General features: G+C 44.6%; 1 non-coding gene across 1 annotated transcript; it reads left to right on the forward strand.

The window, feature by feature from the left end:
* Positions 1-28,051: 28,051 nt before the first annotated feature.
* Positions 28,052-28,133, forward strand: trnas-uga (transfer RNA serine (anticodon UGA)). Its single transcript has one exon. It is a non-coding gene; the product is annotated as a tRNA-Ser (tRNA).
* Positions 28,134-72,089: the final 43,956 nt, after the last annotated feature.

Here is a 72,089-nt window from a genome sequence, read left to right on the forward strand (position 1 = left end):
CAGGAATTTAACAATACCCCAGCACAGAACTCCATGTCCATGGATCACCACATGGGGCACACCGCGAAGTGAACAATAACCCAGCACACAGACACCTCTGTCCATGGATCACCACATGGGGCAGACCGGGAAGTGAACAACAGTCCAGCACACACACACCACTGTCCAATGTTCACCATATGGGACACAACGGGAAGTGAACAATAGCCCAGCACACACACCTCCCTGTCCATGGATCACCACATGTGGCACACGGGGAAGTGAACAATAGCCCAGCACACACACCTCCCTGTCCATGGATCACCACATGTGGCACACGGGGAAGTGGACAAAAACAACACAGACACCCCTGTCCATGGGTCACCACATGGGGCACACCGGAAAGTGAACAATAGCCCAGCACACACATACCTCCCTGTCCATGGATCACCACATTGGGCACACCGGGAAGTGTTCAGTAGCCCAGCACACACACACCACTGTCCATGGATCACACAATGGGGCACACCGGGAAGTGAACAATAGCCCAGCACACACACACCTCTGTCAATGGATCACCACATGCGGCACACCGGGAAGTGAACAATAACACAGCACAGATACCCCTGTCCATGGATCACCATATGGGGCACACCGGGAAGTGAACAATAACCCAGCACACACACACCCCTGTCCATGGATCACAACATGGGACACACCGGGAAGTGAACAACAGCCCATCACACACACACCACTGTCCATGGATGACCATATGGGGCACACCGGGAAGTGAACAATAGCCCAGCACACACACACTTCAGTCCATGGATCACCACATGGGGCACACCGGGAAGTGAACAATAAGACAGCACAGATAACCCTGTCCATGAATCACCACATGGGGCACACGGGGAAGTGAACAATAGCCCAGCACACACATACCTCCCTGTCCATGAATCACCACATTGGGCACACCGGGAAGTGAACAGCAGCCCAGCACACATACACCCCTGTCCATGGATAACCACATGAGACACACCGGGAAGTGAACAATAATCCAGCACACACGCACCACTGCCCATGGATCACCACATGGGACACACTGGGAAGTGAACAATAACCCAGCACACACACCCCTCCCTGTCCATGGATCACCACATGGGGCACACAGGGAAGTGAGTAATAACACAACACACACACATCTCCCTGTCCATGGATCTCCACATGGGGCACACTGGGAAGTGAGCAATAGCCCAGCACACACACACCTCCCTGTCCATGGATCACGACATGGGACACACTGGGAAGTGAACAATAACAAAGGACACACACACCCCTGTCCATGGATCACCATATGGAGCACACCGGGAAGTGAACAATAGCCCAGCACACACACACCTCCCTGTCCATGGATCACTACATGGGACAAATTGGGAAGTGAACAATAACACAGGACACACATACCCCTGTCCATAGATCACCACATGGGGCACACCGGGAAGTGAACAATAAACTCGCACACACAAACCTCCCAGCCCATGGATCACCACATGGGGCACACCGGGAAGTGAACAAGAGCCCAGCTCACACCTCACTGTCCATGGATTACCACATGGGGCACACCGGGTAGTGAACAAACGCCCAGCACACACACACCTCCCTGCCCATGGATCACCACATGGGGCACACCGGGAAGTGAACAATAGCCCAGCACACACACACCCCTGTTCATGGATCACCACATGGGGCACACTGGGAGGTGATCATCAGCCAAACACACACCGCCCCCCTGCCCATGGAGCAGTACATGAGATACCCCAGGAAGTGAGCAACAGTCAAAGACATACACTCCTGTCCATGGATCACCAGATGGGGAACACCATGCAGTGAACAACAGCCCAGCACACACCTCCCTGTCTATGGAGTATGATATGTGACACACCGGGAAGTGAGCCACAGTCAAACACACACCCCTGTCCATGGAGTACCACATGAGACACACCACGAAGTGAACAACAGCCCAGCACTCACTTCCCTGTCTATGGACTACCACATAGAACATACCTGGAAGTGAACAACAGCCAAGCACACACACCCCTGTCTATGGAGCACCACATGGAACACATTGGGAAGTGAACAGCAGTCTGACACATACCATTTCATTGTTTCAGAGTTTTGCAATGCCAGGTCTCGATACACTAGGGATCCAAATGGGACCCACAGCCGGGACGTATAGGAGACCACGAGCCATACGTTTTGCACATTATTTCTGAGCTTCATAATGATAACCCCGGTATTCCAGTATATGAGCACCAACAGCCAGGTTAAGGTACAGAAGGACGGATATTCATCTGATAATTGGATGATTACTTGATCGACAAGATCGACAACGTGGCTCTTCTCAGACAAATGGGATTAACTGGATGAATAGTACTTTCTCAGGTCCAATAACAAAAATAAGAAGAAAAGTAAACGTGGTGACAATTCAGCTGAAATCTTCGTCACAGAATCAGACACCATAATCCAGATGATATATCTGTGCAGCATGTAGCAGTGTTCAGACCAGGCTAGTGTACTGTTCAATACAACCCAGCAATCTGTGCAGACCACACCAATCCATGAACTGCCTCTCCAGCACTGGGAACTATGCATTGAACAGCAGTGAATTGTTATGTAAACCAGGAGCATTTACCCTCCCAGCATGTAGAGCAGTGTACGCCACCCCAGTGCATTGATCTGTAAACCAGGAGCAGTTACCCTCCCAGCATGTAGAGCTGTGTACACCACCCCAGGGCATGGATCTGTAAACCAGGAATAGTTACCCTACCAGCATGTAGAGCTGTGTACACTGCCCCAGTGCATTGTTTAGTAACACTGTGTTAGATCACTGCCCAGCGTGGGGAACCCTGCAGCCCATGCTGGAAGTGACAGGATGTGCAGCTCCAATCCATTTGCAGCTCCATATCTCCATTGTATCAATGGATGTAGAATATCTCAAGAGGAAGGAGGAAAATGACTTAGGGTTAAGTCGGCAAGGATCAGACAAGGCTCTAGAGGGTTACAAGGTAGTCAGGAAGGAAGTGAAGAACAATCTCAGAACAGCGAGAAGCGGGCATGAAAAAGACTTGTTGAATAGGATTAAAGTAAAACTTAAGATGTTCTCTACTTTTGTGAGGAACAAGATGATTATTTTAGTGAGGGTAGGGCTCATCAGGATAGTGGAGGGCACTTGCGCCAGGAGTCGGAGGAGATAGGGAACATAGAACATAGAACACCACAACGCAGTACAGGCCCTTCGGCCCTCGATGTTGCGCCAACCTGTCATACCAATCTGAAGCCTATCTAACTTACACTATTCCATGTACGTCCATAAGATTGTCCAATGACGACTTAAATGTGCTTAAAGTTGGCGAAAATACTACTATTGCAGTCAAAGCATTCCTACGCCCTCTCTTTAGGTCTTTCCTGGCTACCTTGTAACCCTCAAGTGCCCTAACTGAGCCTTCACATCCTATCCTAACATAAGTCACCGTCTTCCTCTTGACCAGAGATTCCACTTCATTCGTAAACCACGGCTCCCGCGCTCTACAGCTTCCTCCCTGCCTGACAGGTAAATACTTACCTAGGACACACAGTAGCATTTCCTTGAATGAGCTCCACAATTCTAATGTGCCCATCCCCAACAGTTTCCTTCCCCATCGTATGCTTCCTAAATCTTGCCTAATGGCACCGTAATTGCCTTTCCCCCATCTGTAACTCTTACCCAGTGGTATACACCTATCCCTTTCTATCACTAAAGTAAACGTAACAGAATTGTGATTGCTATCACCAAAGTGCTCACCTACTTCCAAGTCTAACACCTGGCCGGGCTCATTACCCAGTATCAAAACTAATGTGGCCTGTCTATATACTGTGTCAGGAAGTCCTCCTGCACACAACTGGAAAAAAATCTGACCACTCTATAGTACTCGTGCTATAGTGTTCCCGTTAAATATTTCAAAATTTGAAGTTCCCCATCTACCCTGTCGCTGTCAGTCCTATCGAGAATCATCTTTGCTATCCTTTCCTCTACATCTCTGGAACTATTCGGACGCCTATAGAAAACTCCCAACAGGGTGACCTCTCCTTTCCAGTTTCTAACTTCAGCAAATACCACCTTAGTTGACGAGTCCTCAAACATTTTTTCTGCAACTGCAATACTGTCCTTGACCAACAATGTAACAACTCCCCCTCTTTTAGCATCTTCTCTGTTCTCACTGAAACATCTAAATCCTGGAACCTGCAACAACTATTCCTGTCACTGCTCTAACCATGTCTCCAAAATGGCCACAACATTGAAGTCCCAGGTACCAACCCATGCTGCAAGTTCACCCACCTTATTCCGGATGCTCCTGGCGTTGAAGTGGACACACTTCAAACCAACCTCTTGCTTGCTGGTGCCATCTTGCATTCCTGAAACATAATTTTAGACCTCCCCACTCTCAACCCTTTCTATACTTGAACTACAATTTTGGTTCCCATCCCCCTGCTGCATGAGTTTAAACCCACCCCAACAGCCTTAGCAAATTCCACCCCCCCCCCCGGATATTGGTACCCCTCCAGTTCAGATGAAGCCAATCCTGCTTGTAGAGGTCCCATCTACCCCAGAAAGAGCCCCAATTATCCAAGAATACAAAACCCTCCCTCCTGCACCATCCCTGCAGCCACGTGTTCACCTTCTCTCTCCCTATTCCTTGCCTCACTAGCAGGTGGCACGGGCAAGAAACCAGAGCCAATAACTCTGTTCTCCCTAGCTCTCAGCATCCATCCTAGCTCCCTGAATTTCTGCCTTTAATCCCCATCTCTCTTCCTACCTATGTCGTTGGTGCCTATGTGGACCAAGACTTAGGACTGCTCCTTCTTCCCCTTAAGGATCCCCAAAACACGATCACGAACTCTGGCACCTGGGAGGCAACACACCAACCGTGAGTCTCTCTCGTCCCCACAGACCCTCCTATCTGTCCCCCAAACTATGGAGTCCCCAGTGACTACTGCTCAGCTCCTCTTCCCATTTCCCTTCTGAGCAGCAGGGACAGACGATGTGCCAGATCCCTCTACCCCACTGCTTTCCCCTGGTACGTCCCCCGTATAGTATCCAAAACGGTATATTTATTGTTGAGGTGAATGGCCACAGGGGATCCCTGCACTGCCTGCCGGTTCCCTTTCTGTCCCCTGATTGTAACCCATTTACCTTTTTCTAGTACCTGAGGAGTGATTACATCCCTGTAACTCTTCTCAATAACCCCCTCTGCCTCCCGAATGATCCGAAGTTCTCGCAGCTCCAGCTCCAATTCCCTAACGCGGTTTTCAAGGAGCTGGAGTCAGGTGCACTTACTGCAGATGTAGGCAGCAGGGACATTGGTGATGACCCTTACCTCCCACATTCTGCAGGAGGAACATTCAATTGCCCTCACCTCCATTCCCACTAGTCTAAATTCCCAAAGAGACTGTTGAAAAAAAAAAGAATAAAAAACTCGTTAACTTTCCAAGCTGTGGCACAGGTACTTTGATTTTGGTTCGAGGAGGAGGGTAGGAGCTTTAACAGATTATAAGGCAAGGTTAGCTTTTCTGGGTGTTTGGTTTAATTCACAAACGGGTTCATTGCTGTGTCGTAACAGCACACTTAGAACATTGTGTTCAGTTCTGGTCGGCTTATTATAGGAAAGATGTAGAAGCTATAGTGAGGATGCAGAGGAATCCCAAGGGATCAACAGAAATATTGGCACACACCACACGATCGAGTGAAATATTGAGGAAGACACCACGCGAAAAATAAATACTGGCAGATTCTGCATGTCTGTATAAAAGTCCATTTATCAGTGTTTGTGGTGTGTCTGTACTGATGTCTGTATATCTGCGTGTGCACATGCATCAGTGTATTGGAATTTCTTTCTGTGTGCTTTAGTATTTGTGTGACTGCACCAATCTCTATGTGTGCCTGTGTAACTATATGCACATCTTTGTGTATCTGTGTGTCTCTGTGCGTATCCGTGTGCACAGTGGATCTGCCAGCCTCTGTGGTGTTTAAAGTTATGCAATGTCCGCCTCTGCTGGCCTTCACACTCTACTGCATTGATGGCAGTGGAGGGAGAAAACCAGAAGGGATTCAGTCTAGCAAGTGGGGAGACGGAGGTAGATCATAGCACTATCCAAACTGACAGCACCATCTGCACATGCACACACACACACACACACACACACACACACAGTTGGTTACAGGGAGGATCATAAATGTACTGCGGACACTCAGAGTGGCGAATGCTCCTGAGTAGTATCTGTACTCTCTCTGCAATGTGAAAGTGATTTGTCTTTGAAGATTATTCGTTACACAGAGTGTACACCTTAAAGAATATTTCCACTGCAACTGCATCCAAGCAACTCTTACCAAGTCATCTGTAAGGTGATGTGATGAATTTATTACATGTTCGTTAAATTGAGATATTTTATAATTCACCCCTACAACGTGTAAGTGAGAAATGTTTGAAAAGTCCTGAAACTGACCCAGTGGTGAAGGTAATATATCTAGGTATCAGACAAAACTGTTCTGTGCATCCAAAGATATTTGCAAAACCAAACAGCTGTGCAAGGTGAGAGATTCACAGTATTTGATGGACTCTGATCGAAAAAAACCTGACACTTGTGCAGTGGCATGGGGAGACCAGCAGTGGGTGGCATTGTATGACTATAAACTTAACAGGGGCAGACGAGGAGGTGGAAGAGGGGAGTAAGGGTTTATCTCAATTTCAATGGATTTACCACCAAAATCACAGAGCCATCATTTCACAGAGACGCACACAAACATACATAGACACATTAAACACACAACACACCTACATACCGATATGGACACTTACACACAATCACACGCACATGCCCGCACACAGACACCAAGTTTTCTTTAAGATAGAGATAAGTATGTTTTTCATGACTAAGGGAATCAATGGTCAGTTGGTAAAGGCAGGAGAATGTGGCTGAGAAACATTTTAATTGTGGTCAAACAGCACAGCAGATCCAAGAGACGAAATGGCCTAATTCTGTTCCAATTTCCTATTTTGTGAAGGGATTCATTTTGGATTTCGATTTTGAATGCTGATTACTGGGTCAAATGTAGGATTCGTAGCAGTGTGGAGGAACAAACCGATCTTGGGGTCCATGTCTGTAGGTGTCTCAGTTGCCACCTAAGTTGATAGGGTTGTTAAGAAGGCGTAAGGTGTGTTGGTTTTCATTAGCAGGTGGACTGAGTTGAAGAGCCACAAGATTATGCTGCAGGTCTATAAAGCTCTGGTGAGACCACATTTGAAATGTTCTGTTCGCCTCAGTGAAGAAAGTATATGGAATCTTTAGAGCGGGTGCAGAGGAGATTTACCAGAATGCTGCCTGGACTAGAGGGCTTGTCTTATGAAGAAAGGATGAGGGAGCTATGGATTTTCTCATTGGAGTAAAGAAGGATGAGATGTAACATGATAGAGCTGAACAAGATAGTGAGAGTTACAGACAGAGTAAATAGCCAGATTCTTCTTCCCAGGGTGGAAATGGTTGTCACGAGGTGAGCATAATTTTAAGATGTTTGGAGAAAGGTTTTGGAAGATGTCAAAGGCAGTGAGCCACCAGCCCCCCTCCCTCTCCCCGAAAACCGGGTCCCAGGTACAGTGAGACAGCAGTGCTAATCACTGAGACATCATGCCCCACTCCCCCTCCCCAAACCGGGTCCCTGGTACTGTGAGACAGCCCTGCTAGCTACTGAGACACCATGGCCCCCTCCCCAACCCCCCCAAATCCGTGTCCCTGGTGCTGTGAGACAGCCATGATAATCAATGAGACGACATGCCACCCCCCTCCCCATTCCCCGAAATCGGGTCCCTGGTACTGTGAGACAGCAGTACTAACCAATGAGACACCATGCCCCTCTCCCCCTCCCTCCAAAGCGGGTCTCTGGGACTGTGAGACAACCGTACTAACCACTGAGACACCATGCACCGCCTCTGCCTCCCCCCAAACCAGGTCCCTAGTACTGTGAGACAGCCGTGCTAAGCACTGAGACACAAAGCCCCCTTCCCCATCCCCCCAAACCAGGTCCCTGGTACTGTAGGACAGCCGTGCTAACCACTGTGACACCAGCACCCCCCCCCCCTCCAAAACCAGGTCCCTGTACTGTGAGAAAGCCGTGCTCACCACTGAGACACCATGCCCCCCTCCCCTCCCCTCAAACCGGGTTCCTAGTACTGTTATATAACCGTGCTCACCACTGAGACTCCATGCCCCCCTCCCCTCTCCTCAAACCGGGTTCCTGGTACTGTGAGACAGCCGTGTTCATCACTGAGACACCATGCCCCCCTCCCCTCCCCCAAACCGATTCCCTGGTACTTTGAGACAGTCGTGTTCAACACTGAGACACCATGTCCCACTTCCCCACCCCCATCTCTCCAACCGGTTCCCTGGTACTGTGAGACAGCCATGCTTACCACTGAGACACTATGCCCCCTCCCCTCCCACCAAACCAGGCCCCTGGTACTGTGAGACAGCCGTGTTAACCGCTGAGACACCATGACCTCCTCCCCCTCTCCTCCACTCCGGGTCCCAGATACTGTGAGACAGCCGTGCTAACCACTAAGACACAAAGCCCCCTTCCCCCTCCCCCCAAACCGGGTCCCTGCTACTGTGAGACAGCCGTGCTAACCACTGAGACACCAGGACCCCCTCCTCCAAAACCAGGTCCCTGTGCTGTTCGGCAGCCATGGTCACCACTGAGACACCATGCCCCCCTCCCCTCCCCTCAAACCGGGTCCCTCGTACTGTGAGACAGCCGTGCTCACCACTGAGACACCATGCCCCCCTTCCCTTCCCTCAAACCAGGTCCCTGTACTGTGAGACAGCCTTGCTCACCACTGAGACACCATGCCCCCTTCCCTGCCCCCAAACCGATTCCCTGGTACTTTGAGACAGCCATGTTAACCACTGAGACACCATGTCCCAATTCCCCACCCCTATCCCTCCAACCGGGTCCGTGGTACTGTGAGACAGCCGTGCTAACCACTGAGACACTATGCCCCCTACCCCTCCTCCCAAACCAGGCCCCTGGTACTGTGAGACAGCCGTGCTAACCACTGAGACACCATTCCCCCCTCTCCCTCCCCCCAATCCGGGTCCCTGGTACTGTGAAACAACCATGCTAACCACGGAGACACAATTCCCCATCCCCGCCCCTCCCCCAAAACGGAGTCACTGTGCTCGGTAATACTGGGGAAATGTAAATAAAAGTGATGAGCTTAGAGCTATGATGTTGCAGCCATAACAGAGACATGGATTTCTCGGGGCAGGAATGGTTGCTGGATGTTCCAGGGTTTAGAACATTTAAAAAGAATAGGGAGGAAGTAAAAAGAGGAAGGGGTGTAGCACTGCTAATCAGAGAGGGTTTCACAGCGACAGAAGTTAACATTATCGAGGAAGGTCTGCCTACTGAGTCAGTATGGGTGGAGATTAGGAACAGTAAGGCAGCAATCACCTCACTAGGGGCTAAATACAGGCCCCCCAATAGGAGCAGGGAGATTGAAGAAAGCATTGGTCGGCAGATTTTGGAAAAAGTGTGAATGGAATAGGATAGTTTTAATGGGTGACTAACTTTCCCAATATTGATTGGAACCTCCTTCCAGCAGATGATTTTGAAGGAGCTGTTTTTGTAAGGTGTGTTCAAGAGGGTTTCGTAACTCAGTACGTTGACAGGCCGACGAGGTGAGAGACCATTTTGGATTTGGTGCTCGGCAAGGAGCTGGGGCAGGTGTCATATCTTGCGGTGGGAGAGCATTTTGGTGATAGTGACCACAACTGCCTCATCTTCTACATAGCCATGGAGAAGGAGAGAAGCAGGCACAATGGGAGGATATTTAGTTGGGGAAAAGGAAACTATGATACTATCAGACTGTGTTGCGAAGCATGGACTGGGAGCAATTGTTCCATGGAAAGGCTACTATAGACATGTGGAGACTGTTTAAGGAACAGTTATTGCGAGTGATGCACAAATGTGTTCCTTTGAGTCAGGCAGAAGGAGTAAGATAAAGGAACCTTGGAATACGAGAGCGAAGGAGCTTCTCATCAAAAGAAAGAAGGCAACTTACGTAAGGTGGAGGAAGCAAGGGTCTTGCTCAGCTCTAGAGGATTACAGGCAGGCGAGGAAGGAGCTCAAAAATGGCCTGAGGAGAGCCAGGAGGGGGCAGGTAAAAGGCTTGGCAGGAAGGATTAGGGAGAATCTAAAAACATTTGCACAGATGTGAGGAATAAGAGAATGATCAAAGAAAGAGTATGGCCGATTAGCGATAGCTTAGGGAACTTATGGATAGAGTCTGAGGAGGTAGCGAAAGCCCTAAATGAGTTTTTTGCTTCTGTCTTTACGAAAGAAAAGGACTTTGTCGTGAATGAAACCATTGAGGAGCAGGTAATCCTGCTGCAACAGATAGATTGAGGAAGGTGATGTGCTGAATATTTTGACAAACATTAATATGAACAAATCGCCAGGGCCAGACCAGATTTGACCTCGGCTGCTATGGGAAGGGAGAAATGTGATTGCTTCGCCGCTTGTGAAGCTCTTTGCATCCTCGCTCTCCACCGGATTCGTACCTGAGGACTGGAGGGAGGCAAAAGTAATTCCTCTCTTCAAGAAAGGAAATAGGGAAATCCCCGGAAATTACAGACCAGTCAGTCTCACGTCTGTCATCTGCAAGGTGTTAGAAAGGATTCTGCGGGATAGGATTTCTGACCATCTGGAAGAGCGTGGCTTGAATAAATGCAGTCAGCACGGCTTTGTGAGGGGCAGGTCATGCCTCCCAATCTTATTGAGTTCTTTGAGGATGTTACTAGAAACGTTAATGAGGGTCGAGCGGTGGATGTTGTGTATCTGGACTTCAGCAAGGCATTTGATAAGATTCCCCATGGTAGGCTCGTTCAGAATGTCAGGAGGAATGGGATACAGGGAAATTTAGCTGTCTGGATATAGAATTGGCTGGTCGACAGAAGACAGCGAGTGGTTGTGGAACGAAAATATTCGGCCTGGAAGTCAGTGGTGAATGGTGTTCCACGGGCTCTGTTCTTGGGCCTCTACTCGTTGTAATTTTTATTAATGACTTGGATGAGGAGATTGAAGGATGGGTTAGCAAGTTTGCAGAGGACACAAAGGTTGGAGGTATCATTGACAGTATACAGGACTGTTGCAGGCTGCAGCACGACATTGCCAGGATGCAGAGATGGGCTGAGAGGTGGTAGATGGAATTCAAACTGGATAAATGCGAGGTGATGCATTTTGGAAGATCGAACTTGAAAGTTGAGTACAGGACTAAAGGCAGCATTCTTGGCCATGTGGAGGAACAGTGGGATCTTGGTGTGCAGGTACATAGATCCCTTAAAATTTCCACCCAGGTGGACAGGTTTGTTAAGAAAGCCTATGGTGTTATTGGCTTTCATTAACAGGGGGATTGAGTTTAAGAGCCGTGAGATCTTGTTGCAGCTCCAGTTACTCATACCCCTATACTTATTCTCCCATTTCCTCATACTCCGACACTGAATTCTCCTGCTTTTTCATATAACGATACGAATTCTGCCATTTCCTCATATCCCAGTATGATTCTCTCATTTTCTGATGCCCGAGTTCAAATCTCGCATTTAGGAGTGCCCTACTCTAATTCTACATTTTAATGGTGACTTGCACCAAATATCTAATTTAGGTCCACTCCGCACCACTTCTTCCATTAACTATGTAGCTGCAATGATTCTCCCAAGTCGTGATCCACTGCTGTAATTCTCCAATTTTGGCGTTTACTGCATCAAATTCTCAAATTGCCAATTCTGCACTAATCCACCCTTTCGTCATGAACCGAAGAAACTCTCCCACTGAGTATTGCCTTGCACCAACCCTCCTGTTTTGCTGTTTCCTGACAAACATCTTCCACATAATGGTGCACTGCTCAAAGTTTTTTCATTATTGGCACCCTGCATCGAATGGTCACTTTCCTTCACTTTACAACATTTCTCCGAATTACTGATTCCTGCCTGTGTTCTCCCATTTATGTATGCTATGTTCCAACTCTGCATGTTTAAGCACCCCACACCAATTCTCGAATTCAATATTGCCCTGAAATAATTTTCATGTTCATTGATACCCAAACCAACTTCTCCCATAGTGGGGAACGCGACTCTGACTCTCTGAGATAGTGGTGCCATACCCCAATTCGCTGTTCAAGCTCCACTGCACAATTTTACCATTTTGTGGTTCGTGCAACAATTGTCCCAAATACAGCTTCACTTCCGTGCACCATTCTCCCATTTTCGAATCCTACACGAATCTTCTTTTCATCAGCAACTGCACCTCCACCACATTTAATATTATTCAGCACCAGTTCTCCCACGTCTTCCACCAATTCTCTACTTTCGTGTCATCGGCACCAACTCTCCCATTGTTGATGCCTTGCGTCAATTGTCCCATTACGTTGTTTCCTGATACACTTCCTCCACGTATTGGCTTCCCTGCTCCAAAGTTTTTTTTTTCATTTCTTGGTGGGCGGACTCGAATCTCGACTTACTGCTGCTTGCAAAATTGTTCCTTCTCAATGATTCCCTGCCCCTATTCTTCCATTTAGAGGTGTTCTGCTAAAATTCTTTAATGAATAGGCAATTTGTACTAATTTTCCAGTGTAATGGCACTGTGCAACAATTCTCCCATTTATTGATACCCAACAATTCTCCCACTGCCCGACACCCTGACACCTGTCGTGGAAATTTAATCGACTCGAATCAACTGGTAGCAAGAGCAAAGGAAAGTCTTTATTTTTCAACCTGTGCATGCAGAGCGGCCAATATACTTGGCAAAAGTACCTTATGTAAGGGCTGTGAACAAACTTCACATATTCGTGTCCTACTATTCTTATCACATGCTCAAGGACAGGTGTTGCGAGACATTCAAGCTCATATTTTCTCATTCCCATGCCTTGGACATAATTGTCTTTATGTTTTCCGAAGCTTTTTTCTGAACTTGGCTGCTCCCAAGGCCAGGTGAAATGTTTGCAAAGTTCCACAAAGACAAGCTGACTCCTCGACGCAGAATTCAGCAAAGTATTTGCATATTTCAGCGAAGTATTAAACTTTGCAAAACATTCTCTGACAGATTTCACAGTAAATGTTAATTTTGTTAATTTTACATTACATTTTCCAAATTTTTGTCATTTTACAACAAGGACAACAACCAAATAAAAAGCCAGATAGCTATATATCAAAAATAATTTATAAACACCAGGCATTTCCTCAGACACCACCTATTTCTAACAAAGGTTTATGGTGGTTTTTCCATTTCCCTGGTTTGCCCGATACACAGCCCATCTTCACACATCACATTTGTCAACGTCGCTGTAGGGTGTGGAAAAGCAATCGGATCTTCCTTCTTTGGGGCCACTGATAGTTTAACATTTCGTATTCTACTGCATTCATAAGCAAGTGGTGTAGGCTGGTACACAACTAGGGTCTTGTTCAAAGCAGTATGAGTAAGACCAGTCCTACAACGAGTAGAACGATAAGGGTCCATTACCCCCATCCTCCATAAGGGATGAGAGCCATCGGGAGGAGGAGTCATCTGCTCGTGGAGGCGGTAATTTAGCTGCCTTCATACCATTTATTAAACCAGTAATATTTTGGGACTCATCAGGAACATTAATAAACACGAGGTACCTAACGTTTTGCAGACGCCCCCTCTCTCGGCCGTCATGATGTCTAGTACGAATCGATTTTGTGTCACTGCTTCCTAACCGCCATTAACTCAGTGTTAATGAGTGCTCGGCCTTCCTCCGTCTCATTTGTGAATACACCATATGCGAGGATGTTCTGCGAGTGTGTACACATTCCAATGCAGAGGGATGCCCCTTCGAGTTCGGCAATTGCTGTCTTTTAGAGCGACTATTGTTGTGTTGGTGGACAGTATCGCGGTGTAGCAGCACCCCTTTCTCCCCGGGGATGCGGTGGTACCCTTTCTCGCCACCTGCCCATATTATACCTGCCATCCTGATTAGATTAGATTACTTACAGTATGGAAACAGGCTTTTCCGCCCAACAAGTCCACACACACCAGCCGAAGTGCAACCCACCCATACATTTACCTAACACCTAACACTACGGGCAGTTTAGCATGGCCCATTCACCCAACCTGCACATCTGGTGACTGTGGGAGGAAACTCACGCAGACACAGGGAGAATGTGCAAACCACACACTGTCAGTCGCCTGAAGCGGGAATTAAACTGGGGTCTCTGGCACTGTGAGGCAGCAATGCTGACCACTGTGCCCACCATGCCGCTCATGGTCTGACCATTGATAAAGGAACAAACAATGTTTATGGTCGTATCATTTGTGAATGTTGCTGTATAAGAGTCACTGTTCAAGTACAGCATCAAGGTACACTGGGAGATACCCAAAAGGAGTCTCCCCCGATTGGTGCAAATACACATTTCTCCCCTGCAATCCACTATCTGGAATGCTGTGGACGGTAGAGTGTCAGGTTTGGGGCTGTAGTTAGCCTGGAGTTCGGGTAGTGACACGAGATTTACCCAAATTGCCCCCCACTATCATGGTCAGGCTAGTCGCCTCCCGTGGAAGCAGACAGCTGGCATTTCTCGCCAGGCTCTCAGTAATTTGCTGGGCAGTCTACCTTTGGGCTGTGTGCAAACATATCCAACAAGTGTAGCCAACGTCTAATCTCTCGTTTTGTCTTATGACCAAAGCACATGCTCTGTTCCCTTCACATCTAGCAATGGCCCTTCGCAGCTCCCAACCTACTGGCGTCGCATTTACGCCATTTATATCCAGTCGGCAAATTCCCCTCCTGCTTTAAATTCGTTTTCTCGCCACGGCCGTCTCCCTTCAGGTTTGGATGTGTCATTAATGACCTTTGCCCGGCTTGGGGTTAGGTCCATGATCTGGTTTGATTGGTTGCCATGCCCCACTGCTCCTATTGTCTGTAGTACATTCTGCACTGCGTCTCGGAGGGCGGCGGTGGGGGGACTGAACCACTATATTCACCTGTCTAAAGATGTCAGAGAAGGATCTATCTATTCCACACCACGAGACTCCCTCATTGCTCTTCTGAGTCTTACTTTGATCATAGAATATCTATTTCCCATGTCAGGTGCCCCTTTTGCCGTGGTGGCTACTACTAAATGCCAGTCACCGGCGCGGCATGGATCCCTGCATAAATCTTAATTATCCAATTTATAGTCGTCCTTGTTACTGAACGGCTATGGGTCGCATGTAAAGATCCACTTCGTCCTATCAGTTAAGATTACCGTCAGCTGCTGCATCACAGACGCCCCTGCCCTTATGAATAGTCCTACCAGGGCGCTTGCCAACAGTGTGAACTGGGGCAACCCCACATTTGCTTAAGTCTTCTAATAAATACTTTCTCTAAATTGGCTTTGGTGTTGTGCGATGTCTCCTCAATCCCAGCTGCAAGTTTGTAAGGGCTGGCGTGTATCCACCTGGATGTTCCGGCGACCTTAACAGCTATCTGTACTGTAATACGTACTTTAAACGGTCCCAGCCACCTCTTACGCTTTCCTGTTTTCCCTCCTGAAGTCTTTCGCCACCATTCGGGCTCCAGGTTATAGATCGTACATCTTCCCTTCTGCTGATTGGGGTAGTGCTGTCTTCACTTGATTCTGTATTTGGGACAGAAGTGTAGAGAGTTTCATGCAGTAACACAACATCTCATCCTCACAGTAGCCTGTTATCTGGCTTCTCTTACGTCTCGGGACAATTCCTATGTTTGACGGCCTACCAAACAAAATTTCAAACGGGCTAAGGTTAGCTCTCCCTCTCCTCCTAGATCTCATACACATTAGCACAATTGGAAGTGCCTTTGTCCATGTCATCCCTAGTACCACACAGCATTTTCTCAACATATTTTTTAAGGTAAACTTTTCTCTTTCCACTGCCCTACCTCTCGTCTGGTGGTCGGCACAGTGTTAGCCCATGTTTATTCCCAAATACTCACTAATCTGCTGTAGGGCATTATGGACAAATGGTGACCCACTGTCACTCCTAAACCTAGAGTGTAGGTTTGCTCGCTGAGCTGTAGGTTTGATATCTAGATGTTTCATTACCTGGCATATGGAGGTTAGTGGGCTCATGTAGGTTAGGTGGGCTTGGATCGGAGCAACATCGAGAGCCAAAGGGCCTGTACTGCACTGTATTTTTCTATGTTCTATGTTCTCGGTAACATCATCAGTGACGAACGCCAAGTGAAGAGAAGCTGTTGTCTCCTGCTTTCTAGTTATATGTTTGTCCAGGATGGGGTTCCTGGGGTTTGTGGTGATGCCATTTCCTGTTCGTTTTCTGAGGGGTTGATAGATGCTATCTGGATATATGTCTTTTTTTATGGCGTTGTGTTTGGAGTGCTAGGCCTCAAGGAATTATCTGGCATGTCTTTGCTTAGCCTGTCCCAGGATAGATGTGTTGTCCAAGTCGAAATGGTGTTTAAATTTCAACCGCGTGAAGGGCTATGAGGGAGAGAGGATCGTGTCTTTTTGTGGCTAGCTGGTGTTCGTGTATCCTGGTGGCTAACTTTCTTCCTGTCTGTCCTACGTAGTGTTTGTGGTAGTCCTTGCATGGAATTTTGTAGACGACGTTGGTTTTGTCCATGGGTTGTACTGGGTCTTTTAAATTTGTTAGTTTTGTTTGAGACTGTTGGTGGGATTCCGAGGGGTCTTAATAGTCTGACTGCTTCTTCTGAGACTTCATTGATGTATGGAAAGGTCTATCGGGTTTCTGGCTGTGTTAGGTCTACTTGTCGTAGTTTGTTCCTGAGGAATCTGTGGACTGTATTTTTAAAGTATCCGTTCTTCTTAAGTACGACTTATAGGCGGTTCTCCTCTGTTTTCCGAAGTTCACCTGTGCTGAAATGTGTGGTAGTTCGTTGGAATAGTGTTCTGATACAGCTTCCTTTTTGCGATTTGGAATGGTTGCTGGTGTAGTTAAGTATTTGGTCAGTGTTTGTCGGTTTGCTGTATATGCAGACACACCAGAGAATTCCGAGAGGCCTCGCACTCCAATCACAGCGCCATAAACAAACACATAGATCGATTTACCATCTGTCAACCCCTCAGAAAACGAATAGCAAATGATATCACCACAAACCCCAGGAACCCCATCCATAACAAACATATAAATAGAAAGCAGGAGACAACATCTTCACTTCACTTCACTTGGAGGTCGCCACTGATGATGTTACCTAGCCAGGTAATGAAACGTCTGGATATCAAACCTACAGCTCAGCGAGCAAACCTACACCCTAAACCTCAACCGGAGCTATAAACCTTCACAAACCTTGGGACTACTAAGCCTCTCAGGGATGCTCCATCTCGGAATTATTTCAGTTAGGAAAGCTTTGGTTATGGCACTGGCATTCTGTTTTGCCGTGGGGAACGCTTGCACCCATTTGGAAAACATATCACCAATTACCAGACGATACCTTTTTCCTTCGCAGGGTGTTAGTTCGGTAAAATCCAGTTCTAAATGTTCAAATTGTTTTTGGGGGTGTAAGTGCTACATGACTCATGTGTATTCCCCTCCCCACATTATTGTAAGAGATAACACACCAGTCACAATATTTCTGGAAGTAATGAGTCAATCCCTCAGTGTACCACTGTGCTGAAATGCTGTCATATCTCCCCTCTTTTGACACATGTTCCTTACTTATTGTCAGTTTGGCAGAGGATGGAAATAATGATCGTGGTAGAAAAGGATTACCATTGGGGCCACACCATACTCCTTACCTCAAACTGAACTCTGCTTTTTCCCACTCAAAAGTGTCTTCAAGCCTGGACTTCGACTGTGATTCCCGTACGTCTGCTGTTGGGGTAAGGATTTTTGTCATTCCCATGTCAAACTGATCATTTACCGGCTGCTGGGCTGCCGTCCTTGCCGCCGAGTCTTCCCTTGCATTTCCTTGAGAAACGGAATCGTTATTTTTCGTGTGGGCTTGACATTTACACATAGCGATTGATTTAGGCAATAGGACCGGTTCCAAGAGGTCAGAAATCTGATCACGGTGTGTGATGGGCTTTCCGGTGAAGGTCAAGCAGTCCTTGTATTTCCATAAGGTTCTAACATCATGTGGAACTCCGAATGCGTATCTGCTATCGGTTAAATATTCGCTGTCTTTTCCTTGGCCAATTTACATGTCTCAGTCAATGCAACCAGCTCCGCTGCTTGAGCTGACAATTGAGAAGGGAGTGATCCCACTTTGAATACCTCATGGGTAGTTACTACAGCATCCCCAATACAATTCTGGCCTATCTCCTTGCTCCTGAATGCTGACCCATCCACAAAAATATACGCCATATTTGGATTCTGAAGTGGTGAATTCTGCAAGTCTTGTCGAGTCAGCACATTTCATTAATTACAGCGATACAATCATGTGGGTCTCCGTCTCCTTCTCCAGTGAGAGGACAAGCAGCATTAAGGACGTTGCATCGTTTTATTGCAATGTTAGGCTTCTCCTAGAACACAGTATTGTATCTGAGTCAACGTGCTGCCGACTATGTGCTGTCTTTTGCTCGGAAAACAGTAAGGATACTGCATGTGCGATCAGTTTGGTTAAGTCGCCATAGCCGATTATATCGCAACCACAGCTCGCAGGCATTTACGCAATCCTGCCTCTACGAGGTCTGGCTTAGACGAAAAATAAGTTGCTAGCCTAAATTTTCCCCCATGATCCTGCAACAACACAGATGTCATGCAGCCATGTTTTTCATCTACCATTTGACAGAAGGCTTGTTTGGATTCGGAATCCCCAGTGTAAGTGTACTTTGAAACGTCTTTTTCAATTCAACTCGGCCGCTGGGATCCATTGCAACGGACCTTGGTTCTGCTACCCTTTTCCATGGGCCATGTCACTTCAGTGCACCTCAAGATTTGTGTAATATGGGATAAACGTTCTTCAGTAGGAGCGTATGCCCAAAAAGGATAGCAATTGTTTCCTCATGTGAGGCCTTGGAATTTGCTGAATTACTTGCACTCTATCTTGACCAATGGTCTTCCCTTGTTCAGATATTAAGTGACTGACGAACTTCACCTGTTGTTGCATAAATCGAAGCTTTGCGAGACTGGCTTTGTGCCCTTCCCTCGTGCAATGCAAGGGAATCCTTCTCACATTGTTCCTCTGTCGGTGCTACTATTAAGCAATCGTCTACAGATTGCAGAAGCGCAGACCCAGGGGCTAAAACAAGAGTCTCCAGACTCCTGTGTAGAGCCTCATTATATATGGTGGGTGACTCACAGTAACATTGTCAAAGTCGTGTGAACACATAAGACTTCCCTTTGAATGAAAAAGTGAACCAGAATTGACTATCTGGATGCACCATTCCACTAAAGAATGTATTTGTAAATCCACAGCAGGGAACCATTTACTGTCCTGTGGAAATTGAACTAATACAGTATAGGGTTTGGGAACATTTGATGCGCGCAGGACAACACTGTTATTGACTGCCTGCAGGTCTTGAACAAACCTCCATTCCTCCGGCTCACTTGGAATTTTTGCCTCTTTGATCAGAAAAATGGGAGTTCTCACCGGTGAGTTTACACAGGGGATTATCTTTGGGAAGGATTGAAAGACTGGAGTAACTACGTCCATGGCCTCGTGTTTTAACGGGTATTGTGCTCTGCAAGGACGATACTCCGACTTCGTGGTCACTCGTATTGGTTCACAACCTCGTATATGCCCCACATCATGTTTGCCTTTTACCCATAATTCAGTAGGGACCGTTATTAATCTTGGATTTGAGAAGTTTATCTTAGGGAAACACCAGGCCAGTCTTCTCGGCTCTTCAGGGCGAGAGGGGGTTACCTCGACTGTTCTATTGCCTGAGTTAGACAAATTAATTTCTTCCTATATGTCCGCACATCTGCATTGAACCACATACCCACATCGTCCCAGAACACCCAACATTTCGTTCTGTATGCCTTTAGTACCCATGGCCCCAAATCTTGCCACCAGTCACTGGACACCTTCGCCAGTGACACGCGAGGAGCATAGCCTTCCACATCAAAAATATAGAGTTTACTTGCCGTCGCAGGTACTTTACATAAGTTCACACTGACTGCACATCTGCCATCCCTTCAATCAAATTCGCACAATAACAACTGACCTGGTTTAACCAATCTCCTGAACCAATACTTCTCTTATGGTTCCTCAGGGCTACCGTGGTGTATGTGTGCTGTGCAGTGCAGCATATTCCCGCAAAAAAACATCGGTGCTAATAGGATTAACATGGTTACTTGCTTCCAGGGCGAGTGAATTGTTCACTGAACTCATTGCTCTCTGGCTTAATCGCCACTCATAGACATACACCATGGGTCGTGGGTTGTATTTTACAGTTTACACTTGTACTTGTGAATTCTCTCCTTTGAATTACCTGCAAGCCCGTCGGAGTACTGAGCAAATACAACCCCAGTCTCACTATGAGATCCCAAGCCATCAAATGTAAAGGACAGAATTCCGCTAACAGATTTGAGAATTAGAATGGATACACATTACTGATTTCACACAATATGGGTGCGGTAAAACTCTGTCATATCACGACGCCTGATGCCTCCATTGAGTTCAGGAACATTCTACTCATCTTTATTGGTGTCAACTCTCTGAAATGTCTTGATTTGAGGAGTCAATATGCTGGCCATGTTTCTACCAAAAAATTAACTGGTGTACCTTCCACATATAACATAGAGGTAGGCATCGACATATATGCATCATTGTTATATTGAACATATTGTCCACTCTTCACAATCTCAATGTTCAATATAGAGTTGGGATACATCTCAGTGCCCGTTAGGTTAGTAGAAGTGATTAGCATTAGGGATTCTTCATTGCCAAGTATAAAGGAAAGGGGTTAACCTGTACCTTGTGGCCTGCCCACCTCAACCTCAATCGTCCCCTGTCAGTCACCATGCTGTCCAGCCTCCAGGACCGATTGAGGCTGTCTGTGTGGGCACTGTCTTGACCAGTGGTCCATTGCTCCGCAAACAAAGCACCAGCCAGATCTATCTCTGCAAGCGCACTTCCACGATCCTTTCCTCTTTTGCGAACGCCACCTGTGCCTCTCTCTTTTCCTGCAGTTCCTCCTTCCAATGGCTGAACGACCATTTGCATCATAATAAGCTGAGGTTCATGTGATTGCTGTTCCATCTTTAATTTCCGGTTATGGTTCTCTTGAGCCAGTAGTTTTTCAACATGTATCACGTATTGTTCTATCAAATTCAACTTTCCCATGTTCCAGGTAATACACGTATATTATTAACTATTTTGTTGTTTCGTACTTCATTCCATTGATGAGGCTGTTCCTCAGGTGTGTCTCATACGATGTGATCTCTGTCCTTGGGTGGTATCAGTCCACAATAGACGTTATAGACTTTCGTGAGGCGCTAAAGGTACTGGGACATTGTCTCGACTTCTTTAGGGATTCTTGCTTCAATTGATTGTGGGTACGATACGCTATTGGTGATTCAGCAGACCCTGAGGCAGCGACCGTTGACTTGGAATCTTCGTGAAGTGGATCTCGTAGGGGTGCTGTAGCTCTTCGAGGGCACCCATTAAGGTCAGGATCTGATCCAGTCTTACGACACTGTCCATCTTCATTAGGTTGTTTTCCGTGTGTCTGTGCATGTGCACTGGTGTTTGTACGTGTACTTGATCTATCTTTATTTCGAGTTTTTCTTTCCCTGAAATCAGGCTAAGCTTTCAACATGTGATAAGCACTCCAATTCACAGGTTCTATTTTACCCTTCCGTTTCTCCTTCTTTCTCTCCTCCAATGGTGACCTCAGCATTTGCAACTGAATATTACTAAAACTTCCTTCCTCCAGAAAAACACATTCCTTGATTTACATTTTTAACTGTTTTTCAGAAACTGGGCCATAATTATTCAGCATACATTCTATTTTTTCTTGACCATTCCGAGTTGTCTGTCGACCCTCTTTTTGTTTGCACTTGCTGGAGCCGATTTTCATGGATATTGGAAAAGTGTTCATCTCTCTCTGTCTGTCTCTCCGTCTGTCTATCTGTCTATCTCTCTCTCTCGCTCTCTCTCTCACACGATACCATAATCTTCTCTTTGCCAATATAACTTGCTTTTACCTCCGGAGGTCCCCTCTCATTGGGCGTGACCACCTCATTGCCTTGGCTTTCATAAACCAAGAACCCACGTAACCGGTACAGCTTTGGTGACTCCAACGCTGCCCATGGTGGCTCCAAGTCTCAAACCACCGTCAATCTTGCTGTCTCTTAAACTCTCTAGAGTTGAGTTTTACTCGAATACCGCACGTGAGTTCACTGGTCCCTCTTCCTGGTTCGTCTATTCTCTTCAAACGAGTCTCTATGTCGGATTTAGCCACAACTCTTACCCTGACCCTATTCGATTCGGAACGCGACTCTGGGGCGATCTACCTATCCCCAGTCCTCTCACTCAAAGGGGCCAATTCAGCGCTCGAAACAAAGTGAAAGACCTTGAAGGCAGTGGCGCATACACCTCCTGGGAATCTTCAAAATCTTACCCAGTTGCAGGGTCCCAGGCGAGCTCCCGAGTTTACTGACGTGGAATTTCAATCGACACGACGCAAATGCTACCAAGAGGAAAGAAAAAGTTTATTTTTGAAATTTGCAGAATGGACCCAACACATTTGCAAGACGCCTCATAAAATGGACGCCTGACGGTTTTCACATATTCCCTTTATACTATATAACATCTTGCCTCATCACACCTCAAGCCAGGAACCTGGATCAGTCGAGTTCCTTTCCACACATGGAGTTGCTTTTTCTAATTCATTGACTGCTGATATAATAGATTACTGGCCTTGAGAATCAGCTGAAAATTAGGTTGAACTTTACATTTTTTCTGTCTTTTTGCGAAGTTAGGTCCATACTTCTTTGTTTCAACCATGCTTTCACAGATTTCACCAAAAATGATAATTTTCCATTACAGGGGATCAGGCTGACAGTGACTCAATAAGTGTGATGGAGTGAGGATGATAGTGACACAATGAGGGTGAGATGTCAGCGTGGTAGTGATGCAGACTGTGTGAGTGGATCAGGCCGTTAGTAACGCAGCGCAGGGGGTCAGAGTGATAGTGCTGCAGTAAGTCTGAGGGATCAGATCAATAGTGACGCAGTAAGTGTGAGGTGGTCAGGGTGATAGTGACGCAGTAACTGTAAGGAGATCAGGCTGATAGTGATGCAGTAAGTGTTACTGTGTCAGGCTCATCCTGATGCATAAAGTGGGAGGGGACAGGGTGATAGTGACGTAGTAAGTGTGATGGGGTCGGGCAGAGACTGACGCAGTGAGTGTGAGACAGTCAGGGTGATAGTCAGGGAGGAAGTGTGTGCGTTCAGGTAGGTAGTGACACAGATAGTTGAGGGTGTCAGGCTGATAGTGGCCAATAAAAGTGAGGTGTTAGGGGAATAGTGACGCAGTAAGTGTGAGGTGTCAGGCTGTTAGTGATGCGGTAAGTGTGAGGTGTCAGTCTGATAGTGAAGCATTAAGTTTGAGCGGGTCAGGCTGATAGAGACGCAGCAAGTGTGGTGGGGTCAGGCTGATAATGTCACAGTCTGTGTGAGGGGTCAGGCTGATACTGATGAAGTAAGTGTCGGTGAGTCAGAATGATCCTAATGCAGGAAGTGAGAGGAGACAAGGTGATAGTGACGCAGTGAGTGTGAGGGGGTCAGCGTGATGGTGACAGAGTAAGTGTGAGTGTTCAGGCTGATATTGATGCAGTGTGTTCAGGGCGTCAGGCTAATACTGGCCAGTAAGTGTTAACTGACAGGGTGAGAGTGATGCAGGAAATGTGACGAGTCAGACTGACAGACATGGTGAAATTGTGAGGCCTCAGGCTGAAAGTGATGCGGGAAGTGTGCGAGTGTCAGGCTGATAGTGACGCAGTAAGTGTGTTGGGAGCAGAGTGATAGGAACGCAATAAGTGTGAGCGGCTTTGGATGATAGTGACAGGTCAGTATGAGGGGGAGGATGGTAGTGATCCAGTGAGTGTGAGGTGTCAGGATGACAGTGAAGCAGACTGTGTGAATGTGTCATTGTGATAGTGACATGGCAAGTGTGATGGGGTCAGGGTGACAGTGCCGCAGATGCTTTCAGGGGGTCAGGTTGTAGTGATGCAGTAATTGTGAGAGGTCAGGGTGATAGTGATGCAGTGAGTGTGAGATGTCAGTGTGATAGTGATGCAGAACATTTGAGGGGCTAGGCTTATAGTGACGCAGTATGGGCAAGGGGTCAGGGTGACATTAATGAAGATGCACTCACAGGTCCAGGTTGTAATAAAGCTGTATGTGTGAGTGTCTCAGGCTGATAGTGACGAAGTAAATGCGAGGGGGGAAGGCGGTTAGGGATGTAGTAAGTGTGCAGGGGTAGTGCTAGAAGTGACGCAGTAAATGTGAGTGTTGAAGCTGATAGTGATGCATTAAGTTTGAGGGATCAGGCTGATCTTACGCAGTAAATGTGACGTTGTCAGGATGATAGTTACGCTGTAAGTGTATGGCGGCACAGTGATCTTGACGCAGTAAGAGTGGGGAGTCAGGGTGATAGTGACGCAGTAAGCATGAGTGGGTAAGCCTGATAGTGACGCAGTATATGTGAGGGAGTCAGCCTTGTGGTGGCGCAGTATGTGTGAAATGGTCAGGCTGATATTGATGCAGTTAGTGTGTTGGGGTCAAAGTGATAGTGACACAACAGGTGTAAGCGGCTCAGGATGATAGTGACACAGTGGATGTGAGATACCAGAGTGATAGTGACGCAGTAATTGTAAGGGGTCAGGATGACAGTGACACTAAGTGTACGGCACTCAGTGTGATAGTGCCACAGCAAGTGTGGGGTGTTAGGGTGTAAATGACGTCATAAGTGAGAGAGGGGCCTTGTGATTGTGAAGCAGTAAGTGTGAGGGAATCAGGCTGATAATGACACAGTCAATGTGATGGGGCAGTGTTTTAGTGACAAGATAAGTGGGAGGCGTCAGTCTGATACTGACACAATAAATGTGATGGAGTAAGGTGGACAGTGACACAGTAAGTGTGAGGGGTCAGCCTGATAGTGATACAATAAGTGTAAGGATTCAGGGTGATAGCAACATGGGAAGTGTGAGGGCGTGACTGAAAATGACGCAATAAGTGTGTGGCGGTTAGGCTGATGGGGACGCAATAAAAATAAGGCTGGCAAGGTGAAATGGCAAAGACTGTGTGAGTGGGTCAGGGTGATAGTGACGCAGTAAATGTGAGGAGGTCAGGGTGAGAGTGACGCAGTAAATGAGAGAGGATCAGAGTGAGCGTGACACAGTAAGTCTGAGGGGTCAGACGGATATTGGCGCAGTAAGTATGAAGGGGTCAGGCTGAGAGTGACACAGTCAATGTGAGGGGGAGAGTTTTAGTCATATAGTAAGTGCGAGGCATCAGTCTGAAACTGACACAAAAAGTGTGAGTGGGTCAGGGTGATATTGACGCAGTACGTCTGAGGGGTCAGGCTGATAGTGACGGAATCAGTGTGATGGGGCAGAGTTTTAGTAAAATGGTAAGCGTGAGGCGTCAGTCTGATGCTGACACAAAAAGTGTGATGGAATCAGGCTGATAGTGACGCAGTAGGTTTTAGGAGTGAGGGTGACATTAACATCGGAAGTGCGAGGGCGTCACTGATAGTGACGCAACATGTGTGTGTTGTCAGGCTGATAGTCACGCAGTAAAAATGAGGATGTCAAGGTGAAACTGGTGCAGTAAGTGTGAGGATGGCAGATGGACAGTGATGCAGTAAGTGTGAGGGGTTCACGCTGATATTGAGGCATGCAAGTGTGAGGGGCCAGGTTGCTAGTGACGCTGTGTGCTGGAGGGTACGGCTGATAATGACGCAGAAAATGTGAGTGTCTCAGTGTGACAGTCATGCATTACGTGTGTGAGGGTCAGAGTGATAATGATAGAGAAAGTGTGAGGGGGTCAGGTTGATAGTGATGCTGTAATTGTGAGCTTGATCAGCGTGATAGTGAGGGGCTCAGGCTAATAGCGACACAGCAATTGTGAGGGGGTCAGGGTAGTAGTGACGCAAAACGTGTGAGCGGGTCAGGCTAATAGTGAAGCAGTATGTGTGAGGTGTCAGGCTGATAGTGATGCTGTAAAGGTGAGAGTGTTGGTGTGCTTGTGGTGCAGTAAGTATGAGCCGCTCAGGATGATAGTGACACAGTAAGTGTAAGGAGTCAGGATAATAGTAACATAGGAAGTGTAAGGACGTGACTGATCGTGACAAAGTAAGTGTTTGGCAGTCAGGCTGATAGTGACGCAGTCAAAATGAGGGTCTCGAAGTGAAAGTGGCGCAGTAAATGTGAGTGCACCAGATGGATAGTGATGCAGTAAGTTTGAGGGGTTCACGCTGAAATTAAGGTGGTAAGTGTGAGGGGTCAGGTCCATAGTGATGCAGTTATTGTCGGCGGGTCAGGCTGATAGTGATGCATTCAAAGACCAAATATCCAAGGCTCACTGTAGTGGTGAATAGCGAGACTTCTCAAGGCTAAGATAAAAATCAATAGTTCTCATCCTGGTCATAAATCACAATGCTTCATTTTAAAATTGTCCTCTCCTGCTTCGAGATTCACCAATGAGGGAACAAAATTTAATTGCACCACCCTGTTTATCTCTTCAAATATTTTGCAACTCTCAATGAGATTACCTCTCTTGTGTTGAAACTGTTAAAAAAGACCGGATTTGCCCAATTTCAATTCACAGGACTAATGTTCATCCATGATATCAAGGCTAATCACCATTCGTGGTATTCCTCATATGGCATTAGTATCTTTCCTAAATTGAGGATTATAATTCCTCATACTGTAGTCCAAGTGCGGTCGAACTGAGCCACAATACATTGGAAATTATGCTTCGTTCTCGTGCCCTGAAATCCTTCTGCAGCTTTCACAACAGACTTCTACAACTGCTACTAGACTTCAATGACTTATTAAAAACTTCTCCAAGATGCAATTCTAAAAATCAGTACATCAGACTTTCTTCTTCAAATCTTCGACAAATAATCTCCACACATTTCCCTCCTGACAAGTATGATAAAGTCAAATCGTTGCTATTTATCAAATCATGAGGGACATGGATAGGTTGACTCGTGTTTTTCTGCTGGTGAGGAAGTCAAAACTTAGAAAACATCGGTATAAAATTAGTGGGTAAGGGTTTAAAAGGGACGTCAGGGGCAACATTTTCAGTCATGTTCAGAATGAGCTGACAGAGAAATTGTTGGAGACTGGTACAACTGTAACATTTAATGGCATCTGGATGGATATATGAGTAACAAGGTTCAGAGGGATGTAGGCCAAAAGTTGGCAAATGGGACCTACTAATTTAGGATAACTGTCCTCAATGGTCAAGTTGGAAAGAAGGGCCACTTTCCGTGTTGTATTGTTCAAGGACTTGATGACACTAGAACAACCGCAAAAACTTTGCAAATAATTCCGTCAAGGCGATTTCAAGTTCCGAATCTTCGGTCAATCTTCCTCTCTTGTGCTCATAAGTTCATTACCTGAAGTCAGAACTTACGGATTAGTTGCTGGATCCATTCCTGTAAATTGGTTCTGCATTCTTTCTAATTCCGATTTTTTTTTTACGAATGTAGCTAGTGTTTATGGACATAGCATCAACCTTTCTAATACCATATTTTGATGAATATTAAAACACAACTTTAGCACCAGATGATGAGCAATAGAGTCAAAATCGATCGGACAGTGAGACAATGATCCTCTCTTCGTGTGGTGTACATCCGTGACTCTATAATTCAACGAAGAATCATTCCCAAAACTTCAGCTGTGTCAGGATCTAGTTTGCGGTGAAAGCCTGTCAATCTGCTAAGGTAACATTCGTCTGGGTCTCTGCAAAGGATTTGGCGAAATCTTTGGGTGTTGACAATTTGTTCTTCAAACAAAGTACATATTTCATGAATTAAGTTCTTTTACTATGAAAATTGGCCACTTTTATGCAGCTGTGATGGCCGAGAGGTTAAGGCGTTGGACTTGAAATCCAATGGGGTCTCCCTGCGCAGGTTCGACTCCTGCTTACAGCGTTGAATCGTTTAAAAGTCATTAATTCCTTGGCAGAATTTGGATTTCGTGGAGCTTGAGCTTTGCATTCAATAGAAAGTAAATTTTCAACTGTGAAGAATCCGAAGTAATTTCAAGACGTCTAATTGAATAAATTATGGTCGAGACACAAAAAGTAACCAACCTCCAACACGAATCAGTTTCAAAACATTTGTCGAACTATCGTGAAATTCGGATGTTCGGGGGGGGGGGGGGGGGTGGTGTGGGGAGTGGAATTAAGCAAAAAAGAAGCAATGCAATACGTTTACCTGCAGGTGATGAGTTTTTTTTAGGATCAGTTGAAAGTCAAGCTGAGAAAGTTCAACCTAATTTACAACTGACTCTCAAGGCCAATAATCTATTATATCAGCAGTCAATGAATTAGAAAAAGCAACTCCATGTGTGGAAAGGAACTCGACTGATCCAGGTTCCTGGCTTGAGGTGTGATAAGGCAAGGCGATATCAGCGGAGTCGAATTTTCTGGAAATATTAGAAATGGAATGTTAACGGTCTTCTGCTGACCACATTCGTAAGAAACTGTGCATTAAGAACTGAATTTGAAAATTAACGATGAAAATCAGACTTAGCCCTCTGCTTGTGGTACAGCATTGTTCAGAACAACAGGTTGTTGTTGAGGCTAAAATTGACCAAAATAATCGATGGGGATCTTATCCACGACCTTCGTTGGAGCAGTTGGTGTGGAGAGCTCAACATGAACAACCAAATACCAATTATTCATCTTGGCTATCTGAATTGCTTAGTTAAACATACTCCCAGCTTAATGTAAAAACCTTTGCTCTCAGAGCTAGAAGTTTTCATGTCAGCATGTTCCGATCTGAGAAGATACTCCATGGAGTAGATGTGACTTAAGTTTTGACTCTAATGTCAGAGATGTTGACACATTTCTGCCCCAAAACAGCACTACCATTGTTATCAAATCAAACTGAACAAAGAACTAGTTCACTTACACATTTCCTGTCTGCAGACTCTGCCAATGGACCGTTCAGGCCCGATATAGGAATAGGGCGTGGTGACATCTGATCGCAAGTGGATCACTTCATTCTTGCTCACGATCCATAAACCGTAATTCATTTTGAACTTCTTAGCCATCAGCATGATAAGTGGTACATAATGCATAGGTTTGCTTCTCGAAAGAAAGAGCGAAATCTTATTCAATGCAGACGCAAATTCAAGTTGTCCCTGGTCGACCAGAAGACAGATATAACGAAACAAAGTGAATACAGAAAACAATCAATGTTTTCTGGGAGTCAAAAAGATGTACTGGAAGAACGGAAACATATATTTGGAACTAAAGTCACATACCACTTTCAGACTAAATTTTCTTGAACCGTTATCTTAATTTGACCTTCATGTCCACCATTGCTGCAAAAATTATCTTAACAACTCATAACTTTGTGTTCTTTGATATTGTCTCCTTCATGTTTCTATTGATTTTGAAACTAACAACGGGCAATAGTAATGCACCCTATTTCACTTGCAAAGATCAGAAGAAGATCAATTGAAAAGAGAACAGAAATAAAGCTACGTCTGTCTTTCTAAGAGAAAACGCAGTTACCATTTCGACTCCAAGAAGTCTTCTTCATAAGTCTGCGTAATGAACTCGAAATAGTAGACCGAAAACGAAAAAAAGAAGCCATAATGCCGCGAATACACCACCCGCAGCGCATCAAGGCCTACCTGAATTCGCTGTATTACTACTCTCAACATCAGTGGAGAACGGAACAAAGCTCATTCTGCAGTTGTCAACCTGTTATAACGTAGTTTGTAAAGTCAGAAATATGATGAGGTAAAAAGCGGGATGAAAGCGGGATATCAGAAGTCTGAAAAAAGCAAGTGCGTGCTTTGCTTTGAAGAAGGTTGGCAGTGATGAAAATGGAAATTAACTACAGTGAGGGGGGCTTCATTAATACTCAGAATCGTTGCAACACACAGGGATGCAATTCTTTTTGCTGGGTTTCTGTTCTGCCATTTTATAATCACGACTGCTGACGGGTTTGGTTTCCATTCCAGGCTTAGGTGACTGCCTGATGGAAGTTTGCACATTCGCCCAATTTCTGTCTGGTTGCTCTGGTTTGCTGCCACATTCTAAACATGTGCAGGTTATTTGGATTCGCCATTGAACGCACACGGTTACAGAGACAGTGATGTGGAGAGTGTCTGGATAGGACATACTTCAGAGGATTTTTGTGAACTTAAGTAGACAGAGTGGGGTTAGTCTGCTGTTTCCTGGGTGAGCTACATGGACAGAGAGGGGTCAGGGTATTCTTCCCTGAGGGAGAGACATTGACAGAATTTGATTAGTTGCTCTTACCTGTGTCAGTCACGCAGATACAGTCGGGTCAGTCTGCCCTTCTCCGGGCGAATTTCTTTCACAGAGTGGTGACAGTCTGCTCTTCCCTGCCTGAGCGAAACAGAAAGAGCGGGGTCAGTATTCTCTTCCCTCGATAATTTATGTTGACAGTCTGGCTTCCGTCTGCTCTTCTCTGGCGAGTTACATTGGTAGAGTTGGGTTAGTGTTCATTCATTGGGTGAGTGCCATAGACAGAATGGGATCAGTCTGCTCTTCCCTGAGTGAATTACATTTATAGAGTGGGGTCAGACTGCTATTCAGTGAATGACTTATATTGACCGTGTGGGATCAGTCTGCTGAGTTACACTGAGAGTATGGGGTCAGTCTGCCCTTCCCCTCGGTGAGTAACACTGACTGAGTGGCGTCAGTATGCTCTTCCCTCAGTGAGTTAGATTGACAGAGTGGCGTCAGTCTGCTTTTCACGGAGTGAGTTATTTGGACAGTGTGGAATCAGTCTGCTCTTCCCTGGGTGAGTTGCATTGACAGAGTAGCGTCAGTCTGCAATTTCCTAGTTGTGTTAAAGTGATCGCGTTAGGTCAGAGTGCTGTTCCCTGGTTGAGTCACATTGACAGATTGGGCTTCATCTGCTCTACCCTGGGAGAGTCATATTAACAGAATGGGATTAGTCTGCTCCTTTCTGATTGAGTAATATCACAGAGTGCACTTAGTCTGTTCTTCTCTGGGTGAGCTACGTTAAGAGAGTGGTGTCAGTCTGCTCCTCCATGGGCGTGTTACTTTCTCAGAATCGTGAGAGTCTGCTCTTCTCTGTCTGAGTTTAACAGCAAGTATGGTTTCATTACTGTCTTCGCTGGATGATTCACATAGACAGAATGGAATAAGTCTTCTCTTCTCTGAGTGAGTTACTTTGACAGAGTGGGGTCAGGCTCGTCTCCCTGCTTGTGTTTCATTGACAGAATCAGATCAGCCTGCTCTTTCCTGGATGAGTGACAGAGACAGAATGGGTACAGCCTGCTCTTCTCTGAGTGAGTTACGTTGACAGAGTGGCATCAGTCTGCTCTTTCTTGGGTAAATTTTTCTGACTGAGTGGTATCAGTCTGCCATTTGCTGGGTGAGTTACATATAAAGTGTTGGGTCAGTTTGCTCTTCCCTGGATGACGAACATTGACAGAGTGGCGTCAGTCTACTCTTACCTGGGTGAGTTCCATTAACAGAGTGCGGTCAGGCCATAATTTCCTCGTTGAGTTACATTGATCGTGTGATGTCAGACTTCTGTCCACTGGTTGAGTTACATTGACAGAGTGGGGTCCATCTGCTCTTCCTTGGGTGAGTTACGTTAGCAGTTTGGGGTCGGTCTGCTTTCCGCAATCCAAGAACTCCATCTCTAGTGGTTTCTTGTCAGTACCTCCATACTAAGGATTTGAGGAGTTAACAAAAGTAACTCGTCACCTACATCTTTGGGATAATTAGGGATGGGCAGTGTATCTTATCTCATTGAAAGACAACTGTGTCCCAGAAATGTATTTCTAATAATTGCATGTCCTAGTTCGACACTGCAAGCGGTCAGAATAACTTGAGGAGAGGTGCAGTGTAGAATAATTAAAGTCAAATGTACTGATGCCGAGGAGACATAACACAAGATGTGAGTGTGGAGCTGATGGTGCAAGGCTCAGTGTCAGTGCTATTGGTTCGCTCACTGTTCGCAATGACTCACACACCACTGCTGTCAATTCACAACAATGAGCCTGTTCATCTTGGTTTGAAAATCCCTGCGTGTGTATTAACGTGGTTAATGGGACGTGAGAGGAGATGAGCACATCCTCTTTATTCTGTCAGTTTGAACAGACGAAAATATCTGTTAGATGCTAATGCAAGAGGATACTGTCTTTTTCTGTGCCTTTTTAGTGGGGCATGCTCAGCATTGAAATGCCTGTTTTTGCACAAGCAGAGTTTGATTGCCATTCATACTGAGCAACATTAATACAGAAAACGCGTTTTCGAATTCCTGTGATCAAGTGGTTCAGGCATTGCACATATGGACGAGAAATCTGGCTTTTAACGTGGCGCCATGGCTTAGCTGGTGAAAGCAGCTCCCATCACACTGGTGCCTGCTCATTGTATTGAAAGCTCGTTATTTCTCTCAAATATTGTGTTGCTGATCGAGAAACTCAGTGTCCTGTTTGAATTGCTGTACACTCTGATTTCGCGTTCCGGCTTCATTTTCCTGGTTTAAATCCAGTACTGTAGGTTGCTCTTTTTAACTACTATTTTAACCTGGAGATTCTTCCCGCAGTTCCACAAGCACTTCTGCTTCTCATCCTTTTATTCTCATTCCTTCATTCCCAGTTTTGTGGAAATTAAGTGGTGAGGCAGGAGACACTGCAGCATTCCCGGGAAATGTTGTGGTAATGGCACTGACACCACGACATGATCACCTCATTCTCTGCTGTCACCATTCATTCGTTGTACACCAAAAGTAAATGCATTGTTGTTCTTCTTCAGCTATCATGTAATTACTTTCTTTTTCTGTTGGGTAAGGAAATCAACTTTAACCTCGAAAGGATCTTAAGATTTTGAGGAAGAAATGTCTCCTTGCCTCAGGTCGAAGTGACAGACGCATTATCCAGAGAATGTGAGACTACTTCGACCGACTCCAGCCAGGCGTCAGAAAGCCTCTCAGCAGTTCGAATCTCAAACTGTCTCTGAATGTCAGGCTTTTCAAGAGCAGAAATGGGAAATGAGGGATATGGACAGGCAGAGAGTCGGAGAATGTGAAAAAGGCCCAGGAGGATACAGAGACAAATATAGAAAAAACAAAGACCCATATTGAGGCAGACACTGAAAGAAACAATTCTCCATTCGGCGTGACTGCTAAATAATGGAAACTAAAAGGAAATGTAGCCATTAAAACATAGCCTTCCACCAGCTCAGGAAAATGAAAGTAGCATGACAGCTGATTAAGTCCTTTTAAGATTGTAAATTCGATGTTTGTAAGGTCAAGAGTGATTTTGATAAATATCCTGAATCGACAGGTAAGATTATCATTTTCCCAACAATATAATCTAGAAATCTATAACTAACCTGTTTCCTGTCCATCTTAAGAACAAAACCTGTTTATCTCCACAGATGTTGCCACGTGTAGCGGGTTTCTCTATCAATTCTCGTTTTTAGTTCATATTTCCAAAACCTGTACCTTTTTAATTTTTGATAACCTGGCACAAAACCAAGCATTACCAGGTTCGGACCAGTGGTAAGAAATTCTGGTACCACGATATATTTGCACAATAAAACATGCATTTCCTGTCCGAGAATAGAACCAACACTATTGCGGTTAGAGTTCCAAATCCTAACTACGAGATTACACGGAATGAAGAAGACACTCTTCCACTTATTCTCAATGAAATGGATTTTCCATTTCATTTCTGATCAGATTCACTGCAGATTGGTTTCGACTCGCATTCAAGTTTTGCAGAATGGAAAATCCCATTTGGCCCATGGTGCAGTCTGGTTTAAAGATATTCATCTATTCTATTCCCAGTTTCCAGCTTTGATCCATAACCTTATGTGTTCTGATGTTTCCAGTGCAAATGGCAGTGAGGTCCTGGCTTTGATCTTAGATGACACAACAGTGGGATTGAAGTTTGACATAGTCACACTGTGTTATTACCCACGTCGTATCTCCCACAGAAAGAGACACACAGACACACTCCCCGAGAGTGGCAGAGTTCTCAGGATTTGACCAGCTCCTTATGCTTCACTTCAGATATCCACTCCAACATGCAAGTTCAACCTCCAAAAGGCAGCTTTTGGTTAAACCAAAGCCAGTTCTACAGAGAATGAGAGACGTTGATCTGAGCTAGAATTTGAATTGGACGAAAGAAACTGTAAATTCGAAAACCCTTCCGTTCCTGACAGACAACAGGAATGGACTAACATGCTGCATCCTCGTGATTTTAAATGCGAACCAACAATCCCCTAATTCGACGTCAGGCGTGTTACCAATTCCGTCACTGACCCAAAGACCAGGTTTGGATGTGACAGTTTGTCTATAGGTAATGTTAACGTCCACATCAGGGAAACAGCATTCACAAGGTGAAAAATCAGCAAACATAATCACCGTCACTGTTTCACTTGGAATGCCCCACTCTGTGAAACATTTCCTTTCACTGTACTTTCATACTTGAAGTGTTTTACATTCCAGAGCCTGAACTAATTCAGCGAGAAACCACTGGGCATTTCGGGCCCGTCATCCGGAATGAGGCGAGTTGAACGGTGCCTTTCTTGCTGCCAACACATTAGCGCAGCTCAAAACGAGCTCGTGTTAGCATCAGTCTTCACTTAACTTGCTGCAATATATCTGCTGAACAACAGCAGATTATCACAGCATTGCCTTCTTCACACTGAAACCAATGGTGATAATATGAACCATCTTGGAAACTTGGAGAGAGAAACACTGCTGACGAAGACAATTATGACGTGAAGAGCAGGCACTAGAATTTGTTCAGGTCCCAAAGGCTACTGCAGTATCAATGGACATCCCTGCATAAGAGTCTGAGTTTGCATTGCACAGAACAGGCTTTCATTCCCAGTCAGGAAATGAAGATTTAATTCTCTTCTTGTGAATTATCCGAAGGAAAACTAAATCCTGGTTGCACCCAGAACACACACACGGATCCTGCCAGAACAATTCAGTGATCAATCAGCATCTGTCTGGAAGGACAATGGCAGCAAATACAAGCGAAAGCTATCACCGCAACTACCCCTCCAAGGTTTTCACGTTTCCCAGTTGAAAATACTTCGCTGCTTCTTCAATGTCACTACGTCTAAATCCTTGCCTCATGGCATCATGCCTGTACCCCGCTACTGACGGCATCCAGGGTTCTGCTGAGTACTCAAAATCTCAATCTCTCGAGTAATTAGGGATTGACGGTGCATCCTATCACATTGAGCAATGACTTTGTCCCAGTAATACGTTTCCAAAAGCTGCAGTTTCTAAGGGAACATTGCAAGCTGTCGGGAATAAATTGTGATTCGGAGATGCCGTTGTTGGACTGGGGTGTACCAAGTCAAAAATCACACAACACAAGGTTATAGTCCAACAGGTTTACTTGGAAGCACACTAGCTTTCAGAGTGATGCTCCTTCATCAGGTGTTTGTGGAGGGCTCGATCATAACACAGAATTTATAGCAAAAATTTGCAGTGTGATGTAACTGAAATTATACATTGAAAAATTGATTGTGTGTTAAGCCTTTCATCTGTTGAACGAAGTGAAAATATCACTGTATTCTATGTGTACATCACAAAACCCTTTTTTTAAAAGTTGCATTCTCGGGTTAGCTGTTAACAATGGTAATAGCTCGACAATATGTTGAAGGTGTTAGCCCCTGTGTTCTCTGTCTCTGACCTGATGTTTAGATTGATTCCAATCCAAAAAGTGAGAAAACATAGTTTTACATAATTTCATGCAGTTTTTGAGCTCAGAGTTCTACATGAATGTATGTAGTTTCTGAGCAATTTGCAATGTAACTCTCAAAGTACCAAACAAATTCACCACACAAAATATATGTGTGCATGTGGGTCTTTGTCTGTGTGGGTGTCTCCAGCGAAACCAAAAACTGACAACTCATGAACAGAAGCAGAACTGACAAAGAGAACATATTTTCACAGACTCATGAATGCTGTCTGTGAGGCAGAGCGAGTCGCCTGGGTCATGAGCTGCTCACACAAATTGCAGCGAGGCAATTCCAAATGGTGCTTTCAACGTACTGGCGCCTTAGAGCACCAATACTTCCAGGAAAGTGCCCAAGTAACATGAATCAGAACTGACTAACAATGAACCATGGAAAGTGAAGATTACCAATTACAGTATCGATTAGATGAGGTGAACAATTGGGCTGATGTCTCCACCGGATCGAGAGTACCAATCACCAGCCTCTCTCATCAGGACAGAAATTAAGGAAATTATGGAAAAGTAACCAAGTTTCGTATCGCAATTTCCCTCCTTTTCGCAACAACAACAGAAAACTGCGAGCAGACTCAATGTAGAACCTAATTTCACATCAACAGGGAAATAAATATCTCCATTCACTTTCAGAGAAACTGTGAAAAATGCAAATTGTCTGGAATATGAAAGTTTGGCGCAGCCTGTTTTTAAGTCGCATATTATGCTGGTGGCATTTCGAGCTGGAGGGGAACGTGACAACTACAGCAGAAGGGGAAAACCAGCGTGGGCACGGACATGTTGGTTGTTTTCTGCTGTGCCACATCACAGCTGGGCTCGAAGAAATGACTACTTTTTCTGTTCAACTTGAACAAAACTCATCCCTGCAAACCGTTGCCAGCTTCATCCATTAGCACACGTGGCCGCGCAGGGATGCAAACACAAGCCTTGTTAAGAAGTGGAATCTGAAATCAGAGTCTCAGGTTGCTCAGCCACGCGAGCACAAAGGCCAAAACCGGAAACCCAAGAGCATGTACCTGATGATACCCTGCAGCATACTCACAGCAACTGTACCAGTTCTGCAGAATAAGCGGTGAGGAGGAATTGCTCTATCTGAGCGGTCGTGCTTGTTGTTCTCATCAGCAAATATGGCTTTGAATTTGCTAGCCCATATCTGCTGCTCTGCTGAAACGGAATGCAATTTCGATTACTCGCTGTGTAAAACTTTACTCATTTTCTCCCCTCAGATAAAGTGATCACTGGAGATGATGAATTCTGCTCCTGCCAGAAACGCCGACTCTCCTGCTGCTCAGATGAACTGGAAAACTGGTTTAGCACGGGAATCCGAGAATGGCAGAACACGTAGCAAGAGTATTCGAAACCCAGAGCCAATAAAAATTCCAACTTTCATGTTATTTCTCCATAATAGTGCATTATCCAGCAGAGCCATGAGCAACTGCCACCTGGCTGCAAGCTGAGTTGGAAACCTATGTGGGTATCAAGGACATGTGACTCACTTATTGTCGGTAAATCAAACAGTTCTCACTTTGAGGTGTGCAAAAATTTATTCCTATACATATTTAGGGAAGGTCAAAGGCGATCTGAGATGTCAAAGAGGTGGTCACTGTTCGTGATTGCTCTTTGTTCGAGTTGTGAAAAGGCGTCCCGCTTTAGTCACATTCACGTTTCTTGTTGATGACTGAATCAGACAGAAGGTGTTTCACCAGAGCTGCACGTGACTTGCAATCCTCTCCCTCGCTGTCATACTTTCCTGGAACTTTGTGAGAACAAGAAAACAAAGTACATACTGTCATTTGGCAGCCTCTCTGTGATCTCCTCATTTTCAGTTACAACGTGGCTTAGACTTCAGGCCACACGGTAATATTAGTAACAGTACGAGAACAAGAGACGATAGTTCATCTGTGCCTGTAAATCTTTTCATTCTGAATGAACTGTATCCGTGTCTGCTGCTTCGAAACTCGAATATGTGAACTGCTCCAAACTATGATTGAGGATTTCTGGTTTTGGTTGACACACGTTGAGAAACGCCAGACAGCGTTCAAATGAAGCTTTCAGAGCACATTTTCGGATGTATTTGACAGAGACTAACATCATGAATCCAGTGTTCCCTGTGATAGAAGGAAAGGAATGCTCTCCTTGTTACTGATCCAGGCCACCTTCGCATGTAAAGCAAATGCGGTCCTGTTGTTACAGAAAGGATCAGTGCCCGGTAACTGTGTCCTTAAAGTGGACATGAATGAAAAAATAAAGAATACCATGTTGAAATATCCAGGAAATATTGGTTGAAAAGGCGCAGACAATTTTGCCTGCAGCGCCAAGACAGAGGACTATATGTAACTGCACTCTGAAAACAGGATGGCCAGCAGTGATATAAACATCGCCACATATGAAGGACCACTGCGAATAGAAATTTGAAAATGAAGTTCACGCAGCAGGTATTCGGAATTATGTTCTTTCCACCGCTACAGTAGTATTGGGCGAGAAAATTCAAAACAAACTTGCTGATGAGTATGCAATAAAGCCCCATCGAACATGATATGAAAGACTGTCGTCCATAAAGAGGGAACAACAATGTTTCTTCTAAGCTTTGTACTGGGCCACTTTCGCACAAACTGCTACTGCTACTCTCCAGAAAAAATCAGGGCTCGCGGCATGCACTCTTAGAAATGGTGACCATCAGTGCTGGAAACATCCCTACATATTCAGAACAAGGAAGAATACATATCGAATAAAAGCGTAGATGGCAATTAATTGGACTTGTATTCCCTTTCGCCACAACAGCTAGAATGTGCGGGGATATACAGAGTAAGGTTTACTGGCCAGGTCAGAAAGCAATTACCTCCACATATCTTGACACACAAGCCTATCTTTCATTCTGTCCGTTTTTTGTTTGAAGCGCCGATCCTTTCCGGAGGAGATGAAGATGATGATTGCTCCCCCGCAGGATCACAGTGGGGCCAGAGACCCGATGGAGCTGCTCAGGACAGTTCGTGTTTGCCGAGAATCACTGAAACTGAGATTGATGACACGTAGACACAGTGTAAGAGCTGCCAACACTTGTGGAAGGGTTTGGGACGGATTGGGACCCACTCTGGGAAAAAGACTGGATCCTAAGACTGGGGAGTAAGTGTTCAGGGAGAGGACAGGAGAATGGGGTAAAGTACGATATAAGCCAAGATCGAATGGCGGAGTAGACTAGATGTTCTGAAAGCGGTAACCGTCCTCCTGTGTCTTCCAATCTCTGGCCATCTGGTATCTAAGGAAATAGAGAGAGTTATTTGTTCAGTTGGAAGTCCTTGGCAAAGTGAGAGATAGAACAAGCATGATACAATTTTAGAGACTGGGAAAATGTTTGGAGAGGAAGCAATAAATGTGAAGCTGGATATAAAGTTTGAAGTCAGGGCATATTCAATAAAAAGGAAGTTTGTAGAAAGGCAGAGGGACATGGAGATGGAAAAAGAAGCGTCACCAGTCCCGAAATCTCATTCGGTTTTCATTTTCAAGATGCGACTGGACCTGCTGAGAGTTTCCAGCAATTTCACTTTTGATTCTGAAAGAGAAGATGGGAGTGATCCTGGACCAATCAGCTCTCCCATGTCCTAGGAATATTTGACTTACCCGTTCGATCAGATCACGTTTGTCCCACACTGAAACCTCAGAGTCCTTCCCCACCCCCACCCAAGTTACTGGCAATAAACTGTTCATTACATAAACTTACATGAGAACAAAACAAGAACAATTGCAAAACGTTCAGGGAGAGCGCCGTTCCGTTCCATCAGCACATTCTGAATCAGTTAATTGTTGTTCAGGACCCATGAGACATTAAGCAGTCTCTGTCACACCACTAACAAATGGTCATTCGCGTTCTGTGTCTTTGAACACTTTGGTTGGTGCACGGAAGTAGTGGAATCTCACATTTTGAAATAGACATCATTCATAGTATTTTCAGCTGCACTGATAAAGTTGTCTCTGGCGCTTCCAGTAAAGTGCAGACAGTTTTCACTCAGAAACCGACATGTGATCAAAGCAGGAGGACATATGTGTCAAGGAAAGCAACAAAAAGGCTCCACCAGAGTTGGTTTGCAATTCTGCATGTGGAACGAAGAGCTGGAACTCTATTAAACAGTGAAAACGAGTATTATGGGGCTTGGACGCACGACTCTCTGATTAAAAACCTCACATTGCACCGAATTGAGATATCAAGGTTTGGCACACGACGAATTAGTTTGCTATTTTATTCTGAGCACAATTCACCTGGCACAGCAATTTGCAAAGATCCAGCTCATTCCTCCCAATCACAAAGAACATAATTCACATCTTTCACTTTTGTTATTTCTTCAAAACATTGCAATTTATTTGACATTTGTCCCGGCATTTAAAATTCAACTCGAATATTTTCATATGAAGTGATTTCCAGTCACTCTGGCAGACAGTAAATCAGTCGGAAAATTACCTAAGGAAACCCAATCATTTCTGTTCGCAGTATTGGGAATTTCCCATCTGCTGACGAGACAGAGTCCTCACAATCAACATTTTCTTTGTTCTTCCTGCTTACAACGTTTACCATTTCTTATTTTCAAGACAGGAGTTTTGTTTACAACACGTTCCAAGAACAGGAACAACCTTCCAATCTCCTGAAGCCGTTTCCTATTTAAAATGGAAGTTTTGTCCCTTTCCCACGGGAAGAGCAGTTAATGAAAAAGGAGTTTCCACGAGCTGTGTCACAGGGTTTGGCAGGAAACCCTGATTGAAGCTGCAGTTGCCGCTTTCAGTTGGCATCGGGGGATTAGAGAACATGGTGTCGTATTCTGCTGCGTGTAACCGTCTTGCTCCCTGTGGACTCAGGGGGAATCATGGATGAGTTTTCGGAACAACACTGCCTTCCAGTCTCTGGCCATCTGCTATCTAAGGAAATAGAAACAGAGTTATTTGTTCAGTTCGAAGTCCTGGGCAATGTGAAAGATGGAACAGTTCTGATACAAAATTGGAGACTGGGAAAATTGTTGGAGAGGAAGTCATAAAAGAGAAGCTGAATATAAAGTTGGAAGTCAGGAGACATTCAATAAAAAGGAAGAGTGTGCAAAAGCAGGTGGAGATGGACATGGAAAAGAAGTGCCACTAGTCCCGAAGTCTTAAATCGATTTATATTTCCAAGATGCAACCAGACCTGCTGAGATTTTCCAGTAATTTCATTTGTTGGTTTAGAAACAGAAGATGGCAGTGATCCTGGACCAAACAGCTCTCCCGTGCTCTGGGAATATTTGACTTACTGTGTCTATGTCCCACACTGAAACCTCACGATCCTGCCGCACCTCCATTCTCGTTACTGACAATATACTGTTCATTACGTTAAACACAAGAAGAACAATTGCAAAACGTTGAGGGAGAGTACCCTTCGGTTTCCATCAGAACAATCTGAATCACTGAAAATTGGTTCAGGACCCATGTGACATTGATCCGTCTCTGTCAGACCCCCGTAAGTGGCCATTCGATTTCCGTGCCTTTGAACACTTTGGGTGGTGCACGGTTGGTTTGGAACCTCACGTTTTCAAACGGATATCATTCATTGTATTTTTGGCTGCACTGATAAAATTGTCTCTGGCGCCACCAGTAAAATGGAAACAGTGTTCACTCAGAAACCGACGTGTGATCAAAAGCAGGCGAACAGATGTGTCAATGAAAGCAGCAAGAACATTCCCCTGCGAAGGGTTGCAATACTGCACGTGGAACGAAGAGCCGGAATTGTATTAAGCAGTGAAAGCGCCCATTGAGAGGCTTGCACCCACCACCCTCAGATTAAGCATCTCACACTGCACCGACTGAGCTAACCAAGCACGGTGCACTGTGGATTAGTTTGCTATTACATTGCGAGCATAATTCATCAGCAATTTGTTAGGATCCAGTTCATTCCTCCTAATCACAAAAATATCATTCACACCTTTCACTTCAGATATTCCTTCAAAGCATTACAATCTATTCCTCACTTGTCCCGGGATTTAAGGTTCAACCTTAATATCTTCATATTTTTATCCTCACTTTTATATCGCTGATGTGATTTCCAATCTCTTTGGCAGACAGTAAATCAGTCGGGAAATTACCTAAGGAAACCCAATCATTTCCGTTTACAGTTTTGGGCATTTCCCATCTGCTGACGAGACATAGTCGTCTGAATCAACACTTTCTTTGTTCTTTCTACCTAAAACCTTTACCACTTCTTTTTTTCAAGTCAGGAGTTTTATTTATAACACGTTCCAAGAACTGGAGCAACATTCCAATGTCCTGAAGCCCTTTCCAATTTAAAGTGAAAGTTTTGCTCCTTTCACACGGAAAGAGCTGTTACTAAGGAAGGAAATTCCACGATTTTTTTCCCATGGCTTGGCAGAAAGTCGCTGATTGAAGCTGCAGTGGCCGCTTTCTGTTGGCATCAGGAGCTTGGAGAAAGTGATGTCGTTTTCTGCTGCGTGTAAACGTCTCACTCCCTGCAGACTTGGGGTGAATCATGGATAAGTTTTCCCGGTTACAATGTCAATACATGGTCGGGGTAAATGCTTGTGCTGAAATATTTGAGGCTTATTCCCTGGGTGGGCTCGAACCACCAACATTTCAGCCAACTGCGCTGACCATTTGAGATACAGAAACTGGCAACGCAGATATCCAAAACCAAAGTTATCGACATGATATGAGGATCTGTCGGACAGCAGGAACTTGCGTTGTTTTAAGAGACGGTCACTGATTTTATCACCGAGAGGGTTAACACACTGAGAAGCTGCAAATACTGAAATTAAAAGGCACCCACACATGCGCAATTCTCTCTCATACATCTCCACATAGTTGCGCACTTACAATGCTGGTATTTGAAGCCACGATTCGATAGAAACTGAAGCTTAAAAACCCAGCACATTAGACTGCTCGACCACGCTAGCACACACAAGCCAACACTCAGATTTGTTATGACTAGTGTTTCAGCATGGATTCACTTCAGTCACTTAGACCTCGCAAATCTTGCAATGAAATTGGCATAATTTAAGAAGAAAGACCAAACTAAAATGTGCAGACAAGCAACAGGCCCTTCATCCATTCAAGCCTGAGCCGATCCAAATCTACTGTTTAAACCTGTCACCCAATTCCTAACCATCTGTATCCCTCTGCTCCCCACCTACTCATGCATCTGTCCAGACGCATCTTAAATGTATCTACCGTGATTACCTCTCCCGTCTCTGCTGGGAACGCGTTCCAGACACCCACCACCCGCTGTGTCAAGTAGTTGCCGCGTGTCTCCCTCTTAAACCTTTTCCCCTCTCACCTTGAAAGCGTGACATCTCGGTATTTTATCCTTCAACCTGGGAATTAAAACTTTTCTCTATCTATCCTGTCTGTACCCTTCATGATTTTGTAAACCTCTAAAAAGGTCTCCCACAAACTCATTTTTTCTAATGAAAACAAGCCTCACCTACTCAACTTCTCTGACTATTGCACCTTACATTCGAGGCAACATCCGCTTAAACCTTTTACACGCCCTCTCCAAAGCGTCCACATCCTTTTTGTAATATGGCGACCAGAAAACTAACCAGTATTCTTCGTGTGGCCAGACCAATGTATTGTTCAATTTTAACATGACTTGCCAGCCATTTTATTCAGTGCCACATCCAATGAAGCCAAGCATACTATATGCCTGCTTGACTACTCTATCCAACTGTGCAGCAACCTTCAGTGTTTAATGGACGTGCACTCACAGATCTCTCTGTCCATCAACTTTTTTTCCCCCAAAGCTCTTCCGTTCATTGTATAACCCCATCTAGAATTAGACTGACCGAAATGCGTCACCTCACATTTGTCTGTTTTGAACTCCAGCTGCCACTTTTCCGCCCAACTTTCCAGTATATCTATATCCTCCTGTATTCTTTAACAGTCACTTATAATTTCTGCTAGTCCAGAAATCTTCGTGTCATCTGCAAACTTTCTGATCATTGCAACAGTGCTCTCTTCCAGATCATTTAAGTATATCACAAACAACAGTGGCCTCAACACTGACCCCTGTGGAGCACTACTGGTCATCTTTCTCCATTTCCAGAAACTCCATTCAACTGCCACTCTCTGTCTCCCATTGCTCAACTAATTCTTTATCCACCTGTCTAGAACACCTGCACAGCATGTTACTTTACGTTCTGTATTTGGTTACAATGGGGAACCTTATCTAACTCCTTACTGAAGTGGATGTATATGACAGCAACAGCCTTTCCTTCGTCTATCAACTTGGGCACTTCCCCGAAAAACTCTATGCCTCTCACTGATATGCACATTATTTTCTAAATATGAATAGATCCTATCCCTCAGTACCTTCTCCAGCAACTTTCCCAACACTGATGTTAGGCCCATTGTTCTGTAGTTATCCGGAATATCCCTACTATCCTTCCTGTACAGGGGACAATATGAGCAAGTTCCAGTCGGCCAGAACCTCACCTGTGCTGAAGGATGCCACGAAAATACCTGTCAGGGCCCCAGCTATTTCCTCTCTCACATCACTCAGGAACCAGGAATAGATGCCATCCGTTCCTGGGGAGTTGTCCACATTAATTACCCCTAGCCTGCACAACACAGCTTCCCTACTTATGTCAACATGATCCAGACTAATCAAATGTCTTACGCTAGACTCAACATTCATCATGTTCCTCTCCTCAGTGAACACTGATGGAAAATAATCATTCAGAATCATACCCACTCTCTCAGATTCGACATACAGCCTTCCTTAATTTTCCTTTAGTGGACCAATCATTTCTCTGGTTACCCGCTTGCTTCTTTTATATGAATAATAGGCTTTAGGATTCTCCTTAATTGTGCTAGCGTGAAGTTGTTTCATGACCCCTTTTAACCCAATTGATTCCTCGTTTAATACTTGTTCTACTCTTCTCATGTTCCTCCAGGGACCATTATGTTGTTAGCTGCCGAGGCGTTATGTATGCTTCCCTTTTCCTCTTGGCGAGTCGGACAATTGTCCTGTCATCAACAGTTCACGAATATTGCCTTTCAAATCCTTTGCCTTCAACGGGACATGCCTATCCTGCACTATATTTAACCTATCTTTGAAAGCCTGCCACATATGAACTGTGGACTTTCCTACAAATAGCTGTGTCCAATCCACATTTCCGACCTCCTGCATAATTTTGATATAATTAGCTTTGGTCCAGCTTCGTACTCTTTCCTCCGGACCACTCTCATCTTTGTCAATGAGTATTCTAAAACTTCCAGAATATTAGACACTTCCCAAAGAAATCACCCACGGCAAATGCCGTCACCAGCCCTGGCTTATTCCCCAATATCAGTTCCAATATGGCTTATTCACTCGTTGGACTATATACCGCTCCAGAAAACTCACTTGGAGGCTTCTTACAGATGGTATCCCATCCAGACCTCTGACGCTAAGAGTATCCCGGCCATGTTGGGAAAACGGAATTCTCCAATCAACACTAAATTATTGCCTCTACGTCTTTCCATGATCTGTTTAACTATTTTTTTCTTACACCTCACGCTCTCTGTAATACAGCCCCAAAAATCTAACCTCACCCTTCTTTTTTCACTGCTCCATCCATAGTGTCTCACGACCCAAGCCCTACATGGTGTCCTCCTTTCGCACAGCCATGACATCATCCCTGAACAGCAATGCAACTCCTTCCGCTTTTACTTCCCTCCCTGTCCCGTCTGAAGCGTCTATATCCTAGAACATTTGGTTGCCAACCATGCCCTTCCATCAACTAAATCTCTGTGATAGCAATAACGTCATATTCCCAGGCACCAACCTAAGCCCTAAGTTCATCTGTCTATACTCCATGCATTAAAGTAGATGCATTTCAGGCCACCAGTTGTTTTGCATTCATCTGCTCTCTGCCTACTCTTCCCATTATTAATGCTATCTTCCAGATTCTTAGCGTTTCCAGTCTCCACCTCACTGCCGACTTGTTTAATCTTGTGGTTCCCAGCCCCCTGCCACATTAGTATAAAACCTCCCCAACAGCAGTAGCAAAAACTCGCGAAAGGACATACGTTCCCGCTTGGTTCAGATGTAGATCGTCAATTTTCTTATAGTTCCAAATTCCCCAGAACTGGTCACAAAATCCAACAAATCTGAATCCCACCCTGCAGCACCATTCCTCAACTCACGTGTTCACCGTGCTTTTTTTTTATTCATTTCTACGCTGGCAGTCACATGGCACCGGCAGTCATCCTGCGATTATTACCTTTGAGGTCCTCCTCTTTAATTTCTCTCCTAGCTCCTTCAATTCTCCCTGCAAGTCCTCATCTCGTTTTTTTTTTGTTGGTGCCTGCCTGCACCAAGACAACTGGCTGTTAACGATCCCCTTTTCGAATTCTCTTCAGCCGATGGGCGACATCCCTGGCCTGAGCACCTGGGAGGCAACATGACTCTCCAGAATTGCTGATACACCACAGTGAGTCCACCCGCAGCTCCAGAGTGGCCACGCGATCAAACAACTGCTGCAGCTGGACACACTTCTTGCAAGTGTAAGTTTAGAAAACCTTTACAAGGATTTTGCAAAGTTTGCACTGCTTGGACATGAGAACGAAACTGAATAAGCTTCGTCAGATTCCCAGGAGCTTCAGTGCTTAGATATGGCCTCACAGAAGCTTATAAAATCATGAGGAAGACAGACAGAGTTAATAGTCAGGGAACACTTCTTCACAAGACACGCGAGTTCAAAACTACATAGCAAAAGTTTAATGTGAGAGAGGAAATATTTAAAAGGGATGTGAGGGACACATGTTTTTCACACAAATATTTTGTGTGTGTGGAATCAATTGCCACATTTAGTGGCAGAGTCTGGTGCACTCACAACATTTCAAAGGCATCTGAATGGGTGTATAGACAGGAAGACCTCAAAGAGATAAGGCACAAATATTGGCAGAAATGTATGGATTAATTTCGGTTATCTATTCAGCAAGGACAAGTTGGATCTCGGGATTTGTTTCCATGCTCGACAAGTCTGAGATGCTCCAGCCACCGGCAATGGTTTGAATACACCATTTGCAAAAAAACGCATGATGTTTGTTACTCAGTCAGCAAGTTTGGCTATTTTGTTTGGAGGGTGGATGAGCCGAACCGATCCAGAGATGAAGGTTTTCCGGATATTTGCTGCCAATGACCATTCTTCTTGGCACTTTCCCAAGTTCGCCATCAAAGATTTTGGATGAAGAAAAATACCTCACGTATCGCATTACCCACTTTGCTCTCCAGCGAATCCAAAAACTGACAGCTCTTATCGTAGAACAAAATCAAAACTGAAAAGACATTACCATGATCAGACACACCGAAGCTTAAGTGCTGTCTGTCAGGCACTGTGAGTCGTCTCTGACATGAACTGCTCGTACAAATAACAGCGAGGCAATTCCAAACCTACTGGAGATTTAGTGTATGGCCAAGTCCCAGAAAGTGCTCAAGTATCATAAAACAAAACACAACAACGAACCATTAAAAGTGAACATTTCCAAGTATATCCGTGACTAAATTAGGCCATCAATGCGCCTGTGCCCCCATCTGATCGAGAGAGTCAATGACCTTTCTCCCTCATCAGGACAGTAATGAAGGAAATGAAAGTATAGCAACGTTTCGCATTGCGATTGCCCACCTTTTCGCCACAACATCAAAAAACGGCAAACAGATTCAATGCAGGATCTTCTTTCAAAATAACGGTGAAAAAACTATGTCTATTCACTTTCAGAGTAAACGGGGAACAACACAAGTTGTCTGGAATATGAATAACCAACATAGACAACTTTGGTCCCAGATTCTACTGATTCACAGACTTTCATATGAAAAGGTACCTTCGGCGGTTGCCCTACACCCAGAAATCTTCTGGCTGCCTTCTCTATGTCCTGTCAGATTAACCTTGTGCTGCTCTAATCGAATTTGTAGTTCTTGCCATTTGTCCGTATTGCTACTAGGGATAGCTGGTCGTGGCAACTCGTGACTGCCACACAAATTCTTTGCCAAAATTGGATAGTCCCGCAACGTGATTCGCAGTGCACGAACTTTGCAACGAGTATATGCCACGCGGCAAGTTAAAAAGCACGCTTCCATTTAATAAAGTAAGTTTCTGGGAACTGACAGCCAGATTCCTCCTTACACTCGGAATTATGACAACACATATACCAACAGCCTCTCTCAGAGACAAGTGACCAATGCCCATCTTGTGCCGGACATACGTAGTTGACAAGATTGCACGCAGGGACTGCACAGAAAACTATAGAGGAGAAGCAGACAGACGACCATTGAGATGGATTCATGCAGTTCAGTTACCCTGTAAACCCCATGCACAGCTGTGCCTTGTAGGTACACACAGGGTACTGAGTGTCTCTGACTCCAGGACTTGGAACTCGGATTATATGACCGTTTGCAGCACTGGTTACTTCCTTGTGTGAGGTAACTCCCGATGGAACATATGTAAAACACGATAGCTCATTGAGAAATACGTCCAAAATAGAACCCAAGAGACGTATTTCTGTTGTGTTTCTAGTCCTGTTCCTGACATGACATCCAGCATTGTACTTATGGTGTGCTTCCTGACGGTTCGGTGCATGCTTCCGTGATCGGATTGTGTGCAGTAATCTGTGTTTTAGCTGCAATTACGTGTGTTTGAAACCCAGGACCACCGGCCTCTATTTTGTTTTCCTCTTCTCGTGCGCAACTGCAACACAGTAAACGATCAATTAATATTGGGAAATGACATACACAGGCGTGTGAAAAGCACAGTTTCCGTGGCAATTATGCAATGGTTAGCGATTACTTTGATTCAGGAGATAAGGATGGAAAGTGTGTTTGGATAGAGATGAGGAACATTGAGGAAAGAGGAAACCAGCCGCTGTGCCTTACAAGAACACTAACAGTAACCACAGTGTAAAAAAAAGTACAGGAGAAAATACCGCCTGTGAATTATAAAAGAAGGCAAGAATTATGGGAGACATTCATTTCCCTTCTTCCTCTCCCGTTTGAATTGTAAAGAAACTTTGAAGAAAAACAATCGAAAGTTATATATGCCCCATCGAACAACATGCGCCGTACCTTGGTAATTGATTACTGTAGATTAGAATACTTACAATGTGCAAACAGGCCCTTCGGCCCAGCAACTCCACACCGACCCGCCCGAGCCCAAATGCATTCCTCTCCTTTAACCCCGTCAATTTAGCACGGCCATTTCAACTAACCGGTACATTTTTGGACTGTGGGAGAAAACCAGAGCAAGCGCACGCAGCCACGGGGATAATGTGCAAACTCCACACATTCAGTTGCTTGAGGCGGGAATTGACCCTGACTCTGTGGCATGGTGAAACAGCAGCGCTCATGATGGTGTCAGCGTGAGGTGGGACTTATTTGCCATCTTTAATTGGGAAAAATCTCTGTCATTGTGAGCATCTGGAAAGATCGGTTACTTCGCCAGAAAAATAAATGAATATGTCATTAACCTTTGTATGTTTCATGTCCAAGAATACTCAGATTAATAGCTCCCTTGATTACCTCTGCTGGTCATGTTCGCAAAGAGATCTAGCAAATTGCCAAGTGTGATTTTCCTTTCAATGAATAATTTTGACTCAATTTGGCTGCAAATATCTTTTCCTAACTTTGTGCTTTTCTTCTTTTACATTGGTGTCTCCCATCTTACAAATGGCATCAAAGGTATGAAAGGAAATGGAAGCATTTAACTCAAGTCAGCGGCAGCTTTCAATGAGATCACGGCTGATTTGGTCAGTGCTCAGGATGCGGTGCTGTCTGTAGTCATGGCCGAGTGGTTAAGGCGATGGATTACAAAATCCTTTGGGGTTTCCCCACGTAGGTTCGTATCCTGCTGACTATGTTATGAATGCCTTCCTGCTGGAACAATTCAAATTTCTGAACGCCTGTTTTGCAAACCAGGCCTGTAATTTGATTAGACTTGGGAAACTCGAGTTCTTCATCAGAAATGCTCCACATTTAAAACATTATCTCTGTTTCTCTTTCCAGATACACTGCCTGACACATCGGGTTTCTGCAGTTGTTATTGAACGCCCTGAGCAGAAGTGCTGCTTTTCATTAGATTTCTCTCATCCCTTGTCCTCTGTTCTCTGACTCTGGTCATTGGCAACACTTCTTCCTGCTAGTCAGAGTGCTCATTCCCCACCGCTCCCTCTCCCATCATTACAAATAACCGCAGGAAATTGCCACTTAACCATCTTTGTTCCAAAGTGAAACTCACCAGCCTAGGAACTCTCTCCACCAAACGGGACTTCTCATCCCTGGACATGGTGCAAGCCAGAGGATTGTGAAGAGATACTGTGAAAATATTGTCAGTTGGCAGTTGGAAAAATGTTTAGGAAGCAAACCATATAATTTAGGCTCCAGCTTTGGAAATCTTGAGAAACTCTTTGGGAAATGGAATCAGAGGAGATTGAAGAAGTGTAAATTGTCAGTCCGAGTAGAGGAAGGGACATTAACTCTGATGTTCTCGGCAGAGGAACTGATCTGAGACACTGAAAGAATTCTCGCTCCCGTACGTGAGGAATACAAACTTCATCTGGACTGTGGGACAATGAAAAACTCTGGAACACTCAAGACAATATCCAAATATTGACTGAGATCACTACAGTACGAGTACAATAGATGGGTCAGTTTTTGTCAAATGTATGCGAGAGGGCTTCCTGACACAGAATGTAGACATGCCTTCAAGGGAAGAAGCCACCTTGGATTTAGTACTGGGTAACGAGCCTGACCAGGTTTTAGATTTGGAAGTAGGTGAGCACTGTGGAGACAGCGATCACAATTCTCTCAGGTTTACTTTCATGATGGAAAGGGATAGGTGTCCTCCACGGAGCAAGAGTTTCAGCTGGTGGAAGGGAAATCACGATGCAATGAGGTAAGATTTAGGAAACGTAGAATGGGTTACGAAACTGCAGAGGGTGAGCACATTAAAATGTGGAGCTTATTCAAGGAAAAGCTCCTGTGTGTCCTAGATTTGTATGTGCCTGTCAGGCAGGGAGGAAGATATAGAACGCGTGAGCCGTGGTTTACTAAGGAAGTGGAATGACTGGTGAAGAAGGAACAAACTCTTATGTCTGGAAAAAAAAGTGAAAACTCAGTTAGAGCACTCGAGGGTTCCACCAATATCAGGAAAGACTTAAAAAGAGAGCTTAGAAGAGCCAGGAGGAGACATGAGAAGTTGTTGGCAGATAGGATCAGGGTTAACCCGAAGGCTTTCCATCGGTATGTCAGGAATAAAAGAATGACGAGAGTTAAATTTGGGACAATCAAGGATAATAGTGGGAAGTTTTGTGTGGAGTCAGAGGAGATAGGGGAAGTACTAAATAAATATTTTTTGTCAGTGTTCGCGATAGAAAATGTAAATGTTGGCGACGAAGATACATAGATACTTGCGTCTAGTGTAGTAGATATTGAGGTTCACAAGGATTAGGTGATAGAAATACTGCAGAGTGTGAAAACAGACAAGTCCCCTGGGCCGGATGGTATCTGTCCTAGGATCCTCTGGGAAGCAAGGGAAGAGATTGATGTGCCTTTGGAATTGATTTTCAAATCATCGTTGTCTACAGGAATAGTTCCTGTGGAATGCAGCATAGCATATGTTGTTCCCTTGTTCAAAAGGTTTCGTAGAGACAACGCTGGTAATTGCAGACCAGTGAGTCTCACTGCAGTTGTTGGTAACGTGTTGGAAAAGGTTATTATAGATATGATTTATGACCATCTCGAAAAGAATAATCTGATCAGGGACAGTCAGCACGGTTTTTTGAAGGGTAGGCCTTGCCTAACGAATATTGTTGACTTTTTTGACAAAGTGCCCAAACAGTTAGATGACAGTAAGCCGGTTGATGTGGTGTATATGGGTTTCAGCAAGTTGTTCGATAAGTTTCCCCACAATAGGCTCGTATACAAAATGCGGAGGAATGGAACTGTGGGAGAGATTGCAGCTTTGATCAGTAATTGGCTTGCCAATAGAAAACGGTGTTGTAGTTGTTGGAACATGTTCTTCTTGGTGTCCAGGTCTTGGCGGCGTACCACAAGGGTCGGTGTTACATCCACTGCTGTTACATGAGATCTACCATTGCCAATCAGTCTCCTATGGGGAACATTATTTAACGCCTTACTGATGTCCATATAGATCACATTTACTGCTCTGCCCTTATCAAGCTTCTTTGTTACTTCTTCAAAAAACTCAATCAAGTTTGATAGACATGATTTCCCACGCACAAAGCCATGTTAACAATCCCGAATCAGTCCTTGCCTTTCCAAATACATGTATATTCTGTTCCTCAGGATTCCCTCCAACAATTGGAGTATTCTTGGCAGATGCAGTTTCATGTAGGGAATGCGAGGTCATATACTTTGTTGGGAAGAATCAAAAGACACACTAGTGTTAAAACCGATAGAAACGCAAAAGAAGTGCGGTGCAGAGGAGTCTCAGTGTTCTTATACAGGAAACGAACAAAGGTTAATCACATACTTATTTCTTGCTGGCAAAACAAAGCCTTTTCTGATGCTCACAATTAAAGAGATGGTTTCCAAGAAAATAGGAAAATTAAGTCACCAGTAGAGAAATCAATTTCCAAGATATCCCTCGTGATGTTTTATGGGACACGTGGGATTTTTTTTTTGAGTTTTGTTCTCCAAACGTTTTTACAATGGAACCGAGAGTTTTAGATGGGAAGTTAAGATCACGCATGACTATTGCCATTTTTGTCACTCACACGCATTTTTTCCCCTTGTACGATTTATTTCCCTTTGTGGTTACTGCGAGTGGGCTTGTAAACTACACATGCTTGTGAGTTCATTCCTCACTGTTCCTCAACTCTAACCAAACAGACTTTACATCCTTATTTCCTGAATCAAGGTAATCCCTAACCATTGCATAAATGTCATTAAAACTTCGGTATGCCTCTGTATATCATCTTTCAATATTAATTGATCCTTTACTGTATTGCAGTTGTGCATAAGAAGAGAAAAATAGAATAGAGAATGGTGGACCTCCGCTTCACACACCCGTTATTGAAGCGAAAATGCAGATTATTGCCCATAATACGATCGTGAAATCACGTGCCGAACCCTCAGGAAACACAGAATAAGTGCAGTGCCACAGGGCATGTCAGGGACAGCCCCAGAAGGACAACAGAAATGCTTCTCTAAGCTCCTATTTTGGATGTATTTCTCAATGAGCAATAGAGTGTGACATGTGTTCCATCAGGAGTTACCTCACACAAGGAAGTAACCAGTGCTGCAGACTGTCATATCATCCAAATTCCAAGCCCTGGAATCAGAGACATTCAATATTCTGTGCATAATTGCAAGGAACAGCTGTCCGAGGGATTTTTACAGTCCAGATGAAATGTTGAATGCAGCTCTCTAGTTGTCAGCCTCTTTCTCCTATGTCGTGTTTCGTGCAGTCCCTCGTGGAATCTCGTCAACCACGTTTGACCTGAACATGGTGGATATTGGGTCTTGGTTTCTCGTGAGTTGTTGTCTGAGTGAGGCTATCGGTTTCTGTGCTGTCATAAGTCCGAACGTTCGGAGGAGTCTGGATATCGTTTTCCAGAATTTGCTTTTAACACAGGGAAGCATCATTTAAAAATTACCTCATAGCAAATCCTCGTTGCGAACTTTGTGTGCAATGCATTTGCGAATGAAGGTGAGTGGATATTGGTTCTTGGCAAAGAATTTGTGTGGGCGTCAGTCCAGCATCCCTAGTAGCAATACGTACAAACGGCAAGGGCCACACATTCGACGAGAATCGCACAACAATAATAGGATAGGTCAAGCAGAAGACAGCCAGATAATTCCTGGAAGCAGGGCACTCAACCACGGATTCCATCTGTTGGACCCAATCTGCAATCCCAACAAACGGAAGCAGCGGGAATGAAACTAAATGAATTTGTACCAAAACATGAGAGCAGCGCTTCACAGGAACCTCTGCAGCGCTGAGAATGTCACCCAGAAAGGGAGTAAAAGTCTGTAAACCATCTTCCTAGCGTCACCGAACCTTTTAACAAGAACTCCAGAAGCATCCGAACATTACATCTTTCTGCTCCACAACAGAGAATTGCACACTCAACTACCGTGGTTAAGATGAGAATTGCAGCCCCGACACGACCAAGGGCGGCAGTAAGAGCGAGGGGAAACAGCTGCCTCTGTCATTCCACAGCTACAAACGCTCTCTTTGAAAGGTACATTATCGTATGAATGTCGGGGCAGCAGTAGAATATGGGAACTAAACAGCCTGCGCTGTGTATTCATATTCTGGACAATGTGAGTTGTTCACAGTTTTCCCTGAAAGTGAGTGGACGTCGTTATTTCACCGCTGTTGTGAAGCCAGATCCTGCACTGAATCTGCTCCCTCGTTTTTTGTTGTTGTGGCTAACAGGTGGGCAATCGCAACGTGAAACTTTGTTATATTTCTCTCATTTCCTTCATTACTGTCCTGGTGAGGGAGGCTGGAGATTGGCTCGCTCGATCAGATGGAGGCACCAGCGCATTGTTGACCTAATTTAATCGAGAATATAATTGGTAATATTCACTTTGCATGGTACATTTTTCTGTTTTGTTTCATGTTACTTGAGCACTTTCTGTTACTTGGCAATGCACTAAATCTCCAGAATGTCGGGAAGCTCCGTTTGGAATTGCTTCGGTGTTATTTGTGTGAGCAGTTCTTGACATACACGTCTCGCACTGCCCCACAGAGAGAAGTAATGAGTTTGTGTGTCTGATAATGACTCTGCCTTTTGAGTTTTGCACCTGGTCCACGTTAAGAGCTGTTAGTTTTTTGATTCACTGGAGAGTTGAGGGGATAACACGATTTGTGAGGTTCTTTTTTAGTCAACGAAATTATTTGATGGAGAACTTGAGAATGTATCAAGGAGAATGGCCATTGTCTGTAAATGTCTGGAAAACATTCCTCTCTGTGTCATTTCAAAACATTATGCCTCATGAAAAAAAATAAAATTCAAACACGCTGACTTAGTAACAAACAGCATGCGTTTGTGTAAGTGGTCTATTCAAACTGTTGTCAGGTACTGGAGTGTCACAGAACCGCCGAGCACGGAAGCAAACGTTTCTATCCACCTTACACCTGTCGAACAGATGACCGTAACAAAGCTAAACATATTTGCCAATATTTGTCCCTTATCTCTCCGAACAATTCCTGTCTGCATACCTATTTAGATGCCTTTGAAGTGTTGTGAGTGCACCAAACTCTGCCACTAAATGTGGCAATTTATTCCACACGCACAAAAATGTCTGTATTAAAAACAAGTGTCGCTCACATCCCTTTCAAATTGTACTGCTCTCACAATAAACCTGTGCTATCTCACTTTAAATTCACATGACTTCTGAAAAAGTGTTGATTGACTATGTTCTCTGCTCGTCTACCTCATGATTTTGTAAACTTTTCCAAGGACATCCCTCAGGCCTGAAGCTCCGGGGAAAACTGTCGAAGAATATTCAGCTTCTCAATAATTCCCACACATTGCAAACCTTTCAAATCGTTGTAAATATTTTTGTTTAATTATGCTGAGGTATTCATAGAAAGTGCCAGGGGAAATTGCCTGAAGTGAAGCGATGCTGAAACATTAGTCTTGACAGGTTTGGCGCTTAGTTATTGTCAGGGAGCTTCGCCGAGTGGTTTAATGTCGGTAAAAACAATGAATGCAGATGCTGGAGACCAGATTCAGGATTAGTGGTGCTGAAGAGCGCAGCAGTACAGGCAGCATCCGAGGAGCAGTAAAATCGACGTTTCGGGCGAAACCCTGTTTGAAGGGCTTTTGCCTGAAACGTCGATTTTTACTGCTCCCCGGATGCTGCCTGAACTGCTGTGCTCATCCAACACCACTAATCCAGAGAGTTTTAATATGCTGGGTTTAGGATCCAATCTCTATTGCGTCGTGGGTTTGAAACCCAACTTTGTAATAGAACAGCTGCAGGCAGCTTTTTATGACAGAACTACACAGGTCCTGATATTGCTTTATGGGTGTGTTTGTTACTCCTCGGGTCTCTCACCCTCTCTGCGATAAACACGGGAACATGAGCAACTGATTCTTAAAATAATGCGAACCACTGCTCTCCACATCCTCTCGATCACTGTGCGTTTGGATGTGTACACGGACAATTTTGCTGCCAGTTGCTGTGTCTCAAATGGTCAGAGCATTTGGCTGAAATGTTTTTTGTCCAAGCCCAAAAAGAGCACAGAGCCTCAAATATTTCACATCAAGTATTGAGATCGACCATGCACTGACAATGCAAACACGAACTCATCCATGATTGACCCTGAGTCCGCAATGAGTGAGACGGTCACGTGCAACAAAATGTGACCCCACTCTCTGCAAGCCCCTGCTGCCAACAGAAAGAGGCCACTGCAGTTTCAATCAACGGCTTCCTTCCCAGCCCTGGGACACAGCTCTTGGAAACTTTTTCCTAAGGAACGGTTGTTACCGTATGAAAGGGTAAAAAATTCTAATTCAAATTGGAAATGTCTTCAGAAGATTGTTCATGTTTTTAAAATATTTTATAATCAGAACTCCTTTCTCGAATATTAGAAGTGGTAAACTTTGTAGGCAGGTAGAACAAATAAAGTGTTGATTGTGAGGATTCTGTCTCTTCAGCAGATGGGATTCCCTACACTCTAATCAGAAATGATTTGGTTTCCTGAGGTATTTTCCCGATTGATTTGCAGTCTGACAGAGTGTCTGGGAATCACTTCGGCGACCTCAGGATCAGGGTCAAAATATGAAAATATTAACAGAGAATCGAAAATCCCGGGCAAGGCCTAAATGAATTGTCATGGTCTGAAGGAATAAATCTGAGAATTGAACGACTTGGATAATGTTATTTGCAATGGGGAGGAATGAATGAGATTTTTGAAAATTGCCTTTTCAGCTGAATTAAAGTCAGTATGAAATGATACATTAAGCAACACCAATCCTGCCCTGGTACGCTCAGTCGGTAGAGCTTGAGACCTTTCATCTCAATGGTGTGGGGTCGATACCCACGCAGGGCGCTGTTGTTTGTTAATAGGTTTGCCGCTCTCTATTAATGTTGCAAAAGCGAATTCACTCGCTGAGGCAGGTTTTGTTGACACATCTTTTTCCTCCGTTTTTGATCATCTCTTGGTTTCTGAGTGAAAACTGTCTCCACTGTACTGCAGGTGCAAGAGACAAGGTTATCAGTTCAGCCGAATATGCTATAAACGATGTCCCTTCGAAAACGTGAGGTTCCATTCCAAACGTGCCCCAACCAAAATGTCCAGAGACGTCGAATGCGAATGGCCACATGACAGTGTCAGCTGCATGTCAAATGGTGCTGTAATAAAATTAACTGATTGAGAATGCTCTGATGGAAACCGAATGGAACTCTCCGTGCAATTTTACCAATTTACTCGGTAAATGATGTTGTTGTGTACCCATCTGTGTTCACGTAATGAACAGCTTATTGTCAGTAAAAGGGGTGGGGGTGATGCAGGATAGTGAGGTTTCCATGTGGGTCAGAAGTGATTTGTTCGAACAGGGAATTCAAACGTCCACAGAGCAGACATAGCTGATTGGTCCAGGATCAGATTTTTCCCTTCTGTTTCAGTACCAACAAAAGAAATTGCGGGAAAATCTCAGCAGGTCTGGTAGAATCTTGGAATGGAAAACCCAGTTAAATCTTCAAGACCAGTGACACTTATTACTCCATGTCCATTTCCGCCTACCTTTTTATTGAATATCTCCTGACTCTCAACTGTTCCATCTATCACCTCGCCGAGTTATGAGAGCAGGACTTCGAAATGCACGATTAACTCTGTTTCTATTTCCTTAGATACTGGATGGTCAGAGACCAGAAGGCATTGGAGGACAGTTCGAGCTTTCAGCCCATCTGGTCTGCCCGCCATTTAGTCATGACTCATATCGTTCCCAAACCAATTTTCAGCCTTCTATCTGTGACACTTAGCTCCCCTGAATTTAGGATCCAGTCTTTTCCCAGAGTGTGAATGAAACTGTCCCAACCGTCTCCACATCTGCTGGCAGCTGTTACACCGTATCTGTGTGTGATCGAGCTCAATTTCAGTCCCACGCAGCAAACACGACTGTTCTAAGCAATGCAATCCCCGCTGCATGACAGATCGATCGGGTCTCTGACCCCACGGTTTTTCTGCGAGGCAGTAGTTCGCTCCTTCACCACCCACGGCAAGGACCGATGCTTCAAAATGTGGGGACAAAGAACGATAGGCACAAGAGTTTGTACAGGTTAGGTCGAAAGGGTTATTGTCAACTTCAGTGGAGTCCCTGCTTCAGAGTCTGGGTTTGAATCGCCGAGGCCTGGATAAAATTCCAAGTCAGGAAATGAAGATTTATTTCTCTTCTTGTGGCTACTCTGAATGAAAACCATTTTCTGCTTCCACAGAGAGCACAGACCCGGTTCTGCCAGAAGGAATCCAGTGATTGATTGCATCCAACAGGAATCATAGAGTCATAGAAATGTACTGCAGGGAAACAGACCCTTCGTTCAAACCTGTCCATGCTGATCGGAAATCCCAACCCAATTTGTTCCCTCTTGCCAGCACACGGCCCATATCCCTGCAAACCCTTCCTACTCATATATAATTTCAAATGCCTCTTAAATGTTGCAATTGTACGAGCCTCCACCACATCCTCTGGCAGCCATGGCAGCACATACACCGAATAAATTGTCACTGCAAATCCCCTCTAAGGATCTCGCCTTTCTGAGCTGAAACTATCTCGCTGTTCATTCAATGTCTCTATGTCGAATTCTTGGAACTGCCTCCCTATCGACATCATGGCTGTATCACTGTGTTGAGTACTTCGAGGACGAAGTAAAGTAACTTACCATCTCAATCTCTTGAGTAATTATGGTTGGGCAGTGAAGCCTATCCCAAAGAGTGACGTGCATTCTCCAGAATTTCGTTTGAAAAAACTGCAGTTTCCAAGTGGACATCCGAAAATTGTCGGGAACAAAATTAAAGTTTCGAAGGGAAAGTAGGATAAACTGATAGTCAATGATGACTGAGATGAATGAGGCAGAAAGTCAGTGAGGAGCTATTGGTACAAGGATCAATGTCAGTGCTAATGGTTTAGCCCTTACTGCCCACTGTTAGCACCAACTCACACACCACTCCTGGTATTTTCACCACAATTACCCTGGTCTCGTGATATGAGTTTCCCTCTGTGCACATTCAGGTGGTAAATCGGCCCCCAGAGGGTGAACGCATACTGTTTATCCGGTCAGGTTAAAGAGGTGAAGGCATCAGTTTGAAATCAAAGCAAGAAGAGATTGCCTCTTCCTGTACATTTTCAGTGGACAGTCACCGGTTGTGAACTTCTTTCCTGCACAAACGGAGTTGATATAAATTCTCATCGAGCAGCTTTATTACAGAAAGGTAGTCCGATTAACTGTGATCAAATAGTTCATTAAATGCCCTTATTGATTTGAAGAACCGTGTCTGTGGTTTCGTCAGTTAAAGCATATGGTAGGACCCAGACGTTAATGGTGTCACATGCTGTCAAATGCTCTGTACATTGAAAGTTCATTGTTTAAACTTCTTGTAAAAGCCGTATTGTTTATCCAACATCCCAAAAGTGACGGCTCAGCATGCTTCTTGTATTTGAGCTCAGACCGTTATTATTTCGTGCTACCAAGCCCCTACCTCCTGATGTGGACCCATTAGTCTATGTTCTATCCTGCTAATTCAACGCAGAGTTCTTTTTACTCTGTTCGACAAGGATTTGTCTATCTCTTCTACTATTATTCTCCGTCCGTCTTTTCAAGTTTTTTGGGAATAATGAAGAGACGCAGGAGACACTGCAGACTTGCAGGACAATGTTGTAGTATTAACGCATCCAATACGATAATGGCTCTCATTGTCTGGGGTCAACATTCATTGATTTTCGGCAAACGGCAATGGCATCATAGAAATCCTATAATTGGAGTGAAACTGCTTTTTTTCCTGGTCTATTATGAATACTATTTAGAATTGTAAAAGCTCATAACGTTTTGAGTGAACAAATGTCACCTGATCTCAGACCTAAGTAACACAGACATTACTGAGAGATGGTGAGCCCAGTTCTACACACTCTGGCCGAGGTGGGAGGGGGAGGGGGGGTGCGGAGAAAGCCACGGAACAGCCTCCGATTTTAACTCTTTTCCAAGAGTAGAAATGAAAAATGAGGGATATTGACAGACAGAGAGTGGAAGAATGTAGAAGAGAGTGAGATGGTACAGAGAGACAAAGGGACACAAACAGAAATTCTCCATTCACCATGGCTTCTCATCGACATAAAGGAGAAGAAAAAGGTAATGAAGGCCAGCCTTTCACCAACTCAGGGCAACTGCAACAGCATTACAGCCGATAAAGGAATTTTGCATTTTTACAGATGACGTCTGTCAGCTAATGAGAGATTCTGGTAAGTATGCCGTTTTGCGAAGTGAAATTGACAATTACCCAGGCAATAAAACAATAAAAATCATAAGTAACCTGAATCTGTGATATGAAACAATAAATCTCTTTGTCTCCACAGATGCTGTCAGGCCTGCAGAGTTTCTCTGTCAATTCCTGTTGTTGATTCAGATTTCCAGGATTCACACTTCTTTGTTTTATGCTAGTCAGAATCCTGTTTGTGACAATACTGGATTAATGGCCAGTTCCATACAAATTCCCTGCTTTGGGAAGGTTGTCAACAACATAAACGGTCAGAGGAAATCCCCCATTGCTACAGCAGTGAGACCACTGAGTCCTGAACAGGAGACTTCCACGGAAAGTGAAATATGGCGCTGTATGTTTTCTCAATGAATCCACTTTTACTTTTTTCATTTGTGATCATTTTAGCTGCACATTCAGTTTATTTCTTTCTTCCATTTCTGTCAGCTTGGAAAAGGCCTTTCCGCCCATCTGCAATGCAGGTCATTGGATATTCATCTTTTCGAGTCCAGGATCTACTATTACTTGGACGACCTTCTGCACTGCATCTCGGGTGGGGTGGGTTAGAGGCTGCACCACTATATTCACCTGTCTATAGATATTGGAGAAGGGTCTATCTATTCCACACCACCAGGCTTCCTCATCGCTCTTCTGAATCTTGGTTATTATTACCCTTGCCATGGCACCTCCTTCTTTGATAACAGGAAACCGATATCCCGTGTCAGGTGTACCTGTATCCGTGATGGATACTACTCAGTGCCAGTAACTGGGTACACAAGGATCTCTGCGTAAATATTTATTGCCTTATTTATAGTCGTCCTGGTTACCAAACGGGCATGGGTGGCATGTAAAGGTCAACTTAATATCCTTGGTTAAGATTACCATCTACTGTTGTATCCCAGACACCCCTGCCTTCACAACTCGTCCTGCCATGCAGCCCCATATTTCTATGAGTCTTCTAATCACTACTTGCACTTATTTGGATCCGGTGTTGTCCAATGTCTCCTCAAGGTCAGCTTCACGTTTGCAACGGCTGGCGTGTATCAACGTGGCTCTTTCGGCGATCTTAACAGCTGTCTGTGTTGTAGGGAGCCCTTGGAACGGTCCCAGCCAGCTCTTCGCCTTCATGCTTTTGCTCCTGAAGTCTTTCACCACTATACAGTCTTCAGGTTCTAGATTGTGCATCTTCCCTTTTGCTGATTGGGGTCGTGCTGCCCTTCTTTTGATTTTGTATTTGAGACAGATGTGTGGAGAGATTTATACCGTAACATAATATCTCGTCCTCACAGTGGTCTGTTATCTGTTTTACAATCGGTCTTGACCAATTCCTGTATTGGGCCACTTTGCAAACAAACTCTAAAACGTCCTAGTATTTACTCTTCCTCTCCTTCATATACATTAGCACAATTGGAAATGCCTTTGTCCATGTCACCTCTAGTTCCTCACAACATTTTGCCAATTTATTTTTAAGGATAGTTTTCTCTCTTTCCACTGCCCCACCGCTCACTGGGTGGTAGGCACAATGTTGCCTCACCTTTATTCCCAAGTAATCACTGATCTGCTGTAGGGCAATATATATAAATGGCTTTCCATTGTCGCTGCTTAGCCTTTCAGGGATGCCCCATCTCGGACTTATTTCAGTTAGCAAAGCCTTGGCTACTGCACTGGCATCCTGTTTAGACGTGGGATCACTTCCACCCCTTGGGAAAACATTAACTATCACCAGACAATGCCTTTTCCCTTCGCTGGGTGTTAGTTCAATAAAATCCATCTTAAATGTTCAAAGTGTCTTTGGGATTGGGGGTGTTCTGCCTGATTCATTTGTATTCCCCTCCCCACATTATTAGAAGCACAGATAACACATTATTCACATTATTTTTATGAGTATTAAGTAAATCCCTTTCAGTACCAGCGTGCTGAAATATTGTAGTACCTCCCCTTTTTTGACACATGGTCCTTACCGTGTGTTACTTTGGTATAGAAAGGGAATAAAGATCGTGGTAGACAGGGCTTCCTACTGGGGCCACACCACACCCATTCCCTCATTCTGCACCCTGCCCTTGTCCATTCACGCTTCTCCTTCGATGTGGCCTGAGACTGTAACTCCCATGAGTCTGCATTGGATTACAAATACTTGACATACACATGTCAAACCCATCACTTGGCGGCTGATTGGCTGCCGTCCTTGCCGCTCAGTCTACATTTTCATTGCCTAGAGAAATTGAATCATAATTTTTCCTGTGGGCTTCACATTTACATACAGTGATTGATTTAGACAATCGGACTGCTTTCAGGGTGTCAGGGATCAGGCTATGGTATGTGATTGGCTTTCCAGTGGAGGTCAAGAAGCCCTTGTTTTTCCACAGGGATCCAAAATTATGTACAACCCCGAATGCATATCTGCTGTCGATGTAAATATTCACTGTTCTTCCTTTGGCCAATTTACATGCCTCAATCAAGGCAATCAGCTCTGCTGCTTGCGCTGACAAATGAGAAGGAAATGATCCCGCTTTGACTACCTCGTGGGTAGTTGCTTCAACATACCAGACACTGGCCTATCTCTTTGCTTCTGAATGCTGACCTATCCACAATAAAACCCCGTATCCAGATTCTAAATTGGTGAATCCTACACGTCTGGTCTCGGGCTTCAAATGTCATTAATTACAGCCACACAGTCATGTGGGTCTCCGTCTCCTTCTGTGGGAGAAAACAAGCAGCATGAAGGACGTTACATCGCTTTATTGTCACGTTAGGCTTCTCCAATAGCATAACATTGTATGTGAGCCAACGTGCAGCCGACATGTGTGTTGTGTTTTGCTCAGAAAGCAGTAAGGATACTGCATGTGGGACCAGTCGGTTTAATTCAACAAAGCCGACTATGTCCCTGGAAGCTATAACAGCCTTTTCAAATGCAGGCACGACACGGAGGCATTTTGCAATCCTGCCGTTACGGGATCTAAGTTGAGGTGAAAACTAAGCTACTGGCCTCAATTTTCCACACATAATTCTGCATCAGCACAAATGTCATGCAGGCACGCTTCTCATCCACTGTTTGTACAAAAGGCTTGTTTGGATTTGGAATCCCAGTGTCGGTGTAGTTTGGAGTGCCATTTCAATTCAACAAAGGCACTCTAGGCCTCAGGGGTCACTGCAACAGACTCTAGCTCTGCAAACCTGAACCATAAACTATGTCACTTTTGGGCACCTAAAGGGTTGCGTAATGCAGGTTAAACATTCTAAGTAGGATCAAATGACCAAAAAGGATAACAATTGTTTCTTGTGATGTTTTGAATTTTGCTGGTTTGCTTGAACTCTGTCTTGACCAATGGCCTTTCCTTGTTCAGATATTAAGTGACCTAAGAACTTCAACCGTTGTTCCACAAGTTGTAGTTGTGCGAGACTAGATGGCTGAGCTTCGCAAGCCGACCTTTCTCACATTGTTTCTCTGTTGATGCTGCGATTAAGCATTCGTTTACATACTGCAGAAGCGCTGACCTCCCCCACCCCCCCCCCCCTCCCCGTTAAAACAAGAGTCTCCAGACTCCTGTGTAGAGCCTCGTTAATTATGGTGGGGACTCACAGCAATGTTGAAAATGTCACGTGAAAGTATACCATTTGCCTTTGAATGGAAAAGTGAACCAGAATTGACTGTCGGCGTGTAACAGTAGACAAAACAAGGCATTTGCTAAATCCCCAATAGAGAGCCATTTACATCCGATGGAATTTGAGCCAATATAATATAGGGGTTGGGAACATTTGGGGTGTGCGGAACAACAGCATTCTTGATAACCTGCAGGTCATGAACAAATCTCCATTCCCCCGATTCACCTGGAATATTTGCCTTTTTGAACGAAAAGAATGGGTGTTCTCACCAGTGATTATTCACGGGGGATTATCACTCCAGCCTATAAGAGAGATTCAAAAACTGGAGTAATTCCTCGCACAGCCTCGGGTTTTAACGGCTCTTTTGCTTTGCAAGGACGATACTCAGACTTCGGGGTTATTCTTAAGGATTCGTATGAGGCCCACATCGTGTTTGCCTTTTGCGCTGAAATCAGTTGGAACCCTTCTTAATCTTGGGCCCGACACATCTACCATAGGTAAACGCCAGACGACACTCCTGTCGGGGATTACCTGGACTGCCCTGTCTGCCTGAGGTAGCCAATTTAGTTTCTTCCTATACGTCCTTATAACTGCATTGAAGCAGATACCCACACCGACCCTGAAGATACAATCTTTCATTTTTTGTGCCTGTTGTACCCATGGTCCCAAATTCTGACACCTGTCGTTGGATGCCTTCTCCAATGATCCGTGAGGAAAAGAGCCTTTCACATAAAAAAAACAGGGTCTATTTACCGTCACAGGCGCTTAAAAAAGTTTAAAGTGACAGCGCATCTGTGATCATTCCAATAAAATTCGCACAATTACAACTGATCTGGTTTAACCAATCTCCTGAACCAATCCTTCTCTTATGATTTGTCAGGACCATCGCGGTGTATGTGTGCTGTGCAGTGCAGCATATCTCCAGCAAGAATATCAGTGTTAATGGGATTAACATGGCCACTTGCTTCCTGGGTGAGTGAATCGCTCACGGAACCTATCGCTCTCTGGCATGCATCAGGGGTCGTGATTTATATTTTCCAGCCTGCACTGTTAAATCTTCTTTTTGTATTACCTGCAAGACCGTCGGGGTACTGTGCAAATCGGACCCCAGTCTCACTATGAGATCCCGAGACATCAGATTTAAAGTACAGAATTCCGATAACAGAAATGAGAATTTGAATGTTTCCCCATTACTGGTTTTGCACAATAGGGGTGTGGTAAATCTCTCTCGTGTCACGACTCCTGATGCGCCCATTAAGTTCAGGAAGCTTCGGTTCATCTTTATTTGTGTCGACTCTCTGAACTGCCTTGATTTATGAACAGAATATGTTGCCCTTGTATCTTCCAAAAAAGTAAGAGATGCACCTTCCACTTATAACATAGATGTAAGCATTGACTTATATGCATCATCGTTGTACTGAAAATAAACTTCACGCTTCGCAAACTCAGTGCTCAGTATAGAGGTGGGACATGTCTCAGTGCCCATAAGGTTAGTAGTAGAGATGAGCATAAGCGAGTCTTCGTTGCCAAGCCTAAAGCAAAGAGGCGTACCCATAACTTTGGGGCTGCCCACCTCCACCTCAGCCTTCCTCCATTAGTCACCCTGCTGCCCAGCCTCCAGGGCCGATTGAGGCTGTCTGGGCGTGTGCTGCCTCACTCAGTGGTCCATTGCTCTGCAACAAAGCAGCCGCCAGATTTCCCTCTCCCAGCCCTTCTTTTCACGCAGCACCTCCTTCCAACGGCTGGGCGATCATTTGCATCACAGTAAGCTGAGGTTTAAGTGTTTGCTTTTCCATCTTTAATTTCCGTTTTTCCTTCTCTTGGGCCAGAAATTTTTCAGCATGTAGCGCGTGGAGTTCCAATAAATTCAGGTTTCCCGTGTCCCAGGTAATACATTGGCAAGACGCCTCATGTAATGGGCGCCTGATAGCTTTTACATATTCCCTTTAAAGTTCAAATCGCTTCTTCTTATCAACACTTCAAGATCAGTGGCCTGAAACATTCGAGTTTCTTTCCAGATATGGAGTTGTTTTTTTCTAATTCCTTGGCTGTTGATATGGTAGTTTGCTGGCCTTGTAAGTCTGCTATTCGTTCAGTTTAAATATACATAGATTTTCTTTCTGTCTGCAACACTTGCACTCTGCAAAGTCAGGCCCTTACTTTTTTTGTTTCCCTGTGCTTTTATTAGTTTCAAAAGAAATGTTAATTTTCCATTGCAATGGACATCACATTATTTTCACAGGTCGGTGCAACATCGAGGGCCGAAGTGCCTGTACTCCACTGTAACGTTCTATGTTGTCAGATACATTTCCTGCTGGTTTCCGATGTCTCTCCTCACTGTGGAAATTTCCAGACACATCTTCCAGTGATTTGTCTGCACTTCATTCAATCCAGAAAACTGTAGTTCCTGCTGAGAATGTGATCTCTCTACAATGGAGAGAGGAAAACCGAGTCGGTGACAAAGTTGAGATCACTTACGTTCTGTCCAGAATCAACAAAACTTACCCCAATCTTCCAGTGTCCTGCCACTTTAAGATTGCATTGTGTACCCAAGCCATCACACCAGTCTCTGGTCTGTTGCAGTTCTTCTTCAAGGCACAGCGCAAGCTGGAAGATCGGGCAACTCATTTTCTACTCAAATACCATGCAGATTTCAGGACCCAACATCGAGTTCAATCATTTTGGATCCTGTCCGCCCTCTTCCACATTTTTCACCCACCCATACATCCCATCAGTTCCGAACACGAATCATTGGACTCGAAGCGTTCACTGTCCTTTCTCATCATTGATGGACAAGAGCTGCTGACTTTGTTCAGACATTTTGGCATTTCTTCAAAGAGCATTTCATTTTCCGTTGTAATCGCAAGACTGCAGGAACCGTCTGATTGCAGGAGGAGAAGTTCACAGGAGATGAAAATAATGCCAAGGGCTGGACCATTCCCATTGTGAATGTAGATGAGCTAAGCTGGGGCTGTGTCACTAAGCACAGAGAAGGCTGAGTGAGAAACTGATTGACATGCACATATTATGTAGAGAATAGATATGTATGACAGGAATAAGGCTTTTCGGGAAGGAATAATAACCAGTGACATAGATGAAATGCAGGAGAAAAGCGGTTTAGAGGAGATTTAGGAAGATCGCTTTCACCCATAGAGTGTTGTTCATCTGGAATTTCTTATTTGAACGTGTGGTAATGCTAAGTGTTATGAGGACATTTCAGCGGTATGTAGCCGAACATTTAAAGATCCAGAGCACACGTGGATAAGGACCAGATACTGGAAAGTGTGACGAGATCAGACAGACGTGAGATGGGTGTCCCGAACGAAATCGTTCTAAGGCAGACTTTTGTGCTGAAAACTGGGTGAGGCCGCGACTCTCTGGTGCAATGGAAAGCGCGTTGAATTTCTAAGCCTTTCTTAGGACTGCCATTCAAACGTTGTGGATGCAAATCTCATCAGAGTCGAGTTTTAGTTTATGGTTTGAAAGGTGTTCAGACCAGACTCGGCTGCTCATCTGCAAAACCTATAATATTCATGCAGAAACCCAACTGTCTCGAAATGCAACATTTTCCTCACAGCGATGAATAACTTCGATGTCTATTTATGGTAGAGATCGATAAATATGTGTTAGCTACTTAGCAACACAATGATATGGATACGCTGGAAAAAGACATAAAAGTGCTGTGTGAGCTATGATGGTACAGAATGGCGTGGCGGGGCAGGAGCGGTGTTAAGAATGGCCTACTTCTGCTCCTTTCTGCTTGAGTTTTTTCTGGCCCAGATTTTTAAACAATCACAATGTGATTTTACACCAATTAATATTTTCTGTCTCACCTCCACTTCGCTACCCTCCAAGCTGGAATAGAGAGCTCCTGTTTCAGCTTTAGGTCAGACAGTGGAGGATTCCCACAAGTTCTCTGTCAGGCTGAACATCCCTTCATATAGGTTTCCAAGTGGACACATGGAGCAAGCGATTACATGGATGCTGGGGATTGAAACACAGATTTCCTTCTTGCTGGCTCGAATTCTGGCCAAGGTAATAAACGTGAATTTCTGACATTTTGAAACTTACTCTGGATTCTTGCGACTTTACTAATTAAACTAAAATTCAATTTGCCCTTGCATAACATGATTAATTTTTCACTATTTATAAAAAAACTATGCCACGTGCCCTTGGATGTAGTAATGCAGAAGATTGTTGACGTTGTGTACAGTGTGTGTCTTTGTGCCGTATGAACATTCCAAAGGATGCTGGTGAAGTACCAGTGAATCGAATTCTCTGACGAATTGATACCAATAGAAGGAAAATCCCAGCACAGTAGCGACAGAACATTGCCTGTGATCAACGCAGGAAGCCACGGTAAACGAACACAGAATTCAATTATGCCTATTTTCACACATGTTACGATTCATTTTCCTGAACCTGATGCTCCATAATCGATGATCCATCATCAATATAATCTCCTCTGCGCTGTGTTTCATTTCAGATCTTCAGCAAAAAAGGAGTAATTGGTTTGAGGGGCCCAGTGGTAAGATCAGTAGCCATTGGTCATCAGTACACGGCAGCTCCAATGGTGCAATTCGTCAGTTTGATGTAATTGCACGACAGACTGGAAGTGCGTAAGGTGCCAAAGTTGCACATTCGGTTCTCGCCAGGTGTTGGTTTTACTGATAGTGACCAGAGATGATTGCAACTTCAAACTGAAGAACACTTCAAACACCGAATATTACACCGCAATAAAGTTCATTTTGGCCCTAACGTTGCATCGACCTGTGATACCAATCTGACTAGTATTTTACCATCATAATCCGCAAGTTTATACAACGACCATTTCATTGCCCTGAAAGTTGTTGAGTCGACGAGTGTTGAAGGCAAGGCGTTCAGCACCCTTACTACTCACTGATAAATGAACCTACCTCGGTAACTATCACCCTCAATTTACATCGATGTGCCCTTGTGCCAAAATTACCATTTGAAGAAAAATGCCTTCACTGTCCACCTTATGGCAACCTCTGATCATCTTCTATGTCTCTCTAAATTCACCCCTCAAAACGTCTTGTTGCAATCAAAAACCGCCTCAAGTCCCTCAACCTTTCCTCGTAAGACCATCTTTCCATAGAAGGCAACATCCTAGAAAATGTCCTCTGCACCCTTTCCAATGCTTTCACATCCATCGTATAATGTGGTAACTAGAAATGCACGCAACTCTCCGAGTGCGGCCACACCAGTTAACTTCTGGAGCTGCAAAGTGACAATTTCACTCTGAAACTGAATCACTCTCCCATGAAAAACTAACACAGCGTACTCCTTGCAAACAAACCTGTCAGCGTGGGTGGTAACTTTCCGAATTTGAGATACATGGGCACCGAGATCGCTCTGCACATCTTCACTTTCAAGAATATAACAATTAGCCAAGAACTCTTTATTCTGACCGCCATGGTGTCGATTCGAGCCGAGATCGCTGCAATCACAACGCAGAATATGAATTACGAAACTGTTACAGCATTCCACAGGCCACACTTGTAAACTATAACCAGTATGGTAGCAGAGGAAATGTCAGGAAGAATGTACAATATCAGGACTTGGCGACAGGCATGTGGGAACGCAGAATGAACCGAATCTTTAACTTTGGCATCCCCAGAGACTGTGGAGGTTCCATGAATGAGAGTACAGGAGAATGGGATTAATGAAACGCTCCAAACTCTTGGGAGAGTGCAGAACATTGTTGAAACGTATGCTTCAAAAGTATTATAGTTGAACATCGGCTACTTCATCGCTGTGCCCACACAAGGCAGGACCAACTGCTGCAGGCAATCACACATCATCCCAGTTCCCGACCCAAAATCAGAGAAACCGAAGTTCATATTCTGCATTGTGATTGCAGCGACCTCGGCTCGAATCGACATCATGGCGGTCAGTTCATTCAAAGTTTTACTTTTGGTGAAACACGGTCAGAAATTAATAATTTTTACATGATAATATTTTCTGAGGTGATGATCGGTTTTCCATCTAATTTTGTTCTCTGATGTTTCTGCGTTTCATGTATCAGGATTTAAACCCAAAAGTTCTCGAAGATGTCTCTCCCTCGCACTCTCCATGACTCTCGTTTCCGTCCCTCGTCCCATTTGACTGAGCATTGCACAATCAAACATACACTTTCACTTTGAATCATTCACGAAGATCCAATTGGAAACTGGGATGGAATGACGGGAGAGAGGCGCGTGTATTTCCGAGGTTGGGACATCTCCTGGTCAAAAGCGGGGCGGAAGGGAATACTTGCCCCCATTTAGAATATTATGATCATAAACAGTCCATGTTGCTGAGACAGCCGAATGGCGCATCTAAAGCGTGTGGAGACTTTAACTTTGGGGTGGCAAGGTTCGAAATTTCATTTTCCTGTTTGGGTCAGTGTTTTTGATATTTGCATCTGCTTTTGTTCGCATCAACTCAGAATCAACTTCTTGTTCCCAATAAATACTGCAACCTGGAGAAGGTGGTGTTGTGGTTATATAATAAACTACTCATCCTTGGGCACTCACACACGGAACTGGTAATGTTAAAGTTCGATGCATAAAACCTGGAATGAAAGCCTGACCTCAGGAACAGAGAACGTGCCTTTAATTTCCTGCAATCCCAATCATGCATGTCCCTTCTGCAGGGGATGCTACCATCTTCACCCAATCCTGCCTACTTGTGACTCCAGGACCTGAACAACATAGCTGAACCTTAATCCGAGAATGACGACCGTGTGGGAAAGCAGGCCATTCGGCCCTTCCAGTCGACACCATCCCTCCGACGCACATCCTTGCAGACCCACACTCTATTCCGATCTATTCCGTTCCCCTTCATTTCCCATGGCTGATGCCAGTAACCCGCACACCTTCAGACTGTGGGAGGAAACTCACACAATCAAAGAGATAATGTGCAAACTGCACACAGTCACACGAGACTGGGATCAAATACATGTCTCTCGTGCAGCGAGTCAGCAGCGAATCAGAAAGAACAACATATGTTGTCCTGACCAGCGACATCCACAACCTATGGGTATGTCAGGAAGCATAAAAACACGTTCACAACATGGACAACGGGACTTGCGTCTGCGTGGATTTTATTGGAACCAATCGTTCATCCTGGGAAGATACAAGGACACCGATATCACAGAGAAACCAGCGTAATGCGGGATTCAGTTACCTGCTGAAGTGGAAACTCATCTACTCAGTCAAACTGGGGACAGACTATTCAACAACCCCGTGTGTGGGACGGGCTCAATGAGCAGAAGAACCTCGAGATTTACCAGCAAGGTTACATATCCCAGAAGGAGATCAACTAAACTGTCAACGCTGCTGTTAATCCAAACCAGCTGCCAGTTTCATAGCGTCAAAGTCATAGACTCACACAGCATGAAAACAGGCCTTTCACTCCTACCAGCTCATACTGAACATAATGACAAACTAAACGAGTCGCATCTGATGGCTCTTGTAACTGCTGATGGTTAATAATGCCCTTGTGACATTATTACTGCATTGTTAATATGAATGTCCAGATATAATTCTGTGAACATGGGTTCAAACCCTGGCATGGCAGATGCTAGAATTTTATTTAAATAAACCCCTAGAGTCTAATGATGATGTTGAATCAGTTGTTGTAGATCTGATTCACTAATGCCTGATATGAAAGGAACCTGCCATACCAATCTGGTCTGGCTGGTATGTGACTCCAGATCCATAATATCGTAGTTGATTCTGATCTTCCCTTTGGGCAATGAATTATGTACTAGTCATGAATGAATAGCTTTTATTAATCCCACTGATACTTTCCAACTCATTCATCGATCCAAATATCGTGTAAATATTGTAAATGTACTTTCATTCATCACTGCCTCAGGAAGTGAATTGCAAACATAAACCATCCTCTGTTTTAAAAAGCCTCTTTTTTATTTTAAATCCCTCTTTTCAATTCAAACATTTGCCCTCTCGTCTTGAAGTGCCCCTCCTTGGAGAAAAAGCAGTTACAGTTAACTCGAGCCGAACTCTCAATAATTTATAAATTTCTATCAGGTCGCCTTTCAAACTCCAGTGCTCGAGTGAAAATATTCTC

Source organism: Chiloscyllium punctatum, chromosome 23 (genome assembly GCF_047496795.1).
Source record: "Chiloscyllium punctatum isolate Juve2018m chromosome 23, sChiPun1.3, whole genome shotgun sequence".
NCBI classification, from domain to species: domain Eukaryota; kingdom Metazoa; phylum Chordata; class Chondrichthyes; order Orectolobiformes; family Hemiscylliidae; genus Chiloscyllium; species Chiloscyllium punctatum.